A 72,089-nucleotide genomic window follows, 5' to 3' on the forward strand; every position below is an offset into this window, starting at 1 on the left:
AAGACCTCGTCGTTGGTCGATTCCGTCGATACGACTGCCCTTGATATCGCCGTCGGAAGGGATCCTTCCACCACTTGACACAGCAGTCCGTGACAGTCGCTCGTGCCAATGTCCGTATCCGGATCCTCTTTGTTGGGGTGACGTGATAGATAGTCTGCCGGATTGTTTGTGCCTGGCCTGTATATCAGTCTCACCCCATACTCCATCAGCGCCAGCATCCACCGTTCGATCCTGGGTGGTGGTTTCGATGACACACCAGCTAGTATCGGTAACAACGGCTTGTGGTCCGTCACGACCACAACAGGTTTGCCCAAAATGTATAGGCGGAAATGGCGGCAGCCCCACAGGATGGCTAGTGCTTCTCTTTCGATTTGTGAGTATTTCATTTCAGTGGTGGAGAGGGCCTTGCTCGCATATGCAATAGGACGCATATTGCCACGCTCGTCCGGTTGCAGTAGTACCGCCCCAACTCCTACCGGGCTCGCATCTACCACCACCTCGGATTCCACCCTAGGGTTGAAATACGCCATGGTGTCGCCATCGGACAGGGCGGTCTTCAGGGTCTGAAATGCCTCTTGCTCCTCGGTGCCCCATTTCCATGCTGTGTCGTTCCTCGTCAGCGCCCTGAGCGGCTCTGCCATTGACGCTAGCCCTTTGATGAACCGCCCACAGTATGTTACCATCCCCAAGAAACTTCTCACCTCGGTGGGGGATTGTGGGGCGGCAGCGTTCCTGATGTCCTTGATTTTGGCTGGGTCGGGGGATACACCCGCTGCATGGAAGATGAAGCCAAAGAAACCTACGCGGTCCTTGAAGAACTCGCATTTTTGCCGATGTAATGTGAGGCCTAAACTTTTCAGCCTTTGGAGAGTGCTTTCCAGCCTCTTCACGTGTTCCGATTCCGAGGCCGCGAACACCAGGATGTCGTCGCTCATGTTCAACACGCCTTTGAGACCTGCTAGGGCCCCTCGGATGGTATTTTGAAATACTTCGGCGGCTGACGAGACCCCGAAGCTTAGGCGTTTGAATTGGTAAAGGCCATCGTGCGTCGTGAATGTTGTTATATATCTCGAGTCAGGGTGGAGCTCGAGCTGATGGTACCCTGCTCTCAGGTCCAGTTTGGAGAAGACCTTGGCGCCCTGTAGTTCTCCAATGATGTCATCGAGGGTCGGTGTTATATGTCTTTCCCTCTTAATCGCTGCATTGGGCAGTCGCATGTCCACACATATTCTGACCGCCCCGGGTTGTTTCGGTTTGGGCGTCACCACAATCGGGCAGACCCATGGCGTCGGCCCCTCTACTCTCTCGATGATGCCCATGCTGACGAGAGATCGGAGTTCTTCCTCCACCTTTTCCCTGAGGTGGAAAGGTATCCGCCAGTGTTTCAGGGCTGTGGGCCTGATTGATTCGTCGATGTGGAGACGCACCGGGGGCGCTTTCAATTTCCCAATTCCCTCGAAGATGCCTGAGAATTTGTTCAACAGTGTCTCAATGTCTATCTGATACACCTCGTATGCGAAGTGGACGAGGTTTAGTGCCTCAGATGCGGCGCAACTGAGTATGGAGTGTGGGCTGACATCTGTGACGAAGAATCTGGCCTTGATCGAGACATCCCCCTTTGACACTGGTGACACAAATACCCCTTTGAGAGGCAACGGGGTATCCCCCCCGAACGTGAACATTTTTGCCATAGACTTGTCCAGTGTTGGAGGGCCTGGGAGTCTCAAGTAGTGTTCCTCCGCGAGGACACACACTGATGCCCCTGTATCGATGAGAATTTGAGTTGGCACCCCCAGTATGTTCACTTCGCACTTGGGCTGTCTTTTCCGTTTGCTCGCCGATGCAATGTTCGAGATGAAGAAGACCTCGTCTTCCTCTTCTTCGTCTTCTTCCTCTTCCTCGGCGAGCTGTAGCTTTTGGATTTCTAGCTCCAGCGCCGCGATACTCCGCTGTCTCCTGAAGCCGCTACCTCGTACTCTCGCGGGTCCTCTTTGCGCCGGCACAGGAGCGGGGGCACGGCACATGCGTGCATAGTGTCCTGGTTCGTTGCACCTTCCGAAGGACCTACCCTTGGCTGGGCACTCCTCCGTATGTGGCAGGTCATATCCACAGTACCTGCAGGCAGATCCAGAAGTGGTAGGGGTGTTGTTTCCGGATGACTTTGGGGTCCATTTGTCTCTCGACTTGGGCATTTGGTCATGACATATGCTACATCCCGTGTGCTGGGATGAACTACTGCGTCCATGGTCGCCCCTCTGGACTCTGCCAGCTCATAGGTTCGGCCACTGTCTTGGATTTGTTGCAGTGACCATCCTGGCTCCCTCAATATTTGCCGTCTCAGCTTGCCTGAGCTGCAGCCCTGGATGACCTGGTGTCGTATCATCGATTCTTCGTTGTCCCAGCGACATGCGCTAGCCATTAGTGTCAGCCTTGCACAGAATTGGTCAAGGGATTCCTCCTCCCGCTGTTTCTCCTTGGAAAACAGGAATCTTTCATAGTCTACATTTGACTGGGGAACAAAGTGATTCTCCAGTGCAGTCTTTACCGTTGCGTATGTGACTATACGCAGGTTGAGTGATTCATATATGCGCATCACCTCCAGCCCCGCCGAATATAGGAGCGTCGCTCTTTTCGAGTCATCATCGGTGGTCCCTGTGGCTGTAAAATACATTTCCAGTTTCTTCACCCATAGTAGCCACCGGGGTCCTAGCTTGGACGGGGGGCCGGAAGTATCAAATTCCTGCATGGGCAGTAGCGACCCCTGTTGAGTCCTTATCACTTGTGTCGCAGTTTCTGGTTCCCCATCACTTTCCGCCATCCTCACAGGTCGCACAGGCACCTCTCAGTAATTTGGAGGCCGCAAACACCGCAAACCTGACTGGGGTGGGATTCCACGTACCTCAGACTGCTGTTTTCCAGGTCCTCGGTCTCTGCGCAACCGTGTTGTGCTGTCTGCGTCGTTGTGATCGTCCCCAGATTATTGGGGGCGGTCGGAGTTCCAAAAATTCGTCGTGTTTTCTTGAAGTGGCAGCGCACGAGCACCTTCTCAGGCCGCTACTGCCACTCCATGTGGAGTCTTGCCGCTGGGTCCGCTCCGTGTCACTGCGTAGCAACGCAGATTTGTTGTTCCTCTGCACCCACGTGCTGGGCGCACGTTGCGGCAGTGATCCCATCCTCGTCGCCAGTTGTTATGTATGCCCCGGGGACCCACACACACAGGCATCCATGCAGGCACACAAAGAGTACGCGGGACGCGATGTTGGTTCATCCGCGTCCCGGTGGGAGCTGCCGCAAGGGCGCTCTTTATTGCCGCCGCGCATGCACGGGCCACAACGAGGCTCGCGCATGCGCGCTACACATAACTCGGGACGTCACAGAGAGGTGGAAGAATGTGGTGGGGAAGGGAGGAGGTGTGGGTGTGGGTAAAAGTGTGTTTAGGGTCGTTGGTGGAGAATGAGGGGGAATGTGTTGTTTTTGGAAGAGAAAGGAGTGCCAGGGGATGAAAGAGGGGGTTGGCGGGTTTAAACCCCCCAATTTACTTGAAATCCCACCAGCGCAGGAGAGGGTGGGGATCAGGGTTCAATGGGTGATATTTCTGAATTTTGGAGCCCACACAAAACCAGCCAAAATAAATCAGTCTATTTTTTGTTCAGTCACATAGAACCCTGAATTGGTGTGTGAGATTGGTTTCTCCAACAGGAATAACTCATGGCCATGACTCTTGTGAGGTTCCATATTTAAAGGAGAGTTGTGAAAGAGCAATCTCAAAAACTTTGATTTTATGCACACCTGTCACAGATGGCCTCAAGAACAAACAGCACACAAAGAAGGTTCGAGGGTTTTTATTGAATGTTATGCACAGTGGCTCACTGAGGGCCACCCCTCTCTCTTGCTGTTATGTGCAGACTTTTCCCTCCCTAGCTTAGGCTCCCCTAAATCCCAGGACTGTCGCTAGAGATGGATAACCTCTACTAACTGGGTTCTTTGTTTTTGGTTGGATGGCCTAAAGTCAAACGTCTTCTCTCGCTGACTCCCTCTGGGAATTCCTAGGTGACTCTTATCCAGAGGTCCAAAAGAAAATCAGAATGGTGATTACAACTTGGTGAAGGGGCATTCAGATACCCAGCCTCCATTACCCTCTCCTCTCAGGCCCTTATTCTCCATGCCATAGAAAGCTCTCTGTCTCCTTTCCCTTCCTTCTTCACTCCTTCCTGCTTCTCCTCCCAATGTCTCTCTCCTCTCTCCCTCATGCTCATTTCTCTCTCTTTCTCTCGCCACTCCATTCTGTCATCCTTTGATCTAACTCTCCATTGCTCACTCTCTCCCACTACTATTGTCTCCTCCCTACTGCTCTCTACAACACTCTTCCCTATCGCTACTGCATTTTCTTCTCTCTGTCCTAACATCACACTAATCAGGGAATCGCTGTCTCGTGATGTTGGGAGCCGATCAACCTCCGACCTGTTAATCCAACAGGTGGGTGTTGGGTTGGTTCCCCCCGTCACCATTTCCTCGCTTCAGCATTATTTGACAGACTGGCTACCCCTCTGCGACCATCACCAAGAAGTTCAGGTATGCAGCACCCACGTGATGCTTCCTTGAACAGTCCAGAGATGGATGTGGTCCAAGATCTCAGGGATGAACTACAGGCTCTTCATTTGGAAATGTCCACTCTCCGCCAAGAAAACATCACCTTACGGCAAATGGTGGTCCAGGGAGCTGGAGCCGCTCCTCGGGTCGAGAGTGCCAAGGCACACACTTCCCTCCTAAAGTACGACAGTGATCCCAGACGCGTGGACGAATTTTGCAGTCATCGTAAGGTTCATTTTCTCTTTAAACCTACTCATTTCAGTCAGGACAAAGCCAAGATTGGATACATATTGGGCAATTTGAGTGGGAATGCACTTGCCTGGGACGCTCCTCTGGTTTCATCAAACAGCCCTATTCTGAACGACTTTGCGGCATTCTAAAAGCTGTTTTTGAATGTCTTCAAACCCCGAATCTGGCCTCAGCCACTGTGATTCCTCATGGGAAGGGTTATTCACTAACTCCAGCTGAAAAAGAGGTTTTACAAGATTACATTGAGGACTGCCTCAAGAAAGGATATATCATACCCTCCAAATCGCCAGCAGGCTTTGCACTGTTTTTTTGTGCACAAAAAGGAACGGACTGTGCATCCTTATGTCGTTTATCATCAATTGAATTACATTACTCAAAAGGATAGATATCTTTTACCCTTAATTCGCAATATCGTGGAATCATTTCATGCTACTCAGATTTTTACTGAACTGGATCTCGGGGGAGCCTATCACCTGGTACGAATCAAGGAAGGGGATGAGTGGATGAAGGCCTTTAAGACTCCATCAGGGCATTACGAGTATCGGGTTATGCCATTCTGCATGTGTAATGTCCCGGCCATCTTCCAAAGCTTCATAGATGACATCTTTTCTGATCTGATTTGGGTGACTGTTTGGGTATATCTATATGATATCCTTATATTTTCCACAAACCTGGAGGAACACAAACAGCATGTTAAAGCAGTGCTATAAAGATTGTCTCTCAACCAACTGTTAGCCAAGGCAGAAAAGTGTTTTTTTCATCAGGAAAGAAGGGAGTTCTTGGGGTATGTGGTTAGCAGTACAGGTATTCTCATGGATCAAGCCAAGTTGCAAGCAATTCTGATTTGGAAACAACTTCATGATCTGAAATCACTTAATGGATTTTTGGGTTTTTCCAATTTATACCGTCGCGTTATACCACATTTCTCACATTTGGCAGTGGTTTTGTCCCGCTTAACCAGTAACAAGATACCTTTTCATTGGGATTCCCAGGCGGATGCAGCCTTCAGGAACTTAAAAGAAGTCTTTACCACAGCACCTATCCTTCGGCATCCTAATGACGAGATACTGTTCATTGTTGAGGCGGACATGTTCGATTTTGCCATTGGAGCAGTGTTGTTACAACAGGATCTGGATTCTGGGATTGAACCAGTGGAATAACTTTGCTGAAAATGTTGGGGGGGACATGACATCTGAAGAAAAGGTGCCCCAGCCAAATGAATGGTGAAAAAATGGTGTGCCATGAAAGTTGGGGGGGACAAACACCCCTGTCCCCCCCTAAAATGACACCCATGGATTGAACATCCAATTGCGTATTTATTTATTCAGATTTGTAGAGCGCACATCTCATTCTCACAACTATCTTTGAGTGAACAGAATTACGCAGTAATCGAGAAAGAAGTCCTAGCCATAATAGCTGCATTTCAAGAGTGGCGACAAAACCTGCTGGTAGGGAGCTTTCCTGTAGAAGTATGCACCGATTATGGGAATTTGCAATACCTATGTTCTTTGCAGTGTCGCACCTCTCAACAGGCTTGGTGGGCCTTCTTCTTTTATCATTACATTTTTGTAATCACCTATATAGCCAGTGCTCAAAATCTAAAGGCCGGCGCATTTTCTCGCTCTTTGGAGAATGATGTTGAAAGAGGCGATATGGATGCCCCGCTGATCGCTTCAAAACATTTCTTACTCACGCTCTCTCCCCGTCTACAGTCTATCTTGCAAGACACCCTGTCTGATCTGGCCACACCAGGACTGTTGAGTCAGCCCCACATGAGTGAATGCAACGGATTGGTGTTTTTTCGGGATCCATTATACATTCCTTCTACCAACCTTCGGATCACGATTCTGCATGGTTTTCATGATTCCAGAATCAGTGGACATTGTGGAGTAAAGGCGACCCAGGAATTGGTTGCCAGACAGTTTTGGTGGCCAGGATGGGCCAGTGAAGTGAAACAATACGTGGAATCCTGTCCCGTTTGCGCTCAAACCAAGATTATGAGGAAAATACCCCTGGGCCTTCTACAACCCACTGAGGTGCCACCCTATGCATGGCATAGCATCACCACTGATTTTGTTGTCGCGAATTCCACCATCTGCAGGACATACTTGTATGATGGGTATTGTGAACTGTTCCACTAAAATGGCTCACTTTTCCAATTCCCAAGATTCCTACTACCCTCCAGATGCCTTGCAGATTTTCTCATGAGGTATATCGTCTCCATGGATTACCAGAGACAATATTGTCTGATTGCGGCTCCCAGTTCATCTCTTCTTTTTGGAACCAATTGTGTACCAATTTTGGCCTTCAGCGAGCACTGAGCTCAGGCTATCACCCCCAGACCAACGGCCAGATGGCATGAACCAACCAAACACTGGGGCAGTATTTACTGTGCTATGCTAATGCCACGCAAGACAATTGGGTGGCCCATCTGGATGCTGCAGAGGTGGCATATAACAACTCAGTACATTCAGCCACTGGTGTCAGACCTTTTATTTTTTTTGTTCCTTTGGACAACATCCTAAGCTGCTGCCTTTTCGTCGTGTATTACCCAGTGTCGTTCCATCTGCAGACCAATTGGTAAATTCCATCCAGAATCAACATACTCTGGCAGCTGGTAGACTTGCGGAAGCGCGTGAACGCATGAAAGCACAGGCTGACAAGAGGCGTTCTCCTGAGCTCATGTTTCGGGTTGGGGGACATGGTTTGGTTGTCCTCAAAGAATCTCCCTGTCTGTAATCTGCCTAACAAACTCGCACCCTGCTATTTTGGGCCCTTCAAGGCCATCAAGCATTTGTCTCCAGTGGCGTTCCACTTGCAACTACACTTAGCCTGGTGGATTCACCCTGTGTTCCATGTTTCCCTTTTGAAACTCTATGTGTTGGACACTTACGTTCGCTCCTGCTCCCACCCTGCCTCCGTTAGTGTACAGGGAACCCCTGAGTTTGAAGTACAGGAGATTTGCAATTCACGTATTTGACGTGGGGTGCTCCAGTTTCTGTCCGAAGGGCTACCCGGCTTGTGCTCACACTTGGGAACCCTGTAGTTTTGTGTATGCCCCTTGTTTGGTTCGTGAATTCTTTCTCAAACATGCCTGGAAACCTGGGGCACCTGGCCTTTCTGGGAGGGGGTATAGTGTCACTCCACCTAACTGGGTGAGGAGGCGGGGTCATCAGGACCTGCCGGTCCCAACATGGAGGTTTTACCCCCAATGGCGCTTGTGGTGACCGTGTTTACTCATGATCACCTGCTTCCTGGGGGCATCCATGTTTGCGGGCCTGCGCATGCGCAGACTACCGTGTCCTGCCTTCCGCGCATGTGCAGTCCACTATCCCTAGAAAAGCTTAGGCTTGTGTTGCAAGCCTCACTTGAGTCCCAGGTTCTTCATTAGGGCCCCGCCCATATCAGCAAACCACGTCTCAATGTGGTCTGTTCGCTGATCGCAGGTTCATTCTAACGCTCTGATCTTTGGCTCTGTGTTCCTGGTTTTGGTCTGCCTTTCTGCCTGCCTGATTTTTCTGTTCTTTCCTGGGGTTGGTTTGTCCTTGGGCCCTGGGTCCCTGTTTTAGGTTGTCTTGGGGGAGGGCGGGGGGCATCCCTTGGCCTCCCATCCCGGTTCTGTGCCCCTTGTTCTCTTGCCTTTGGGTCCCTGTTCCTTAGTTCTCTTTCGTGGTCCCATGTCATTGCCTTGCCTCGAAGTCTCTGTTTGGGTACCTTGCCTCCAGAGACGAACATCTGCCTACAGAGTCCAACACCCTGCCATCAGAGTTCTGCACACTACACAGCTAATATACTGGACATCAATTGGCCTTCCAAGCCAGTGCTTGCACTGTCCTAAAATCACGCTAATCAGGGAAGCTCCGTCTTGTGTCGTTGGCAGCCGGTCCACCCCTGACCTGTTAATCCACCAGGTGTTTGTTGGGTTCCCTGCACCACCATTGCCTCGCTTTGGCATTATTTGACAGACTGGCTACCCCCCTGCGTCCATCACCAAGAAGTTCAGTTACACAGCGCCTACATTAGGCTTCCTTTAACACCCTCTCCTCCCTACTGCTCTGTACTACAATCTCCACCTTCTACTCACTCGTGCACTCTCCTACACTCTCCTCCTTCCATGCTCTCTGCCACTTTTCTCAAGCACTCTCAATAACACTCCCCTACCCTCTCCCTTAAACTCACTCACTCCCCTCACACACACCCTCACACCCAAGTACCACTATCTCATAACAATCAATACCTCATGTTGCACATGCTCTTGATAATTCTCCTCCATGCTCTGCTATACCATCCTCCCACCTCTTGGTCCTCCTTCTCCTCCCTTGACCTCATTCAAACAACCCATACTGCTTTGGTGTCACTGTCCCTTTTTGTCCTCATCTGCCCCTGCTATTGGCTTCCCCAGTTAGTTGGTTCTCCAGACCAACTGCTGACTTCCTTTCCCCCATGGGGCTGGGTAACAATTGCCAAAACACATTTAGGGGCCTTAAAGGATAGTTCCGGGACTTTTTTTTTATTGTCCCTACGGTTCGGCCATGTGTTTTTAAGCATAAATCGGTAGATCGTACAAAACTTTCCTATGGACCTTACCCGACTTTTCGTCCATTAACGCACTTGAAATCAACCGCCATTTTGTGATAATCCTATCATTTCCCCCCATCGACCTGGCTCACCTGCGTTTGCGGCACTAAATCATATCCCCCGCCCCTGAAACAGACTTTATCAAAGCATTCATATTCCCCGCCTCTATCCGTGACGTGACTGTGCTGCGTAGGCAAACGCGCCCAGGCGTCTTCTACGCGACTCCACACAGAACCCGGAAACCAACACAGATCAGCTCACAACACAGCGCGCCACAATTCGGAATATGAAATCAAACCGCAAGATTGTAAATTTGGTAAAGTACATTTATTTGACATCAAATGTTTAGAGAATATTCAGCGATTTGCATTTTTCTTTGCTCTCGATCCAAAATAGTTCGTCTTGAGGCAAGCGATGTTCGTGTGCAGTACACAGGGTGTTGGTTTACGATAAAATAAGCTCTTTGGTCGCACTGATAATCGCATGGCAGTTCCAACAACGAGGCACTAGGCCACCACAACGGTATGTATGTTGCATCTAGCCATTAGTACCGTGTAAGGGCATACTTGTACTTGGCGATCGTCCCATAAAATGGTCAGGGTGGTAACGTTGCTCACACGGAGAAGCAACTGGCGGTTGTAAAAGCCATCCGCCGGTGTCTGGTTCTCGTGACACATACAATAATGAAGGATGTACCTGTTTTAAAAACATAAAAAATGAAATTAGTCTCACCATCAGATCTTTATTAAAATTATTCATTTTATATATTAGGTCGGGAAATTATTTCATAGCTAGGACAGTGCAACTGGGTATTATACATCATTTCCAGTAACCCACCCCCTCTCCTCCGCCTTTTTCAGAGCCGCCTGAGCGCCAGTGGACCACTTCGTCACTGATATGATATAATATGGCATTTGCAACGCGCCTATACACAAGTGTTTCAAGGCGTGGCGAGGCAGGGAGGGGGGGGAACAAGGAGAAGACAGACAACGATCCTACTAGGCCAGGTGTCATTCAGATCGCGCAAGTGCAGGGGTAGGGGGAAGGTAAAAGTGCAAGGGGAAGGGGAGGGGGGAAGTGGAGTACAAGGTAAGTAGCATAAAATAATAAATACATAGGGCCAGCTGGTGGCGAGTGCAAGGTAAGTGCAGAACAAGTGCTGGGAAGGGGGGGCTGTAGGATACTGAGACAGTCCCCCAGTGCAGGGGTTGACAGGGAGGCAGTGTAGGTGGAGAGTGGAAGGGCCCAGGACCGAGGTCGCAGACAGTGGACCAGTTGTAGCAGGGGAGAGGGAGCGAGAAAGCAGAAGCAAGGAGGAAGGTTTTGAGGTGCTTCCGTAAAAGGAGATGGTTCTCCTCAAGATAGTGCGCGGTACAAAACAATATGCCACATAGAACGAACAAGTACAACTTAACCCGTCTTTAAAGCTACTGTATAGTAATTAAATTGCAGTATAAACTCATCTAAAGAGTTACTTACATTATATTTGCATTTTCCATTGTGTCTGTGCGTAGGGCAGCCCCAAAATACCACTCCTTCTATGCCGACGTTATTTCTTCTAATGAACGAACATTAAATGGCTTTCGTTTCTGAAATTATATTCATTATCGTTTACGTTATTGCACCACACCCCCAAAAAGAAGTCTTTCGGGATGGTCCCGGCCTGTCAAGGTCAAATAACAATAGAACCTTATACTGAGTCGTGGGCCATTCCGGCACCCGAGCCAAAAATCAAAGCAGCTGACCTTCACTTTGAACGAGCACACATTCCTAGTTAGCTACATTCAGTGTAAGGCCATCTCACAGGACTTGAAATTTACACTCCATCTTTGCATTTTGTCTGCGTGCATTTGCAGCCCCAGAGAACCATAAATACGGAGACATTCTATATTTTTTTTAATGCGCAAATGAACAAGGTTGGATAGACACATTGCATGTACACTGAGCAATCACTTTTATTTACACAATACATAGCTGCACATATTCAATGGGCCTGCGACATGAGGAGACTCCAGAGCAAAGTCACAGGTGACACCCGGGTGGTTCGCACAACTGCACGGTGAAGGGAGGGGCAAGGGTGGAGAGACACATTGCATGTACACTGAGCAATCACTTTTATTTACACATTACATAGATACACATATTCAATGGGCCTGCAACATGAGGAGACTCGAGAGAACAGACAATCAAATTACAATCATTTAAACCGTGATGTGTATTTCTCAATGAGCTCTGCTTTAGGTGGACATGGAACAGAGGCAATGTTGGGTGGCAATGCAGTTGTCCCCTGCACAGGTTCGTTCACAACTCCATGTATGTGCCTATCTAGGACATCAACAATAAGTCTCTCAATAAACTCATATTGCATATCCTCAAACACTGGTTTGATCACCCATTGTTTACTTCTTTTAGTGAAGGCCTTATTGTAGCGAAGCGTCCCTAAAGTTCCGGTCGTCCTACTTTGTTGACGGCCAACATTATGGTTATGTGCCAAGACCGCTAGAAGAGTCCGATTTATCATGCCCTCCATGCCAAAATGCAATCGTTTTGGCCTGTACTTTAGGCACATATTGTGGAACACCTCCAAATCTCCTGTGTGGCAGAAGTCCGTGAGTCCCCTCAAATCTCTTGTTATAGTTTTATCAAATACAATCTTTTCAATGGCTTTGTGAGTGGGTGATGAAGGAATCAACCACTTCTTCTTCCGTGCCTCCTCTGTGGACAAATGGCCATGTTCACAATTGTGGAAATGTTGGTTTGTGGTCCAGCGGTGAACGTTGCTACAGTGTAGCATTACTGACCGCCATTTTTCCAGTAGAATTTCCAACGACCCTCCACATGTTTTTGAGCTCCACCAAAGATGGTTGCTGATTGACTTGGACCACTGTGAAATACCTTGCATATCTTTTTTTTTACCTGCAGCCGACATTTTTTTATTGATTGTTTTTGCAAGATGCCATACGTCAAATTGGTGATTTATATTTTTGTACTCTTCTCTCATTGTCTTGGCAATTGAAACGTGTCTGTACGTGGCTATCAGGTCGATCACCATTCCCCGCGATTGTAGTTCTTGTAATGATGCTACAAAGCCAACTTTCTCCATGGCCACTGAGGATGTACTTTGTGACACCTGCACGACCACCGAACTCACAATTTTCTTACTTTCAATGTCCTGAAAGTGGTAGGTGCAGTACTTGGCTGAAAATCCTGGGCTCTCGCACTGTCCATCACCGGGTAGCCTGAACCGTTTGCCCGCGAATGTACTATCAATAGACATTTTTTCCATTCTCCAAGCTTCGCTAATGGCTGGAAATAGATAATCGATTTGGTATTTGTAGAACTGAGTTTTCGCAATGAAATGGATTCCCACAAACTGAAAGAAATACTCTAACTTTTTAAAACTTGAACCACTAAAAAGTGCGGCCGCTGCACAAAGTAGATTGCCTGCTGGCAGTTGCCCCAGCATGGGTTGTGCAGACCATGAGAAAGGATGATATTTTGTACAGGTGGCATGTATTTTAAGGTTAGTGCCTCGAATTGCACGAGTCACATTAATCAATGGCTCCCCACATACTTCCCCACCAACCGAATGCCCACATTTCATCCTAATAATAATATCAATCAAACAACTATCGAATACAATGAATTTGGCCTCTTTCCTTATACTGTCACTCTGCATCCCAGCTGGTTCGGCCTGTAACGTTGAGGACATGTCACTCACATGAAAGGTAGAATCTCTGATATCGTCTTCCGCTATGTTCAGTGATATTGATGGTGTTTCATTGTCGTCCACTTCATTCTCTTCCATTGCAACATCTGTTCCTTCTCCGGCGATGGGTGAATAAAACAATTTCTTCAACTTTCTCGCGGTCTTAGTTTTTGCGGGTGTGGATTCTGTGAATTGATCTCCGACTGCATCTGAACTACCAGGAGGACATTCACTATCAATGGCTGGTGGTGGTATAGCTCCGTTGTCAATCACTTCATATTCTTCCCATTGGCACGATGCATCTCCAGTCTCAAGTCCCTGCCAAAAGGTTTGACAAGCAACATCTCTCGTTCGCCTCACTGTCTGTGTAGATCTAGTTCGTACACCCACTCGCAACTAGAGGACAGATTGGAAAAGGGATGTTCAGTTTAAACACAACTTACAGTATTGAACTATTAACAGTGAAAAACAACATAATATAGTGACCAGGACACTAACCTTCTTTTGCTTTCTTTTCTTTGAAACTTTCTTGCCTCGAACTTCAACATCAGGACGCTGTTGCTCCGACTCGTGTGTGCATGTCTCCACTTCCTCTTGCGCTGCAACGACTATATTTTCATGATAAGCACATCCATCACGCACTGACGCTCCATCGACTCCCTGAAACATAGAACTTTCATTAGTATGTATAATAATATTGAAAACACAAAATGTACTTCGGGACCAATACCCACGTACATCTCAATAGCAAAACACGAATGAACGCATTGTGTAGAACATTCAAACGACAATTATTCACGCATTGTTGATCTAGTTAGATGGAACTGTCAAGATCCATACCTCGGGCTCCGCGTAGACTTCCATTGATGATATTATTGAAGATGACGCTTCAGCAACTCCCTGAAACACAGTAATTGCATTAGTATGGTTTTCTATTTTGTTAAAAAGAACATAAACTTTGTGCAGGCGTCAATGGCTCATCTAAATAGACCTGCACAAATGATCAGTTGTCTAAAATAAGTAATGGATATCTAAATATGATTCGATTTGATCGATCGTTGGAAGTGTCACCACCCAGAGATCTGCATCAACTACTAGGGGTGATGTTCTTGTAGAAGAAGCTCCGTCATCTCCCTGAAACATAGTACTTGCGTTAATAAAGAAGGAAGTATAGCGGATGTAATCACGTCATATGATTTCGCTTGATCGAACTGTCAGTATCCATACCTCGAAATGCATAAGAACATCAAGGGACGCTGTAACTGCGGTGCACACTTCTGCAAGCTGTTGCGCCGACCCGTAACTGCATGCTCCCCCTTCTTCTTGGACTAATGCTCCATCGACTCCCTGAAACATAGGACTTTCATTAGTAATGAACACAATATTGAAAAAAGAAGACACATAGGAGGGCGACGACAGAAGGACATATCAATGGCTAAAATCGAAAGAAACATTGTGTGTAACAATCACGCTACAAGAATGCAAGATCTGATGATCTCCATCGATGGAACTGTCCGGAAACGTACCTCGAGCATCTGAGTGACATCAACGGTTGTCGTCAATGCGTTGGACTCCTCAGCATCTCCCTGAAAGACAGTACTTGCATTATTTTGGATAACAATAATTATAACTGAAAACAAAGACTAGAGGACGAGTACTAGGGTGTACCATTAGGTAAAATAATTACACGATAAATTAAAACTATTGATTTACATGCCTAAAACAAGTCAGTGGCAGAATAGCTAAGTAAGATTACCCGATAGGCGCTTGAAGTGGCTGATGACTGCAATAACGACACGGTTGGAGAATCTTCCGCCTTCATATTGAGTGGATACATAAATGGGGAAATTATTGTTAGCTAATGCTACACACTACCGCAAGGCCGAGAGCTAAATCCGTAAACTTGACTCACCAGTGGAGGGATGTGGACGAATAGAGTGGGAATAGCGGTTGAGAGCAATTTTCGCTTCGCTCGCGGTGTGTTCTTCTTTATTAGCAATGATGTGGAGTACATGTCTGAGCTAAAGTTCCTGCTGCAGATGCAGTATCGATCACCCCTCTTGTCCGCAAAGACTTCTAGGACTCTACTTTCAAGCTCAGACGGTGGATATCCGCAATATCGGACCCATTCTCTTATCTGATCTATTGTCTTAGGGAAAACATGCATTATAGTACCTTCAGATTTTTTATGGGTCTTCGAAGGGCAACCGCCAATGGAACAGGCAGGCATTGTGGAAAGTTCTGAAAAGTAAAGATCAACAATTCTCTATGAATACCAATGTGTTAAAAAATTAAATGACACATAAAAGGTTCAATGCAAGGCTCGTTTTGGTTCTTGGAACTATACACGTTATTCACATGCAGATAAGTATTTGAATAACTTTAAAAAAATAGAAAAATAATTTGACTAAACTCAGAACATGTGACTAGTTCCTTGCATGTACTGTCTTGAACGAAAAGAAATTGGACGCAAAATGATTATGGTACATGGCCTTACCTTGACGAGCAAACAGTTAGATGCAGGGATCAGAGTAGTTTCTTGTCGTAGAACAGGGAGCAGTTCACAGGTTGCAAACTGACGAGTTTGCTCGAAGTGGTCACGGAAGTTCACAGAGACGAAGAGCAGATAACCAGCACCTTCACAGGTTGACTAGCAAAGCGCAAAGAAGTTCTCATTAGAAATATGAAGTGGGTTATAAAGAATTCGAAACAGGGGTGTGTTTGTGAATGAATGACGTGAATATGTCGTGGCATTATGCGGTTTGGAGGGGGGCGTCCAGCGTGAGGGGGGATGCTTGGCAGGAGACACGGGGTCTGGAGGTAGACATGGGAACAACAACCCATGCTCTATAGACCACTTTGAAGTGTACATGGTCTTTGGCACCTCTTGGCCTTTATCGCTCCCTGACAGCTCCACTTGCCAGCGCAAGTACCCCGGTGCGAACTGCCTTTGATAGGGCGGGGGGTGGATTGGGGCGGTGGTCGTGCAGACAAGACACAGGAAGACTCGTGAATGGAGACACACTTATGTGGATTGCAGGGGGGCGTCCAGCGTGCGGGGGGATGCTTGGCAGGAGACACGGGGTCTGGAGGTAGACATGGGAACAACAACCCATGCTCTATAGACCACTTTGAAGTGTACATGGTCTTTGGCACCTCTTGGCCTTTATCGCTCCCTGACAGCTCCACTTGCCAGCGCAAGTACCCCGGTGCGAACTGGCTTTGATAGGGCGGGGGGTGGATTGGGGCGGTGGTCGTGCAGACAAGACTCGTTTGCCGCAGGGCCTCACCAAGGAGAGGCCATCTAACTGCATGTAAGAGGCAGGCTGCAGGATCTAGTACATGGAAGGCAGGGGGGTGAGTTTATAAATACCTCACCCTCCCAGGAGAATATATGGGTGCAGTTCACCCTGGAGACCCTGGATGCCTAGGCAGTTAGTCAGCAGCAGGCTGGCCTGTGGTGGCAAGGCGGCACGGGCCAGAGGGGGTCATCTCTGTACCCGGTCCCCAAAAGGATGATTTATTATGATCAACCATATTGATTATTTACCTATAACCATGTTTTGTATCAATAAAATCCAACAGCCTTTTATTGCCAACGCTTGAACAAAGTGGTGTGGTAAGTATTTTTGGGGGAGGAGGCAAGGCCGGGAGGCTTGATGCCAACCTGCAAAATAACATATGTATGTCTGCTGCATATGGGTTCAACGGTTATGTGGATTGAAGGTGGGCGGCCAGCGTGAGGGAGGATGCTGGCCGGAGACATGTGGTGTGACAAGACAAGGCACAGGAAGACTATTCAATGGAGACACACTAGATTAATTTAAAAAATCAAAACAACCATTGTTAAAATATATGTTGGGTTTTATTTTAGATCTTAATTTCAATTGAACATAAACAATAAACATTACACATTGTAAAGTTCCGGTTGCAGCACATCCAGGGAAAATCCGCAGTATTGTCCACTGCCGCTGGGGAAATGTTGTCTAATGGCAAGTACCGCACAGGCAGGTATTACTCTCCGAACGCGGTGTCCGAGCCTCCCGTGAAGCCACCAAGTGAAGCAACGATAGGCCACCAGCCTGTACCACCTGTGAAAAAGAAAGATGCAAACTGTATTAAAAGGACAAAACTTTCTTATCAATGTCGATTCAGGTAAAAAATGTCATTCTGCTTTGAAAAAAATTCTATCTAGAAAATGCACAATATGGAACCAATTTACATGCGTTCGAATGATATGTAGATGTAATTTTATATGTGGGAGACGACCATGAAATAGTAGTGGCATCACTGACATCACAACCAGAGTATACTTACTCGTTACTCGGATTACGCGGACGAACAGTGCCGCGAAGTTCGTGCATAAGCAACATCATCATCCTCAACACGGTCCGTGAGAGGCAGGCTTCCCTGAACTCTGGCAGCTCGGTGATGCATTGCGGACTTGGCTCGCCTTCCGAAATGTAGGCTAAGCACCCGGAATTTTCACGGCAGCAGCAGTTCTCCTCCTCAGTTGGCATTAGCTCGCACCGATTGCTCGTGCACCAGGTGGAGACGCCGTCCATGCGGCATGGTCCAGGCTCTTCATCCGTTGACTGGTCCTCCCAACTGCCGTCCGAATCCCCATCGTTTTCGTGTGCTTGCCTTTCCAGTAGTTCCTCCTCGGTGTACTCGGGCTCGTACATATACGGCATTATTGTAGCCATTGTGTGGTAAAGAAAGTAAAATAATTTACAGAGATGGTACAGGTGTTCACAAGGCCTAGAAGCGGCGAAGGTAGCTGACCAGAGCACAGAAACGAGTCACAGAATACTCAAAGTAACACAGAGAGAGTAATGGAATCGAAAATCTGCTGCTGTGTGTTGTGAAACGGTGTGTTTATACTTATTGAGGAAAGAGGCGTCCTGCCATTTCCATGGCGACACTTCATTAGCTGAGGCGCAGCGATTGTTGACACGAAAAGTGCTTTGGCGTTGGGAAATGGGCGCTACGGGTCTGCTGATGTCAGGCTCAGGGGCGGGGGATTTGATTTAGTGCCGCAAACGCAGGTGAGCCAGGTCGATGGGGGGAAATGATAGGATTATCACAAAATGGCGGCTGATTTCGAGTGCGTTAATGGACGAAAAGTCGGGTAAGGTCCATAGGAAAGTTTTCTACGATCTACCGATTTATGCTTAAAAACACATGGCCGAACCGTAGGGACAATAAAAAAAAAGTCCCGGAACTATCCTTTAAGCCGCCGCCCCTTTTCATCCACAGGTCCACCGGCATTTGCAAAGGGCAGCCGCTGCAAAAAGTTATTTCTGGGGTTTGTTTCCTGTTCAGGCTGAGTATCTACATTTTCGGTGATATGGATTAGTTGTCCTTCAGCTGCTTCCTTCACCGCCTCCCCTCTCTTTTCGGTGTGCCAACATTTCGTGCTCTGCCACCAGGCTTGCCGGTCCCAATAGGCCTGTGGAAAGAGATCTAGCGAGCACTGAGTGCAACTGGAAGGGAGCCACAGTTAGTAGTACTTAGTATTTCCATCCACGAACGGGAAGCAGGGACAAAGACCGAGGCCCTCTCAACTTCCACACCCCAGCTCTGGGGGAGGACCTATGGGGGAGGACTGGCTCTGGGAAACTATGTGTTAGGACTCCTGCCCTAGATTGAGAGGTATCGCCATCCCCTCGTAGAAGGGACAGGTCCCTGACCGTCTTTATTACTTACATGTGTTAAGCAGTCACTACTGTGTGCCGCATTCAGCAACAGATTTAGGGAACACATATCTTTCAAAGGGTGACTTTCTGTGAGTTTATATCAGACTGAATACCCAGAGTTGATTAAAAGTCTTCATTGCTTTTCAATACTGACCCATGTTGATTAATTATATTTAGAATCTGAGTTGCCTGGGAGCTGTAATACATGATAAACCAGATTGGGGTGATTGGGGCAACATCTTAGCTCAGGGTGTGTTGGCCTGCTGTCTATATTGCTGATCAATGCCTGCACATGTATATATGCAGTATCAAAACTCTCAAGATTCTCTTCAATACAGGGAACAGGCAACTGACATTCCTCTCCATCTGCCAATAAAAATACACGTTTCCTATTTCTTAATTTCCAGTATGACTCTCAGTCAGAGATGGCAAATTTAATGAGTGCAGTTAACATGTTGATCAAACATACATTTTTATGACTGGTACACTCTTGACTCATTTCTGGATCAGGGTGCTCTTACGTTGGAATCTTTAGACGGTTAAGGCCTCTTGCGATCATCTTGACATCTAAGTATGTTTGCAAAGTTACTGCCTCCCAACATTTACTGATTTTAGGTTTCTTTAAACATTTCAGTTCATCCATTTTCCAGTGGATGGTCTGGTCACGTTAATAAGGTGGGTGCATCAGACATTACTCCATGCTGTAATGCGTCATCCAGAAAAAGGGTACATGCTGCTGCCCTTCTCTCCAGATCCCTTCTCTCCAGCATCCAGCATAACGCTTGTCCTGATTACCGCCTCCATCTAAGTTGTACATACCTGGCAGAGTGAGGCAGCTGAGTGAGAGTTGCTGCAGTCTGTGGCAGTCTGTGGCGGTTAGTAGCAGTGGGCTCAGGCGGAGGGATCATCGACACCATTAAAGGTAAACAGCGACCCGTGTGAAAAACATTTGAAACTTATGAAAATGATGGAAAGTTGAAATCTAAAGAGCGGGACTCATTGTTATCAATTGCAGTCTGTACGATATTGGGTTAAACGTCACTTCCACCTCTGGAGGATTTTGCTTTGGTATCCTGGGTGGGATTGCGGCCAGGCGCGGTGAGTTTGCTGCGACCGCCCTGCAATTTGGTGGGGTTGGAACTTAGGCAATAAGAACTCTTTCACTTTGCTAACTTACCGAGCGAGCGCCACTCAGCTCTCGGCAGGGCTCGACAGGCTCCTGCTCCGGTCTTTTCCCGTCGGGTGTCACGGGGACTGCAGGCTTAATGCCTTTGCCCCGTGTCTAGCCGCACAGTGATTTACGGTCTGCCTACTGTTCTGTAAACGTTCTAAATGTTTAAAGCTAAAAGAAGTCTAAAGAAGGTCATTGTGGTGTCGTCACTGCACCCATGTCACGTGGGAAGTACCAGGGGACAGAGGGAAGGGGAGGAGCCAGGGAAGGGAAGGAGCCAGCTCCTGGTGGCCACTGATGGAATAAAGAAGTGTTGCACCCCAGCTCCGTGTCGGCCTATTCTTTGTGTGAATGCTGTTAGGCCGAGCATGACTGTTGCGTGAGGTGGTCCCCTTCTTGGATACCACACTGGTGACGAGGCCGATTTCGAGCCCCACGTGGCCCACCACTTCGATTGACCGCCTCTGGAGAGGCCGCGCAGCCGACGCCGTGCACTGCGTAAGCACAGTAGCGGGTGGGAGCGAAAGACTCCCAGCCGGCACCACACGTTGTGCCTTGACTGTCCGTGCACTCACGGCCATCTGCGGGTGGAGCCGTGACTCCCAGCGTGCGCAAACTCCGGCCAGTCGATAGAGAAGACTCTCCCGCCGACGGCAACGGCACGGGTCCAGGCAGGGCCTCGTACACCCACATCGGCGGGTGGAGCTATTGCTCCCCGCACACAACTCCGGGCGGTAGAGAGGGAAGGTTCTTCCGCCGACGGCAACTGCACGGGTCCAGGCAGGACCTCGTGCAAATATAACATCAGCGGGTGGAGCAACGTCTCCCCGCCTACGTCACTCTGGGCGGTTGAGGCACTTGCTTCCCACCAACGGCAAATAAGGCAGGAAGAAAGAAGGAGAAGCTCCTGGAGCGGTGGAGGAGCGGCCCTCCCGCTCCGAACACAACCACAGGTAAGAGCACAGCGCGCTCGACTCACCCACAACTCATTGGCCATAGCCCAGAACAGGCCCACCACTGCACCCCGCAGCGCCCGTGTGGGCCAGCCATCATAAGAGCACGCACGTGCTCAGACCACGGAAGGCCTCAGCACAGCGCCCCATCAGGCACCTGGGCCACACCACACACAGAGCAAAGTCTAAAAGGAACTGCCAAGCCGAATTAAACTGTTAAAATACAAGAAAAAGTCAAAGATTCATGAGCATTTCTGGAGAGGAGTCACTGACAGTCCCAGTGACCCCCAACAGATCGACACAGAAAAGAATGACGGACAGCCTGCTATCACAGCTGCCACCCAGCTTCGACCTCACGGACACTAGTACTCTTGGATCGAGATGGAAAAGGTGGCTAAGGGACTTCGAGGTGTGTCTAAAAGCAGCAGGACCATTGGAAGATGAAAAAAACATAGCCTGTTACACCATGCAGTGGGGTCAAATGTGCGGGACATTCTAGATAAATACCAGAAAGCACCATAGACACCTATACCAACCTGAAGTTAGTTCTCACATACTATTTCACGCCCCACACAAATGTGGACTACGAAAGACACATTTTCCACACCACAAAACAAATCAAAGGCGAAACCATCGACGCCTTCGTCATGAGACTCAGGCTGAGACTGAAGCACTGCGATTTTAACAACTACTCTAATGAGGAAGCCCTCAGATCACAAATCATAGTAGGGTGCGAAAGCGCTGACTTCCGAAAGAGGCTCCTGCAACAGCCCCGGACCCTAGAAGAAATATTGCATCTGGCGCGCTCAGACGCGGCACTTGCTACACAAGTAGAGGGCTTAGAGGACATAAAAATCACACATGGCATGCATGAGAATCTCAACAAACTAGAAAGCGCCTCAAGAAACAACAGCAAACCTTTCTGCTACAGGTGTGGCCATGAATACCCGCACAAAGGTCATTGCCCCGCCATGGGCCAAACATGCTCCGCGTGCGGAGGAGAAGACCACTACAAAACTGTGTGTCTCATCTTCCGCAGCAAGATAAAAGGTATGGGGAGAAACGGAAAATTCACATCGGAACAGGAGAAAGGTCAGCCAACCACACACCGAGCGACACATCACAGACACCATGAAGAACAACCCAAAAGAAGACAAGAAAGAAGGGAATGGGGAGACAGCAAAACCACGCCATCCAAACCGAGAAGGAGACCCAGGAGAAACGTCAGGTGCCTCGCAGAACAATCGCTATCCGACAGCGCATCAAGTGTGTCTTCAGAAGAGAATGCCCGCAGCCAGGAGAGACGCCAAGAAGAACCAAGGAAAAAGGGCTATTTATATGCACTGGGAAACAACACAGCAAAAGAACACAGTCCCACACTCATGATACAAATCAACCAAACAGCAGCAGAATTCCTCATATACAGGGGGGCGACTGTAAATGTAATCAGCGAAGAGGTATACAAACGCATACCAAACGCCCCCGTCTACAACCCGCAAGGGCCCTCATCTTCCCCTACGGCTCAAAGGTACCCCTAGCCTGCAAAGGATACTTCGTGGCGTCATGCCGATACAAGGACCATGCAAAAAACATTCTCATGTATGTCCTAGAAGCTGCCACGGACAGCGGATGCATCTTAAGCTACCAAGCAGCCATAGAAATGGGACTTATACACATACTATATCAGCTCATGGTACCCAAAAGAGACTCACCTGACATAAGAATATGCGTAGACATTAGGAGACCAAATGAAGCCATCATGAGGGAATGTCACCAAGCCCCTTGAATAACAGATATGGTACATCTTCTAAATGGAGCAACTGTTTTCTCCAAACTGGACTTAAACAAAGGATACCACCAGCTCGAGCTTAGTAAGAACTCTCGCTACATAACAACCTTCGTCACACACCTTGGGCTATTTCGATACAAGCGACTAAGTTTTGGTGTATCTTCGGCAGCTGAAATCTTTCAGGCAGAAATCCATAACGTTATCAAGCACATGCCCAACTGCCTGAACTACAGCGACGACATCTTGGTTTTTGGGCAAACACAGGAACAACACGGCGATACATTGATGAGAGTGTGCATGGCACTAGAAGAAGCCCAACTGACCCTGAACAAGGAGAAGTGTGAATTTCGGAAGAAAACACTTCGATTCTTTGGACACATATTCTCAGAGCAGGGCATGACACCAGACCCAGAGAAGGTCAGCACGCTCAGAGACGCTGAGCCACTCACCACGACAACCGATCTCAGATCATTTCTAGGGCTTGCGAGCTACTGCACGAGATACATCAAAGACTTTGCATCCGTCAGCGAGTCCCTCAGGGCCCTCACAAAACTCAACATTGAGTTTGTATGGTCACAACGGTGCCAGGAAGCCTTCCAATCCATCAAGGACCGCATCTCGGACGCCAAAAGCATGGCATACTTCGATCCACAAAATACCACAGAGCTCATTGTGGATGCGAGCCTGGTAGGACTTGGAGCTATCCTCACGCAACTAGATGGAAAAGAAGGACAAGAAAAGCACATCATGTCATATGCCAGCCGAAGTCTCTCCAAGACGGAACAAGCATATTCTCAGGCCAAGAAGGAAGGGCTAGCGGTGGTCTGGGCCTGCAAACATTTCCATCTATTCCTATACGGGAAACCTTTTGTCGTAGTCACGGATCACCAGGCACTAATATTCATATATGGCAACCCACAAGCCAAGATGCCCCCCAGAATAGCAAGATGGACACTTCGCCTCCAGGACTACCAATTCACTATCACACACAGGCCGGGAAAGAACAGAACCCTGCCAACTATCTTTCACGCCACCCTCGAGAAAAATGCGAACAAGAGAAGTCCATTGCGGACCAATAGATAAGATATGTCATCCAGAACAACACTCCTCAGTGTCTAGACGTGGTGCAGATAGCTCGGGAGTCCAACATTGATCCAGGAGAAGGACACGAAACAAGACATTGCGTGTTTCTTAGCAGTAAAAGAGGAACTCGTAAAGTCAGAAGGGGGCTTGTTACTAAAAGGTACCAAGCTCGTAATACCACACACTTTGCGACAGAAAGTTCTGGAACTGGCCCATGAAGGACACTGGGGCATAGTGTCCATGAAAAGAATGTTACGACAAAAACGGTGGTTCCCGCAGCTCGACACACTAGTGGAGGAACTACTCAAGAACTGCCCGACATTTGCTGTCATAAGGCCACACACCGCGCCAGAACCGCTGTGCATGACAGCCTTACCCGAAGGCACATGGGAGGAAATAGCCGTCAACCATTTTGGACCCATAGAAGGAGGGGAACACATCTTAGTGGTAGTCGACGAATACTCAAGGTACCCGGACTTACACATAGTGCCCTCCACGTTGGCGCATCACACCATTCTGGTACTTGATAGGATGTTTGCCACATACGGCGTCCCAAAGGTGGTGAAATCAGATAACGGACCCCCTTTCACTGGACAAGACTTCAAGACATTTGCGGAGTATATGGGTTTCCGTCACCGGAAAATAACACCGCTGTGACCACTGGCCAATGGCACAGTAGAATGATTTATGAGCAATGTCAAGCGCACAACACAAATTGCACGACTCACAGGAGAACCGGTAGAAAAACTGCTAAACCAGCTCATGCGAGACTACCACAACACAACAGATAGCACCACTGGGAAAACGCCATCTGACATAATGTTTGGACGCAACATCAGGACACGCTTGCCACAAGTAACAGCTGAGGAAGACCAATATGAAGATGACCGGGAAATGAGAAGGAAGGACACTATAATGAAAGAAGGCATGAAAAGGTCCACTGACGTATCGCAAAGGGCCAAAGAAAATGATCTTTCACCAGGAGATATTGTGGTAGTCAGAAAACCACAAAACCGCAAGAACATGTCCCCATTCAATGAGGAACCCCTCACCATCATTGAAAAAAAAGGATCACTCATCACGCAGAAGGAGAACGCAGATCCACCATGAGAAACTCATCCCACTTCAGATCATACCCCCTGCTAGCAGGAGTCCAGAAGATACCCACTTCATCCGGGACGCGCCATATGAAGGAGACAGGGAAGATTCAGAGAACGAGATGCCACAGGAGGCCACCCCAAGTCATTCTGCAACAATGGACACCCGACCCCAAAGAGCCCGCAAGAAACCCCACTGCCTCATTGAAGAAATAAATTAGAGAAGAACTTTGTGTTTAGTAACGAGGGGGTGTGGTGTCGTCACTGCACCCATGTCACGTGGGGAGTACTAGGGGACAGAGGGAAGGGGAGGAGCCAGGGAAGGGCAAGGCGCCAGTTCCTGGTGGCCACTGATGGAATAAAGAAGTGTTGCACCCCAGCTCTGTGTCAGCCTATTCTTTGTGTGAATGCTGTTAGGCCGAGCATGACTGTAGTGTGAGGCAGTCCCCTTCTTGGATACCACATTCATCTTACAGCAACAATAAAAAAACAACATTTATTACAAAAAAAGGTGTTCGAACGTTATGATGAAAGCTTACAACTTACGGAGTGCCTCTTTGGGAATCGAATTTCGAAGGCCAGAAATGGAAAAGCCCAATGTCGGAATAAAAACCTGATACTGGTAAATAGATCAATCTTTACAACGCCCCCAGTGGGGGAGGAGGGGTTCTTTGATAGACAGAGCATCTTCCCTAAGGATGATCAACAAGCCTGTGGCTCAGGCTTGGTGTCAATCACCATTCCTACTTATGGAGAATCGGGCGACTCTGTGCCAAACGGTCCTTCTCAGAAGCACTGTTCACTCCTGAACCAAGATTATACCTTAACGTCTAGTTCAATCAAGAACACAATTCTGAACTGAACTATTTCCCACTGGAACACAAACCAGTGAAGAATAATCCAAAAGAGTCAGCTACCCAGGTAACTCAGGCACCTCCTATGCTTTGTCCACAGGGTCAATTGATGAAGGGCCCAACTATTGACCTGAGGGATGAAGACTTGATAAACATGGATCTTCCTTTAAACTTAGACTCCTCCTTTGAACTCAATGTGATCTCTGCCCTAATGGAGGTCTCCAGAATAGCAAAAGACTTCAGTGAAAAATCTGACTCGAGAGAGCCAAAAGCTTTCGATGGGGGAAAGAAGCAGGACAGTCCGTGTCAGGAGTCGCAATACACCTCCTCGATGGCTGCACTCAACTTTGTTTTGAGCTCACTGGTTAAGGTCTTTGAGAACATTAAACTTGAAGTGCAACAACACTCGGGTTTCCTTTTGGAAATTACCTAAGACTTGGAAATCAATGATAGTTCTCTGGTGGCTCTAAAAACAGCAGTGAATGAGTCTCTAAGGGATACGATGACGGAATTTCAACAGCAGTTTGCAAACCAGCCACAAAAAATAAATGTGTTGGCAGCCATTTGGGAGAGTGCAAAAGAGGTTTTATCTCCTCTGAATTTAAGGTGGCTGCAAGACAGGGGTGAAAACCCGCAAAATAGTTGCCCAATATGCTTCCAACTGCCTCTGAACAATTCGGTCTATCATGAATTGGATGATACCCCCTTGTCCACTTCAACATTAAGTGAATTTATGCGGTTAGCTCAATCGGTCGATTCTGAGGAGGCTGCCCGCATCTGAACTCAGGCCCAAGTGAAGGCGATGAGCCTGTGCTCAAATGGTCGGATATATCAACCTCATCAAAAAATGAAAAAGAAATATAATGGGAATTCAAAAAAGAAACGGAAAAAATGACAACAGCTCCTTAACGCGATCTCAGAGTCGGAAGAGATTCTGGAGCTCCAGGTTAAGGAAGCTCAAGGAATAAGAAAGAAGAAGAAAAATGGTGCAACGACTTTCTTTATTCGCTTGTTAAAGGAGCCCCAGCCAGAAGTCCAGGGGGAAAGGATAAACAAAAACAAAGGTTCAACGATGGAAGAAAGGAAGGATCATAATAAGCAACCAAGGGAGGCCCAGGGGTCTCCCACTTCGCCAGATCCTCCTTCAAATGAAAAAGAACACCAGAAGATGACTGTGGGGATTCAAACAGATCTAGTCAAGCCTGCCTTGAAGATTGCACCAATCTTTCTAAAATCGGTCCAAGTTAAGCCTCCTTTGAAGATTGCGCCAATGTTTTAAAAATCGATCACAAAAGGGGCGAGTACCAAAGGAAAATCCTCTGAGATAAGGGGAGGCCAGAAAGATCAATTACCAGTAGAAGAAGGAATGCCCAGAATTGATCAGAAGGGGGCTTCTCAAGCTATTAAAATGGGGTCCTCCTTCCAGATGCCCTGGCCTCCTGTGACACCCACAACAAATGAAATGGTCAAAGGAGTGCGACCTGTGTGGAATGTAAGTAATCATTCAAAGGGGGTCCATAAAGATGTCAATTCCAAGATTGTGCCCCAGGATATGAGGCTATTCCGGTCTCGCATAACTCCTAACCTCTCATGAAATCCTCCATTGAATCGTTCGGCCATTCTTTCTGAGATCAGAGCTATATCTTCCTTAAAATACATTACAACGGCTGATATTGATCGAGTAGGTTTTCCTTATCTCATGAATACCAATATTGCTGAACTAGTACTAAAGTCAAAACTGGGTTTGGACTCTATTTTGGGAGCAAGTGCAGAGTGGCACAAAAGGGGTTTTTTGATCACAAGAGAGTTACCAGTTTTTATAGAATCATCTCCTGCTCCACAGTGTGACAATGCCCTCCTTCTCCAGGCCAAAGTGACAATGAAGACCCTAACTTCACCAACCAGAGTTTTGGAAATGGTGCCAGAATTAGTAGCTCAGGTTCTTCATAAACTCGGAATCATGGAGCAGCATCTCTAGCCAACCCCTGGATTAGAACTCTCTCATTGAACTCGAGGGGTTTTAATTTGTTTACCTATGACTATATGAAATGTTACATATTTTAATTTTTTGCTGTGATTTTCTTTCAAGAAACCTAGTTAAGAAACTCTTTTGATGTAAATGGGTTTTCCCCAGATCACCAGTTGGTTAATGGAAGGAGTTTGGGACGTCCGGCGTGGGGGGTCTATGTATTATGTGCAGAAATGAGATGTGTCTAGGCTTGGCACTGATCTCGGCATATGTCCCTGGCATTATGATAGAGTGGTATTAAAGGGCAAGGATTAGGAAGGTGGGTGGTTATTGGTAAACATTTATTGGAATCACATGAGCATGCCTCTAGCTGTTTTTATTCATAATCTGTGGGATTTACTTATACTATCCACCAGCCAACACCCCAAAGATGAAATAATGGTGATGGGGGATCTGAATTCTCAATGCATTGGAGACGATCCTCTCCAAATTGACCAAGGAAAGCGTAAGATTGTTGATGGTAGGGTATGGTGCCAATTTATGGAGGACTGGGACCTGATGATCTTAAATTGAAACATGAGTAGTGATATTCACCCAGCTCCAACGTGGAGGAGGGGAAATCTTCATTCAATCATAGACTATGTTTCTGTCTCGAGGGGCCTCTTTGAATGCTGTAGAGACTTTAAAATCAAAGAAGAACGTCTGAGTGACCATGCCATCCTGGAGGCCTTCTTTGAGATTGGATGGTGAATTGCTGGCCCAAGCTTTAAGCAGGAACTTACTGCAAATAGGGCAGGCAATAGATTAAAAAGATTAATTAGAGGCAGCCAAAAGGTAAACTCTAGTTTGGAGAGATGCTTGAACAAATGGACGGATCATGAACTATCTGTGCCGTGCAATCCGGATCAGTTTGTTGATTTGTTATGGAAAATAGACCCTCCCGCTACAGTGTCTCCGAGCCATAAGCCCCAACATTGACACTCTTTTGATCTTCAAATTTTGGAGAAAAAGAGAGAGAAAGGAAGATGGCTGAATGCCCTAAAGAAATATATATATCCGGCCATGCGAATGGAGGAGGATGGTTGATTAAGAACCGTTTTAGGAACTGGATGAGATCCCACAGATTCCTGAGGCTACATAAAGATGGCAAAGCCATGTTAAAAACTTTGTGCCTTAATAATTTGCGTAATTTCTGGACTTTGATTAATAGAAAAGAGATTCAAGTTCAGGATGTGATTATTCAGGAACAATCTTGGGTTAAGCACTTTACGAAATTATATGGGCCACCCGATAAGCGGGAGATTAAGATCTCCTTAAGTTCTCCTTGGACCCTCAGTTGCACCTTGGATGAGATAGTGAGCATCATCTCGAATAATTGTCAGCATCTTGCACCTCGGGGCTCAATGGCATTACCAATTCCATCTTGAAATCTAATACGAGTCTGTGGGCAAGGGCGCTAAAAGCCCTGTTTGATAATGAAGTTGAATCAAGAAAGATTCCTGACTCATGGATAACCTCTATTGTAATTCCAACTTATAAACAGGGGGATCGTTTGGCGGCATCCAACTACCGCCCAATCTCCTTATTGGATGCAGATGGGAACATTTTCACCGGCCTAGTTCTGAGAGGCCTGGAGGATTGGGCCAAAGCCAAGGGGATTATCTCCAAATTTCAAACTGGTTTTAGGAGAGGTCTATCCCCCTCTCTCAATAATCTGGTGCTGAGCTGCTTAAGTTCAGGCTCTGTAGTGAAGGATGGTAGACCTCTGTACGGTGCCTGGGTGGACCTATCCCAGGCATTCGACACAATCAATCGAGGCCGTCTTTGGGGCAAATTGAAGAGTTGGGGACTGCAAGACCACCCTTTGGCAATCTTGATAGAACTCCACCAGAATTCCACTCTCCGGGTTACACTATCCAAGTCCGTCAACCTATCTCAATCGTTCAGAATAGAAAGAGGTGTCCGTCAGGGCTGTCTGGTGGCCCATCTTCTATTTCATTTATTTCTCTCAGACTTATTTGGGTGGCTCCTTAACTTAATAGTGGAAAGCCCTAAAATGGGTGAGACAAGGATCTCTTGGTTAGCATATGCTGACGATATCGTTATTCTGGATTATACTCAGATGGGCCTTCAATGGCTTCTTAAGGCCTTGGCGAATATGCCAAATTGAATAGTCTAACAATAGATCCAGATACATCCAGAGTAATAATATTTAAGTGTCCTCTAGTGAAAACAAAATCTTTTGTATGGCGGATTGACAGCCAGGTAATTCCCATTGTAAAGGACATGACGTACTTGGGCTCAAAGATCAGTGTTTGCCCATCTAAGGGGGAGCTTGTTAACACCTAGGACAATAAGATCTTAAACATTGGCTCCCAAATGTTCAAGATCCATATGAAATTTTGTAAGTTCTCTATTTTCCCACTAATAAAATACTACATGGATAAAGTTGTACCGACCCTACTGTTCGGTCTTGAATGTAACATTTCTAGTTTTGATATCGATTGGGAAAATATCGAGTCCAAAATATGGAAGAGAACTTTGACTCTTCTCAATTTGGTCCCAATGGTATCTATTCGGTACGAATTGGGGTTAACGTCTCTCCTAGCTTGGATCGAATGAAGATGGATCTCGCTTTATAGTCTAATCCCAGATCCCCCTTGTAATTCACTCTACAAAGATGTGGCGGTGCAACTAAAGAAAGGTGACAATACATTTCTTAACCGCCTTAGAGGCAGGTGCATTGAGATTTTAAATAAAGCAGGCACTGACTCAACAACTCTAATCCAAAATCCTCTTAAAGTAAAAGATCGTATTAAAACCTGGGACAGGATTAGAATGATTGACAAGATGAGAGCAGCGAAATTACCCTGATTGTTCTCTATGCTTGATACACCGAGATCATTCCTGCCTACTTACCTAAGAAAATCATCCGATCCAAAAGTCAGGGTGGCTTATCTAAGATTTAGATTAAACATAGTTCTGACGCTTGAAATTCTGCATGTTAGAGATAGGAAAGCGTATCCAAGTGATATCTGTCAGAATTGTGAGATGAATGCAAAACAAACACTGAAACATTTACTGTTAGCTTGTCCAGGGACGAAGGAACTGAGGTCTCTTACATTGCAAAGATTTGTCCAGAATGTGGAGTTTTTGGATTCTGGAATGTTTTGGGAGAGACTGGCATCAGGCAATGAAGTTTTTTTGACTGTGGAAGTGGTTGAGCTACTCAAAGTTTTAAATGTAATTGATAATGATAATTATATACGGTGAGAAGGATGGACGTGTGATTTGACCTGATTTCAATCTCTTTGTTTTTTATTATTTTAATTTTATTTTATCTCACCGTATATATGATTTCTCATAATTTGTTTTTGGGTTCTTAATTGACCAACTCTTTTATTCTATTAAATCCTTTGTGGTTTTACTGTGTAAAAAGTCAAGATTTCTTTTTATATTTTGGCTATATCACAATAAATAAAATAAAACTAAAAACATACCTGGTATGATCTGCGCTTGGAAATGAACCAGTTACCACAAGTATCTTTAATGAAAATTGCTTGCTAAAATGAAGAATTCCACTTAGCTCTACTTAGGCACAGGTAGTCCAACCAGCTTCACTGTGGCAGTGAGTGGAAGCACACAAATCTGAAAGCACTGGTTTGATTTAGTCAGAGGAGCTGCTTGCTCACCGCACTTATCCCAACATTCGGCCGAAAATCTCATTGAAAAATATGCGGGGTGGGTGGGTAACGATGTATAAGTGTTAAGGGGGTGGGAAATGGGGACTAGATAACAGGGAAGGGTGCCTTGGAGGGAAACCCTCCCAAATATTGTTTTTTTAATTCAATTACTTTTTTCGGCCGAAACGTTTTTGTCAAAAAAACTCTGCAAATATAAACCTGCCGATCTAGGAACATAGAACCCATTGGACATGTATCTGCAGGGAGAGCATGCTGCTACCTTGTTTTTTCACTCCCTGCATAAGCGTTCCAATTTGTGCACTGCCTTCTTCTATAGCTTACCCAATGATTGCTGCTTGAGATAGTTCAGAGACAAACCAATAATTATTGTTCATCGCCCACAGCATTCAGCGTGGAATAAACACCTGGGCACATCATTCTTCTTGTGCAATAAGCCATATCTTCAGGACAAGCTGAAAGGGCAGCGGGGGACTACATGAGCCACTATCTGGAATTTCGTTAAGTTATGTGACCACTTAGATGATAAACATAGAAGAGGTGCTTCATTACATACCTACTGATTACAATTTGACTAACTAGGACTGCCTCCCAACTTCAGACAAACACAACGGAAAATGCCCTGTAGTCATCTAAACCTAAACTTAATTGTTAACTACAACCTGGAACTGGTTATCATTTAAATCAATTAAAAAAAGGTGAGGACACCCCCTGTGCACCCGATATATATGCCATTGCCTTCTGAGACTGCGGCAAGGATTGTGGAATGAAGAGAAGGGAGTGTCAGTAAATCGGAACTGCCAAAGTGCACGGTCAATGATAATCCTTATCTGAGGAACACCTATGTCTGCATTAGAAAAGAAAGATAAAATGCTACATTGCATTAGATACACCAAAAACACATTTTGGTCTGACGCAACCTTTGTTAATACAATGTTACATTATGCATTCTAAAGATTAACGCAAATACCTTGTGGGTATATTTAGGCTTTTACCAATCAAACACCACAGCGTGTGTGTACATATGTGTGTTTGTCGTACTAATTACAACATGTATCGATGTTGACTTCTTACTTAGAGACGCCCCTCTGAATGAGAGACCTTAATCATGTGGCTTAAAACCACACCCTGCTTCAACGGGCAATCATCATAAAATGGGAGAAAAACGCGAGTATACCCAAACACTCTTAACAATGTCTCCTTCTTAGTCAAAGAATGACCGTATGATATCTACTTGGGGCTTTGGATCCTCAGTGGGTGCAATGCAACAATCATAAACGTGCATATCTATTGATTTCAAACCATTTGCATTAGCACGTAAAGCGCCTCGTCTAAATTGTTTCTGCCCAGGCTAAGTGTTGTGATTGACACACAAATCTAACTTCCTGTCATCTTCTCATCCGTTCTCAAATATGTCGCCAATACCAAAAACCTGCACCGGTGTAGGATCACTGTTGTGATTTCTTTGCTAATGTGGTTCCAGAAGATAATGTGTGTCTTTGTTCTTAGGTGTGCGGCAGTGATGTCGGAGGATAGGTTTTGATGGACATATAGTGGACCCGATACACATCCAGTCACAGGGACAGGTAATGGCATATACTACATATGGAGTAACGCAATTAATCATGGCCATAGCTTATTCGAGGTTCCATATTTAAAGACGAGTCGAGAAAGAGCAATCTCACAATCTTTGCATTCCATGCACATCTTAAAACCACTTTCTAACCTGAGTTGCCTCTGAGCTGAAATTTGTGACAAAGCTGATTGGTGTGACTGGGGCAACATCTTCCGTTAGGTTCTGTGATCTTTTAGGTACACCTTGAGATGTGAGTTGGAGCAGCCTTTATGATGAATCTGGACAATTTGCCACTTCTCCCCAGAGAGGAGCCCCCCTCTTTGAGGCTTGGGAGGTGAGCCTGCTAAGCAAGACCCTCCCTAGGGGTCTGGGCAAGTAGGACCTCAGTGGGAGTTACTCCCGTTGTGGGGACAAGGACTCCCATTCCACTACGAAACTTACAGTCCAAACCAACCTTACTGCTTATATGGATGTTGGAAAGACTTTGGCATCTCCTGTTTTGGCTATATTCAACAAAGATCCTCCTTTGTCTCTATTGCCTGCAGGTAATTGTGAATGTTGCATGAATGCCATGATCAAGGAAGACTAACAAAATTCCTTTTGTCCCAATAACGTGCATAAGAAGAGAGCGTGAATGGAATGAAGGAGAGACTTCTACAGTGGGTGCAGAGGAACGGCTGCACAGAGACGAGCCTCTGTAGCATCGACATCCTGGAGGGACGAAGCCAAGTCAAGCCAGGGAGCCTACAGTGGCGTGAACGAAGCAAGACCCCCTAGCTGGAGGCTCAACAGTGGGTGCTTTGACCAAGCAAGAACTCTAGTCATATGGAGAGATACGATGGGTAGACAATTGTCTTCTCTGGTGGCTCGACCACTGAAGCTCATTGGTGGACCTGCCATTCAGCAACCGACACCTAGACCATAGCCAAGAAAGGAGCTGGGGCCCCAAGCTCCACCCGGCAAGTGCTTTTTCTGACATGAGAAGTATCAACAGGGAAACAGACGCTCCTGACTTGTGGAGGCCAGTAAAGCATAGGACGGTTGGTTTCCAGGAGCACCGAAACTGACGCAGGTACGAGAAACAGAGAGAATGGAACGGGCACACAGTCCCACAAAAACAGAGTGAAAGAGTTACGAACACTGTAAATCAAGATTGGGATAGTCGCCAAAGCATGAAAACTTAAGAGAAGCTAATGGGCACATGCCCTATAAAGAACAGAGTGAAAGAGATACTCCTCCTTTATATCAAGCCTGGAAAAAGCCGACAAAGCTACTAGGGATGGACGGACATACATCCTAAGGGAAAAGAGAGTGAAAGAAAGGTGAAAGTTGCGCGGCACGGCTCTCAAAGTGCATGAGGTCAGGGAAACCTGCAATACACAAGCGTGCGGATGCCCTAAGTTAAATATTGTGATTAAGTAACAAGTCACCTACCAAAGAACCACAGGACTTTAGGGAGTGCCAGTGTCACAAAGGTGGGAGACAGAAAAGTGTTTTTTGGAGGAATCCAAGATCATTTTCTTTATGAAGGGGAAAGTGAAACCCATGCAGAAGACCACTATACTTTTACCCGAAGGACTCAACACGAAGATTGCGAAGACTCTATAATTATTTTCTAAAAGAACCTTTGAGACTTTGAGGAGGTCAATTACAAGTTGGGCAAGGAAGAAACCCATATCAAAGCTCTTCTGTAAGCCTCCCGTTTACTTTTAATTAGTGTTTTCTAAAGTGGTAGGGCCAGTTAGTTTCTTAGGATTCGGACAGAAGACTTTTCATGTTGGGCTTTACGTGCAAGCGTAGCTTTTGTTTGGCTAGCTATGGGACTTCCCTCTTAGTGACAGGGCTAGTTAGGCGTGTTTTTAAAAAAATTTAAATAAGTATCTTTGACTATGACACAATGTAGTCTGAGTCCTTCTTCTGGTTCACCAAACCTTATACAATTCTTTGGCGGCGCCTTGGCATATGATTTATCAATGACACCTACGGGGTGCCTCTTAATTGAAAGTGCCTAGCTACAATCCAAACATCTGCTTAAAAATCACCATGACTTGTGTGATTTTGTTTTGCTTTCAACAGCTCTCCACATGACATAGTCCAGTTCAGGGAGAGCGCAAGTTTGCTTTTTCCATTTAACACTGTATTGACAATGTTCTCTTTACGATATGAAGAAAGAACTGACACGTCTTCCAGGGGGAACTCTCAATTTTATGTCCAACAATCCATTTCTTTTTGGGACCTCTGATTTGTGAATTTGATGTTGAAGTCATTGTTTAATATTACAATGCATTTTGGGGGTTCTGTTGGCGGGCCACTGTAAATTATGACAAGATTGCTGATGTACCTAGAACAGTGACTACATGGTACATGTATTTCTCAGTAATGCATGACCAAGCAACCACCTCCCCATTACTAGGTTGGCATCCATTGGAGAAATGGCAAACCCATTGTTGTATTACATGTTTGTCCCAAAAAAACTTACCATCAGAAACAAATATGCTATCCTCTAGATAGAACGTCGCCATCTGCAAAAGCAAATCTCTATGTTGTTCATAGCTGATGGAGTTTGAGTCTGAAAAGAACACGCAGATCATGCAAAAGAACTGGGAAGAGAGTCCCAAAATCAAGCGTGGCCAATACAAAAGTGTCACCCACTAGATATACTTTCCAATTTCAAGAGCAGATCCTCTGTATCCCCAGTACATGTATTTAAACTAAATACAAACAGTTGCAGATTCTGCTTGGAGTTAAGATGATGACGCATTTAACACTTGCCGAATAGCAAAGGGTTTCTTGCATTAAACTGGCACCTTAACAGTGCTTCGACTAAGAAAAAGTTCACTGAATTTCAAGGGTTTTGCTATGCTGTATCTGTAGACATTGCCCTGGGAGGATAGCTCAGCGGCAACGAGCTAGCCTTGAAAGCAAAATGACACGAAGCAACACAAGTTCGATCCCCGGGTCTGCACTTAAAAACCTCTGGGTATTTAAGCATGTAATAAATACGCAACTAAGACAAACAACTATGCAAAAAAAAAAAAAACAATTCCTGTAACAGCGCCTTGATGCCCGCTTTAAAAATGCAAATAAATAAATCAGTGGCCGTGCCGCTTCTCACTTAAAAGCATTCAACGCCCGTTGCTGTAAAATCTTTATTTTTACTGGGTTTCACAATGTGCTGCAGGAAGCCATTGGCACTGGTTATGAGCCTACACCATCAGTCATTTCCTCCCATACCCATATCGAAAAGGCTTGCTCCTATGCGCCTCCAAGTCTGAACGAAACCTTGCCAGTGCAAAGCAATTGGCAATTGCATGCAGAGCAATGCAATAACAGTTCTGTCAAGTCTCAGGCATCTATGGCTCTTTCTTGGGCAATGTCCACAGGCGCAGTGTCTTAAATGCTTCACTCTTCTGTTGTGAATCAAGCTGGCCACAATTGCCATTTATCACATACCTGCCTTTTTGACAAACGTGGAAATAAACAATACAGTGGTTTCTTAGACATTACGATGGTGCGGAAAATAGCCATTTCCTCCTTAGATATAGGATGGATCCACTTTAAAAGTTATCGTACATCATCCCTTCCTACCCCAAAATTCCCAAAAGCTCCATTACAGGTGGTTTCATACACATATCATGTCCAAACATTGCGATTCTCAGACAAAACCAAATGGTACAAAATGATATCTGCGGAGGAACAACTGATAAAAACCAGAAATGTTCAAGTAAAATCGCTGACTCCTTCTCAAGTCTTCCCTTCTGCCCAATTAAGCCCAAACTAGCCCTTTGGATGTGTTTTTTCAAATATCGCATATATGTCTATATTGTGGTGCTAAATCGCAATGTTTACATCCCGGAGGACATTGCAATGTTTTCTCAAGCAAATGCAAAATGTACGCCCCTTTCAAATGACCCAAAACCAATACACACACTGGATGCGGTTGCGCCACTGTTTCACATCCGTCATTAGAACTTGTCAACATCCAGTTTGAAAAGTTATTCATTACAGTTATGATATGATTTGGTATTTATAACGCGCCTTTACACAAGTGTTTCTAGGCACCACAAGACAAGGAGGGGAGACAGAGGGATGACAAGACAAACGATCTTTCTAAGCCGTGTGACATTCAGATCGTGCAAGTGCAACAGGAAGTACAGGGGTGAGGGCATGGGGGAAGTGCAGGCAAGGAGTACGAGGGGAAGTGCAGTCAGGGCAGCAGGGCTCTGAGTAAGTGTGAGGACGGCAGAGGACTACACAGGTGCAGCCCCAGACCGGAAGTGCTGCATAGGCCAGAAGGCAGTGCAGTGTAACTGGTCATGGGGTTGGGGAACGTGGTACGCTGTGTCACTCTGAGGGCAACCACGCCACCAGCCAGGATGAGCAGAGAGATGGATTAGCAGGGTAGAGAGAAGGAAGAAGAGAAGAGGAAGGTCTTGAGTAGCTTCCGGAACTTCAGGTGATCCGGCTGAAGTCTGAGAAAGGCAGGGAGGCCATTCTGAGGGATGCACCTGCAGAGGAGAGAGATCTACCCCCCACTCTCTGTTTGGAGAAACGTCTGACCCGCAGAGAGTTTGAGGTAATGAGCGGTGGGCCCTAGAAGGAAGGTATTTTGGAATAGAGTGTTGGATATAGAGAGGACCACAGCCCCAGAAAGCCTTGTGGATGATGCAAAGTGTCTTGAACTTGAGCCTCATGGCCACCGGGATCCAGAAGGGAGATTTCCGAGCTGGAGATATGTAGTCTAAGGTCTTCAGGGGAAGTAAAAGTCTAGCAATCCTGTTCTGGATTAGTTGAAGAGGGTGAAGAGTAGCGTTAGGGAGATTGAGAAAGAGGCTGTTGCAATAGTCCAGACTGCAGAGAACCAGAACTCTGGAGACAGTGAGCTTCTGGGGGAAGGTGAGAAAGTGTAGGATACCTCTGAGGAGGTGCAGCTGTAAGTGGGCCTTCTTGGCAAGGTCTATGATGGCCTGAGTATGCCCGCTCCATAAAAAACCGTCCCTGGACCGAACGATTCTAGGGAACTATAGGCCCATCACCACCGTCCCATTTCTACTAAAAATCGTGGACAAAGAAGCCTACCTGCAGGTCCAAAAATTCCTCCAGGATAACTGTCTCCTTGGCCTGCGGCAGTCTGGTTTCCGCCCACGTCATGGCACCGAAATGGCTCTCCTAGACTTAAAAAATCAAATGGACGATCTCAGAGACACAGTGTCATGCCTGCCACCACAGGATCCGTTAATTACCCCAAACGCTCCTATTTCCCGGCATCCTCAGCCTTCAGAACGGCCAGGCCGTTCTATACTCAATGCAAATTGGCCGGGAGACGCTACTGAGAGAGTTTGCATCACATGACCAACGTACGCGTCATTGCGTTGGTCAGGTGCACGTCAGCTGACATTATTTAACGAGGCTGATGCCTTACAGCTGCGCTTCTGATCGTTTTTTGGTATCTGCGTTCCGGAGCTTGCTTCTGCTGTTCTTCGCAGACGCTCTTCTTTTCATCGCAAGAAGCGGTTGCCTTGCCCCGCGTTCCTACGCAGTTTCAGGCAACCTCCCAGCTCGTCTCAGAGCTACTCCTTTCTTCCACGTTCTTCCGCAGCTTTCTACTAACGTTATCTAGTTCCAATAGGAGCCCTGTCGCGTTCCTACGCAACGCTCTTCAACCTGTTGCTTCGTTCCAAGATGGAGCCCTGCCACGTTCCTACGTGACCTAGCAATTTCCACGGACTGCAATCAACACCCGGCAGAGTTCCACTCCATATCCATACAATTTGGCAATACTATTAACCTCATTACTCTTTGTCATTCTCTGTAGACATTTATTTCCATTCTGGATATACTTCCTCTGCTAAATCCCATCCTACTTGCACGAGAGTTTAGTCTGACAGTCTCTGTACTCACTCCTGATCAGGACTTAACTGGACCTTCAACTATTGTAAAGGGTTTGTCTTCCTGGATCAAGATTTTCTTTTCCTACTGCTACAAAGTGCACAGAACTTTGGACGCTTACCTGTGTGCACCAACCCGACTCTAGTGCGGCCCTCGTTCCGCCCGGGTTAGATTCCTCACTACCCTTTCCTTGTCGTTGTTTTCTCCTTGGATTCATCGGACATTGTTAGGACTTACCTGTGGCTGTACATCCAGGTTAGTGTATTTAACATAGGTTCTTACTGTCCTTTTGTACCAATAGCCATCTAATTAGTCCACTCTCTATCGACAGCCTGGTGAATCTTGGTCCACTCCTGCCCTTCTCACTAATAGCTCTCTTTGACTGTGGGTTTTACTAGTCGGAGAGTGACATTAGTTAGAAGGTTTCTCTTGAGACACTACGTTCTACCTCTGACAACAGTAGATGGGAGAAGACATCGAGTGTATCCTTTGCAACTATCAGTCTGTATCCTTTAAGTGAACCTTAGACATTCCTTCTGTATCTGTTGTGTTTCATTATCACAAACCTGGTTATAACACACAGGCAAACCTGTGCTCCTGCTCCTTGATTTATTCACAGCTTTCGACCTGGTGGATCATAACACGCTATGCCACCATCTCACAACTGCGGCCAACTTCTCCCCTAAAGCACGTGCCTGGATCAGATCCTTTCTCCAAGAGAGGGCCATGAAAGTTTTTTCCGACTCAGCCTCTGCCACCCCGAACCTCATCAAATGTGGAGTGCCACAAGACTCCTGCATTGCGCCCACGCTCTACAACCTGTTTACGAGGGCTCTGTTCAGCATCCTTGATTCCTTGTGCATCTCGTACACGAATTATGCGGATGACGCACAGATGCTTATCCCACTCACTGGCAACTACAAGGCAGATATGAACACTCTCACCACCATCTACTCCACGATCCAATGCTGGATGGCAGACAATTGGCTATGCCCCAACAGTGATAAAACTGAACTTCTGCTTATCAGTTCGCCCATTACCCTAGCCAACCTTGATCAGCAGTACACGTCCTTCACCATTGATAATATTCCCATCAAAGTATCCTATAACGTCAAAACACTTGGAGTCTACCTAGACTCGGATCTGACGATGGACAGACAGGTTAATGCCATTGCTTCCTCGTTGGCCTATTTTTCCAAAGTTCTTAACACAGCCAGACCCTTCCTATCCTGCCAGAATTGCCTCACCATTGCCAGGGCAATAATTGGATCAAGGCTTGACTAGTGTAACGCCCTCCTCATAGGGACTTCCTGCAAAAATCTGGCTAAACTAACTGGTTCAGAACAACACCCTCAGGGCAGCCACAGGAACGTCAAGGAAAGACCACATTTCCAAAGTGAGAAGGCAGGCCCATTGGCTTCCTGTCAAAGAGAGGATCATTTTTAAAACCCTCGCCCTCACACATAAATGCCTCCATGATCTTGCACCTTCGTACCTTGTCCAAAGAATTGCTAAACACTCTGCTACCAGACCTCCGAGAAAGGGTTACTCCAACATGATTCTCACCCCTAAGACACGAAGAGTCCGTGCTGGGGGTTCGAGCTTTCCGACAATGGCCGCTGCACACTGGAATGCCCTTCCTTCTCACCTAAGACTGATTGAGTCCCACCAAGCATTCCGCAAAGCAATCAAAACTAAGCTTTTTGTCTGAATATCTGCTATCAATGATTATTGATGTAATAATGGCAGCACTATAAAACTTCTGTATGCACCTGTTTTATATGCAATCATTCTATGACCAATGTACCTGTAACCAAGATACCTCCTTGATCCCCTGTAAACCTCTTAATCAACAGCGCCTCAATGCCTCTGGGCTGTAAGTGCGCTATACAAATACAAATAAATAAATGTGTGGAGAGAAGGAGAGAGTGGAGTCGAAGATGACGCCAAGGTCTTTTGCCTCACATGAGTGTGAGGGGAGGGGGCCCAAGAAAGGCGGCCAGAGGTAGGGAGGAAAAGCAGGAGCAGGGGTCCCAATGAGAAGAACTCTGTGTTATTGACATTAAGCCAGAGGTCTTTAGAGGCGCACCATCCCTGAATAGTGGATAGACAGTCAGAAATGAGCGAGGAGGGAGAGGAGGTTGAGGGTAGCCTGAAAGAGAACTGTGTGTCATCTGCCTAACACTGAATGTTAGAGGAGAAAGTAGAGATTGGGCGGGCCAGATAGACATTAAAGAAACAGGGTGAGAGGATAGTGCCCTGAGAAACACCATATGTGGAAAGAGAGGTGGTGGAGAGAAAAGACCCAAATTGGAACTGGGAGGGTCGGTCCAGGAGGAAGGAGATCAGCCACACCAGAGCCTGACCAGTGATGCCAAGGTTCACACTGAGACGGTTGATCAGGGTGGCGTGATTGACCGTGTCAAAGGCAGAGGAGAGGTCAAGGAGGATGAGGACAGAGTGGGAGCAGGAGTCAAGGTTGGAGAGATCTTCACTGGAGTTCAGGAGAGCAGTTTCCTTGCCTCTGGCCGCTCTGAAGCCAGACTGATGGTCAAGGAGATAACCAGCTGATTCAGTGTGGAGGTTTAGCTGAGAGATGGCCAGTTTCTCAAGGTGTTTGCCCAGGAAAGGAGTGATAGAGTGATAGAGATTTGGCAATAGTTGGCTGGGTAGGAATGATCAGCAGAAGGGTTTTACAGGATGGGGTGCACAAGGGTGTGCTTGAGAAGAACTAGTGGCAAAGGAATGATTGTAGAAATTGGCCAAGGCTGGAGTGATGGAAGCAATGTTGTCCTCAATGGCCCTGAAGGAGCAGGACAGCACCTGCTTGGATGAAACTTTCATAGACCGGCCTTGTCTAGAAACATCATCAGGCGTTATACGAGAGAGGGAGGAGAAAAGGAAAGGGAAGTGTGGCCGGAGGGGGCCTGAGAGAGGTAGAGGGAGAGAGATGAGGAGAGGAGGATAGGGTGGAGAGAATGTCCTGAGTTTTAGTTGTTGAAATGAGAAGCCAGGGCCGTACAGAGGACATGGGAAGGAACAGGAGAGGTAGAGACTGCAGTCGGATCGGCCAGCTCCTTGCAGATTTTAAAAGGTTTGGCCATGCTGTTAAAGGTTGCAAAGACGTGGGCTTGAATGTGAACCCTCTTCTTGGAGAAGACAGAGAGTCTGTATTGCCTATGGAGCAGGCGGCAGGCCAGGATGTCAGAGGATGTGCCTGAAGTCCTTCACTTCAGCTCAGCCACTCTGCACTTGCGTTTCAGAGTGGCCAGGGCAGAGTAATACCAAGAATTGCACTTGGAGGCAGGCTTCAGATGGATCCTCATGACAGGGGCAAGGATATCAAGAGCATTCGAGATAGAGAGATTAAGTCTGGAGAGGGCTGTGTCAGAGTGGGAGTCAGCTGCAGGGGTAGGAAGAGAAGAGAAAGTAGATGCAAAAGTGGCAAATGACTGCCGCTTCATAGGTTGAATGACCGCGTAGGAAGGTGGCAGTGCTTGGGTAGGATTTTCCAGGGGGACAGACAGTTTCAGGTGAGAGGAAAGCAGAAATTGGTCAGTCCAAGAGAGTGGAGTAGTGAGAGGGTTAGAGAGGGGATGTCAGAGTAGATGAGAACATCCAAGGTGTGTCCGGCTGAGTGTGTCGGGCCAGAGGGAAGAATAGAGAGGGAGAGAGAGTCACAAAGGTTGCAGAAAAGTCCAAAGTAGTCAGAGGCGTCTAACTGGATGTTGAAATCCCAGAGGATGAGAAGCTTAGAGATAGAGGCAAGGAGAGTGGAGGAGAGATCAGCCCATTCAGAGAGGAAGAGGGCGATCTGGGCAGGTGGCCTGTAGATGGTGGTCAGAGTCAGAGAGAGGCCAGGAGAGATAGAGATCCTGCAAACCAGACATTGAAAGGTGGAGTAACCCTGGGTGGAAATGATAGAGGCAAGGACCCACTCAGGAAAGATCAGGGCCACTCCACCTCCGGGCCGATTGGTCCTGGGTCTCGGAGAGGATCTTGTAGCCCTCAAAAATATATTGAGACATGGATCTACTCACATACAGCATAACAAACAAAACACTGAAACATCTCACACGGTTCATCTAATCTTCAATTTAAAAAACACAACATAAAATGGCATAATCCAGCTGAATTAGCAACAGTTACAAATATTGCATTAAGTGAGGGTACAGCAAAGACAAGACATTACTAACTAAAACATTAATTCATCTAGTGTTAGTTGATGAAATGTAAGTAATATAAATTCTTCCCGTAAACAAAAGCAAGCCTAGCCTATTTATCTAGTTCATAACAACTCAACAAGCTGAGAGTACTATATAAGAAAAAGTGCAAAATATTAACACTTTAAATACGAAAACACCTATAACAGTTAACCGAGAAAATGTAAACAGGAGGATTTCTCCTTCCAGATCCAGGTTTGTGTGCACTTCCGTGTGGATGCAGCATTCAGTAACCACAAGCCCTTTAGGCAGATAATAGCCTGCTTCATTTAAGACCTCACCCTTAGTGCACTGTGACTCTGGTAAGTCTGAGCTACCTTAGCCAAAATAAATAATTAACATAACAATTTAATGTAAGTGACATTGGCCATGGTCCAGAGGTGCGAGCACCAACACACATACTCAAACAACACCACATACACCTAGCAAGTGCAGAAACTCAGCTATACATCACATATTTCCCGTGTCTGTACAGGTGAATTCTAAAAAACATTCTACAGTAAATTTGAAAGCTCCTTTAAAATTCAGCTGTACAGACACGCCCCTTGTGTACTGTGCAGCTGCATTTCTGCTTCCATTCTGCTAAACAGGGAGTTCTTGGCGTGCAGGGGTCAAGTCCTAATAATTAAAGTGTGGGGACTCATCAACAAACACAATGGGATGTGACATCGCCAGAAATGTGCATATCAAGTTGAAATATGCACATTTCATTTAATTGGCTTTGCATAACCATCCAGATTGCACAGGACGAATGGCATTTGCCTTTCATAAAATCAACACACACACAAAACCAAGACAGGATATATTCTTCGAATAGTGTTTTTGAAAACGTTAAAAGGTGTGTATGTTTTAAACTCCAAGAACCAATATAAATGTTTTCCCTGGGACTTGCAGTACCGAAATAGGATATTTCACCTTTAGTTGTTTTGTTATTTTTTATCAAGTTATATAGTGCAGTGGTGAAGTGTACGCCTACAAACCCGATGACTGGGGTTTGGTCCCAGAGGTCGGCTTAAATTCAAAGAGGATATCCAATGTTTCTCTTTTAGCTGGGGGGACTGAGTCCACCCTCAGAATAAAGTGGGTGGACTTCGTCCCCCGTGTACCCTCGACTTGAGCCCTGTTGCCGTGTTGTGATCAATTTCATAAGACTGGTGTGTAAAACGCCAGTCTTATGGAAGTTATAAAAGCAATCGTTGGCAAGGGACTGTGTGGTCTAGTGATTCGGTGCTAGTCCTCACAGCCATGCGACATGGGTTTGAGTCGAAGCCTGTTTACTCCTATGGTGCGTGCAGCAAATCCCAGGTTACAGTTGAAGGCTTGTTTAGAATTCAACTGTACAGACGCGGGAAGCATGTTCTGTATAGCTGAATTTCTACTTCCCTTTCATTGTAAAGAGTCAGTCTTATGGAAGTTATAATGCCACAGTTTGTATATTTAGAATTCACTGCCCTAACGGCAGTAAATAAACACGAGCTTCCTCTAGCACGTTGGAGCGTGCTTGTGTTTGATTATTGCCACAAGGTCATTGAATGAAACAAACACGCGCACATATTACAAAGTGGATGCCTGCAACCTTTTAAAAAGCAGGACCTCGGAGCACTTTTAGTTGCTCATTTTACATATCAAAATACTTTTAATGAGTTGTATTTGCTAAGGTGTAGCCAGAGTTTACGCACAAATTTGAGAGACCAGAGGTTATTGACTTATATTTTTTTCTTGGACCTTCATGCAACAAACCTCTTTGAAGCACTGCCCACAATTTCGTATTAAATGTGCACAAAGGTCCCTTGTTTTCCACTATTCATCCAGCTACTGACCCTAGATACATGTCTTTATCCAATTACATTTAGACATACTACAAAAAATGTTGTATCAAAATCTTTTCCAATTTTATTTTCTCTTATAAAAATATACAAAATCTTCTTTTCCTTCATACAAGAGACATATTACATATAAAAATATTCACTTTTTTCATTTTTTTACAATTATTGTACCAATTGTTACATAAAAACAGTGTTTAGCCTACCAGGCTAACAATCATTTTCTATAATACATTTACCACTAACAGTTCATTTTTTAATCTAATGTGTTGTTGCTTTTAATCAAACTATGGGATACTTCATCACAGTATTAGTTATTTTAAAATTGCCGGAAGTACCTCCATTATTTTATACAGATGGCTCCTCATTCATCCATTCTTTCATTCCTCAAACAAACATACCCGACATGTTTCATTCCTCATTAACAACTTACACACTGAATCACAGGAAATTCTTCAGGGGAAGATAAACACACTAGATATATAAAAAACAACTTTTATTTTGAAAAGTTCCTTAGTTCTGGGATTTCACCAAACTTCTAGGTCTCCTTTCTCATCCCGTTTGATAATTGCTCTAGGTCAATTTCTGCATGATGTTCTGTGAAAGATACAAGGCATACAGAGGACTGTATTATTCACCACTCTATTAATGTAGTATAATTCATACATTTTTAAACATTATTGTTACATTAGACGATGGGTACAGTCGTCCCTATTGTCTTACTCTCTTTCTCCTCCATAACATCCCTCACATACTTGTTCGTAACTAGTTGTCACATTGGCACATGTTTGGCATTGTTTTGCTCTCCCTCCTGGAGAGTCCTCTCTCTATACCCAAATGGTGGACTTCTGTGTTACAAGATGTAAATCATTCTGGTTAAATACATTATTCCATTACCTATAGCGGGAGTGGTCTTCCTGCTGTAAGTAGCCCTAGGCTCCATTCGTGCTGTATCTATACCTCTCCTCTATTAGGTTCCCATTGAGTTGGTTATTGGAAATCCAATCCCTCTGTGGGACAACATGAGATTAGAATTGTGTTATCATAAATACTAGTCCCAACTTTGTATTTTATTTGGGTTAGATCTATATCCCACAGTAGGTATTGCATGTTACCTTGTTTGGCATACATCTGTGTTTTCCAGATGTCACGAGTTTTGTTCAAACGAGGATAACCTGTTCCTCTTCTAGGGACTGTCGGGCGCAACCTCTCATGATGACTTTGACCATAGGATTTGTTGCTTATTGAAGCGGATATCACTCTGTTACGGACATCAATGTCCTGTACAATTAACATAGTAAAGGATTGTGATTAGCTAGATCTTGTAGTTTATTCTATCTGCCGTATATTCCAACATTTCCTTTCAGATTTTGGCAATTTCTGAGGTGCTGTGGGTATGGGCTGTCTTACCTTTGTTGATAACGTCAGTCATTTAACTCTGCTTGCCGCGTAGTCTTCCGCGGTTCCGGGTAGTTCACTCCAACGTTCTTTCCAGGTATCGCGTCCTCGTTGCAGTCTTGTCTGTTTCATTGGGTGAAACCTCCTTCCATCTTCGCATCAGCTGGCCAGCAACGTCCAAATGTCCCGTCTTGCATCTGTTGTTGGCTGAATCCCACAGTAATCTATATCCAAAATGACGTCATTCCGTCTATTTGGCGTTTTCCTAGGTCCTTTCCTCGAATAGCAAAATTACTTCCTCACTCGTTACTTGATGAAAAATAGATGTACTTTTGGGTGCATCTGCTCCTTTTTTTTTTTTGGGTGTGGGTCTGTTGTTCCAATCAAACTCGCTGCAGCAATTTTCCAAACAAGTTCTTACTTGTCCAGTACAGAATGCTTGTGCCGCAGCTTTCATCTATATGCATCCAACGTGTACAGTTCAACACAGGATACGATATATATGTCTCAACAAAAGGTGACATACATTTCCTACTTCTTTGTGGTGCATTTTACAAACTGAATCTTGCATTTAATATATTCTTTCATTTAGGCCTATTTCTGCACTTTTAGTCAAGAAAATCAATTCTTTTTCTTTTATGAGTAGCCTTTGTCGATCTACATTGATGTCATTACTCCGTTTGAGTTTAAAAATGACGGACCAAATCAACTCTTCCGACCTGTGAATTCTTTCCACAAAGTGTCCTACTAGAGGTGCTGAATGGACACGATTTTTAAGACAGCTCTTATGTTCTGTTATTCTTCATTTTACTTTCCTTTCAGTTTTTCCAACATACAGTTTATTACAAGGGCAGCAAATGCCATAAACCACAAAGGTTGAATTACAGTTTGCAGGCTACATTGTTTCCATTTGGTATCCAATCCTATGTCTATTTCCGATGTTTTCCTGGTTTGTTGACAACAGGTGCAGTTTCCACATGGGAAATGTCCAATGGGAACATTTAGTCCCCACGTCTCAGTCGGTGTTTACTGCTTTTGTTTCTGTGTTGTAATGTCATTCCTCATCACTTGGTCTCTAATGGTTTTACTTCTGCGGAACGCTATCAATGGTTTTTCTATTGGGGTATTGCCTTTTTCCAAAATCTTCCAGTTCCGGTAAATAATCTTTCGAATTCTATTCGATAGATTACTGTAAGTATTTGCAAATACAATACCACCTTTTTTGTTTTTTGTTGACTTCTTTTGGTATTCCAGGAGGGCCTCCCGGTTGCTATTATCCACTCTCTTGATTGCTTTCTTTGTCAATTTTGCTGGATATCCCCGATTGTGTAGATTGTTTCTCAATTTTCTGGCTCCTTCTTTATAGTCTTCTCTGTTAGTGCTGTTACGTTTGAGCCTTAAGAATTGCCCAACAGGTAAATTGTCTCTGATATGGGCCGGGTGGAAGCTTTGATAATGTAGGATGGAATTCCGGTCTGTTGGCTTTCTACAAGGTTTTACATAGAGTGTTTCATTCCTTGTATCATCCTTTATTGTAATGTCCAAATAGTCAATTTCTTCTTTGTTATGGTTATGGGTAAACTTTAGATGTTGGTTTTGTAGGTTTAACCAAGCAAAGAATTCTATCCGTCGTTTACGCCAATAAGAATATGTGTGCACTCCTCCTTTAACATGAAAGTCAGGCATTGCAATAGAGGAACAATCTTCTCTCAAGCCACATACCAACATGCCATGTGGATCATTGTAAAATGATTCAAAGGCATAAACAAGCAATCAGAAGCACATTTGCTATTTATATGCATCATTACCATAAATCCGGAGAGGTCACATCACATCACTTTCCCATTCACTTATGTGTAGTCCCTAGCAATCCACATATTTGTCAATTACAAACACTACATCATCACAATAGGGAACACATGTCACCAAAATTCCACCTCCTTCCACAGAATGTTTTATGAACTGTATACATTTTGATGAATCTGGTCTATTTTTCCCTTCTCCCCAGTGGGGAGCCACCTCCTTTGAGGCTACTGAGGTGAGCTCACTCAGCGAGACCCTCCCTAGGGATCTGGGCAAGTGTGACCTCACAGGGAGGGACTTCCGTCTTGGGGACAAGGACTCCCATTCCTGCAAGGAACATTTATTTCTCTGTTCTAACTTCTATTTTGGTTTCTCATGGTAGTGACATTTCTTCAAACTCTTTGCCTTCAGGTAATGCTGAATCCAATCTGAACTTCACAGTCAGAGGGAACTTTTGTTTGTGATGACCTACATAAAACCACGAGAAACTTGGAATCGGAGGGAGAGAATCCTACGCACAGGCAAGCCTCTAATGGGAAGACATCCTGGAGGGGTGGAGCCACACGAGACCGCAGGGCCAGTGGTAGTGTGGAGAGTGAGCAAATTTCTAGCAAAACACCAAAAGACTGGCCTCCTGACCAGCAAAGAAGCCAAGCTCGAAATAAAGACAGAGATGGTAGAGCGACCATCTCACCTGGTGGCGCAACCACATGGAAGCTGTGGTGAGCCTGGGCCCCGTTAACTGACACAGTGACTAGACTGCAGTGGAGAGACTGGATTCCAAAGCTCCACACGAGAACTTCATTAGCTGCCGAGCCGGGCACTGGAAGGGAAGCAATTGCTCCTAAAAACAGAATGCCTTGATATAGCCTATTTAGTTAAAGCGAGGGAGGCTGTAGCTCAAGGGGTCCTTGAAAAAGCCATCACTCCATTACCCCAAGAGGTGTACATCTTAGCCGAAACAGAAAGAGGATCACTGGGATTCGGGGAAGCAGACCTCATGACAGAGGAAACAGGTAGATGAGAGTCACAGGATAAAGATCTACCCCAAATCTCTGTTTGTGAAAGCAGCTCACCCGCAGAGAGTTGGAGGAGGACGAGCAGAGGACTCTAGAGGGAGAGTATTTAGGAAGAGAGCGTTGTAGATAGTGTGGGCCATGGAGCAGTATGTTGGACATGTGTGAAAATAGGACACATTTCATGAGTATGCAGAAGTAGAGGGGCAATGCGGCCAGTCGGGATACTATATGAGCCAAGAGGAAGGATGGTATATGCACCACTATACGGTGCCTCACAGCAAAATTATGCTTATTATGATAACACAGAATATCCACAAGACCAAACACCAGCACAGCAGATGCAACCAAAAATGCCACAGACACAACCAGAGGTAGTGCCATCACAGACGACACAGATGCTGCAGCAACTATAGAACATAGTACAACACAACAAGCAGTTGCACAACAGGATGCAAACATTATATCGCAGGCACATACACAGACCCCTAGTATAGGATAAGTGATGGTGGACGAAGGCACTCCTTTCAGAGGGACAGGGCTGAATATGTACCCACAATAGGACATCCCACAGATTGACTTCATATGCCCTATCCTATCAGTAACTACTGACCCAGAGCAGTAACCTAGGGTGAGAGTAACTATAGGGGACAGGACTCTTTATTTCTTAGCTGACACTGAAGCGACAAAGTCTTATGTCAGAGAGGGTAGATATTCAATGTCAGGAATATTTATGGACACACAAGGATTCTCTGGGATGACAAGTACGGTTCCATTCACTAAAACCTTGCCTGTGACAGTAGGACACCAAATAGTAGTTATCCTGTTTTTATATTACTGAAAGACACATGTTAACATATTGGGAAGAGATCTTATGAGCAAGCTAAACATGAAATTATCATTCACAGAGCATGTGATAATATGTTCAACACCAGACATACATTTTCAGAGAGCAAGAGAATACATAAAAGTATTATTTTATGGGCAGAAATGCAAACAAGCGCCAGCAGATCATGAAATGTTCCTTTATTGAGTACAACTGATGTTAGCATGGCTTCCCCTCATTACAGGACATCTATTGAGATTACCTGCAAAATTATTTTTTAGAGAAGAGGTACCTAGAGATGTAGCAGAAGGGAAAATGATCACAATTGAATTGGAAGTGACTATAGTGAGAGGCGACAGGGTGATTTTACAGGGAACTGATGAAGAGGGGGTGAATTTGCGCACAGTGGTAGCCCTTGATGCTACACACAGGCTGACTGACACGACATATGACAAACTGTTTGAAGACAGTGAATATGATGATGAGGTGATTTTTGAAATGTCCATACCTTATCAGTTGAAAATAGAGTACAGGGAAGTGCCAAAAGGATAATGCTAACTAGGCAAGCACCATTGTTTATGGAGGAAGATTTGGCAAAAGTGCCTAGTACAATCTGGACAACAACCCTTTCTGATGAGGGGTTATTAAAAGGGATTAGAAATGTGAAAATAAAACTGTAGAAGGGGGACCTTTCACCAAGAGTGAGGCAGTACCCAATGTACAAGGAAGCAGACGAGGGCATATATAAAACAATAGAAGCCCTAGTGAAGCAAGGATTTATCATGCCACCTGAGTCCCCTTGCAATACTGCTGTCTACCCAGTGAAAAAATCAAAGGGAGGGTCGTGGAGATTCATACAAGATGTATGTCCTTTGAATAATATTGATCAGGCTGAATTTCTGCTAGTGTCCCATCCTTGCCATGATATTGTCTAACATACCTCACAGAGCCACCCATTTCACAGTGATTCATCTGAAGAATGCATTTTTCGGTATACCCCTCCATGAAGATTTGCAATATTTATCAGTGTTTACCTATAGAGGGGTTTGATCAGAACACACTCATCTCCCACAAGGGTACTGCAAATCCCCCAGTGTGTTCAACAGGGTGCTGCAGATGGACCTGGGAAACATAAAGACTCCCAGTGCCATCAAACAGTATGTTGATGACTTGCTTGCAGGGGAGTTGCTCGGTCTGGAAAAGACCCGGGGCTAAGCTGATGTCGGAACTGTTGGGACTGGGGGCTAGCTAGTCTTTTGGCTGTAGCTCCTGAGATTCTATCCGGGGCTACAACCAAAAGATCAGGGGCTATAGCCCCCTTACCCCCCTCTAGCAACACCCCTGCTTGCTTGTGTGCAGCGATTCACTCGAACAGTGCAGAAATGACTCAGGGTAAAAAAGGGGTACAAAATGAACAAAGGAAAGTTGCAATACTGTTGGAGGAAGTACTTTATATAAGCCAGAAAATATCATGAGAAGGGAAGAGGGTGACACCTGAAAGAGCAGAAGTCATCACTAACAAACCATGCCTGAACACAGTGAAGGCGGTACAACAGTTTCTGGGACTGTGTAATTATTGTCAAGTGTAGGTTTTTGACTACAGCTCATACATCCAATCATTGTTAGAAGGGCTAAAGGAAGCACACAAATACAAAGAGCCTATACAGTGGACAAGAGAAATTAGGGATTCATTTGATGAATAAAAAAAGGCTATAAGCACAGCACGAGTACTAGGAATACCAGATAACAAAGCAGAGATTTTTCAATTCTCCCACTGTAATGAAGTAGTGATGAAGGTTCTCCTCACACAAAATACTTCATTGGGACACAAGCCTCTAGCATATTACAACGGCCTCTTAGACCCAGTAATGAAAAGACATTACCCATGTGAACAGGATTTAGCTGCAGCAACTTTTGCAATTGAGAAATTATCTGCAGTGACGATGGGTTGCCCCGTAACAGTATATGTTGATCATGCTCTTTTTGCAATACGTGAGAAATCCAAGAGCACATTGACTACACAGAAAGCCTCAGGATATGAGATCACCTTAACAAATTCATTGATTAAGATTGTCAGATGGCATGTAGTTAATCCTGCAAAATTCAGAGCAGACCCAGTACAGGAAGATGATTATGTCCATGACTGCACAACATATTCAGATTATTATGACAAGATACCCCGCACCAAGGAAATGGCTTTAGAGACAGGGACAAATGCTTTTGTTGATGGCACCTCGCTAATAGACCAGAACTCGGCAGCCATATTAGCAAATTTCACTTGAAAATCTGGGAAAGGGGAATACAGAGGTCTTTCAACAACTTACAACAGGTCTTCTTTTCCAAAAGAGGACACTTTTGCAGAGAGGGTTTCCTAGGAGAAGAAGCAACGCTGGAAGATTCAGCAGTAACTCAGCATATCCCTTTTTGCCCATTAAAATCTGGGAGAGGCTTTCAACTTTTTCCACAATTGGCAAACTATTACTTCATATCTTCGGGGCATGCAGACTGATCAAGATGTTCTGGTAGATTTAGCCTCCAATCCTTCTCAGTGCACACATCCAACGAGGATTCCGTTTTCCCACCTAGGAAAAGATTATAGAGCAAGTGAAAGGGTTGTGAGCAATAGAACATACACATCCTGCTCCTTCAGGTTTATGAGCAATCTGCTCATTGGAAGGAAAAAGGACAAATGGTTCTGACCTGTGATCAATTTGAAGACACTAAAACCTTTTTTGATTAATCAGCACATCAATATGGAGAAAATGTATCTTCTGCAAATGTCCTATAACCAGGGTATTGGATGACATAGTTAGACCTGAATAATCCATATGCATCTGGTTCTATCTTTCCCCCTCACAGATGGTTTCTTCAATTTTCTTGAGGCTAGCTCATTTTTCAGTTTGCTGATCCACCTTTTGGCCTGTCATCGGCCTCATGCTGACTTACAAAGCATTTAAAGCCGGTGTTAGCAGCTCTCAGAAGGGAGGAAATGAGGCTATCTACACATGTAAACGATATTCTGCTCATGGCTCACTTCCTGCTATTGCTTACAGACCACCTCTGAACTACCCTCCATCTACTACAGAAATTAGTGTTCATCATCAATAGGGATACATTGGAAATGTGCCCTGCTCAACAAAATACTTTCTAGGATTCCACATCAATGCTTGGGACTCCTCTCTCCAACTAGTCTGATCAAAGATCTAGTTAATCAAGAAAGAGCTTGGGAGGGGACTGTTTCTAGCAGTGATGTCCCTTCAGCATCTGGCAATGACCTGGGGACCTCTGTCATCAAGCATTCAGACATATTCCCAGAACCCCTTACTTTCATGGTACTGCAGAGACTGAAGATCCATCCCTTATGCAGATTTGGTCTCCCTAACACAGGACAGCAATCTTTAGCTTTGGCTTTGAAATTACTAATAGAATCCAATGTCAGCGGGTAGGTTGGGGAGCAAAGTGTGGCGACCTCAACTAAGGGGACCTTGATCTGTCTGGGAGTCAAGAATGCACAACAGTTGTTTAGAGATGGTTGCACATTCTTTTATTGTTAGGCCCCTTTCAAAGAACAGACTCCAGTGTGCAATTCTATTGTGAATGGACAACATAAAAGCAGTTCGATACATCAACAAACTAGGGGGCACATGGTGAAAAGCTCTTGCAGACATGGCCAATCCATTTTTGAAATGTCTCACGTGTTGCATTACGGTCCATGCACAATTTCTACCAGGTGTTCTCAACACACTGGCAGACTGCGCTTCCAGAACAAACAGAGACTCAAGCGACTGGCAGCTTCTTTTGCCCAATATTTCAATCCCTTTACTCCAACTGGGGACCAATGACACTGGACGTGTACACTTCCAAACTGAACACTCAGCTTCAGTGTTTCTTAAATTGGAGGCTGGACTTGCACACATTGTTTCAGGCCTAACATAAAGATTTGCTTACACTCTCCCTCCTTTTTCCTCATTCCAAGGTTCTGGTTCAAGCCAGGAGACAGTGGGGAAAATTGGTCTTATAACTCCACGTTGGCCCTCTCAAGCATGGTATATGTTGCACTAGACACGAGTATAGGCATCCTGTTCCTTCGTCTGCAGAACCCTCACATTCTTTCCAACCCAGAGGACCGTCATCGTCCCCTAATATTATGCAGATAGTGGTGTGGAAGATTACCGGGAGTTCCATCCTCCACTGGGAGCTTCGGAAGGGATTGCAGGCTTCCCATGGCAATCATCGGCAACAGGCACTAGGAAGTTGTATATTTCCATATGGAGATGCAGAGGGTACACTGCTGCCATTCTAGACCCACTGATGTTTTTACATCCCCTGAGGTGGAAGTAATTAACTTCCTTGTCGACTTAGCCCTTTCTCACTCCTATAATGTATTAAATGTGTTCTGACTGCTACATCCACTGAACAAGGTGAGATTAATGGCCTACCCATAGTGCAAAGTCTGCTAGTTTCCAGATTTCTCAGGGGTATTCATTTTAAATGCCCTCCATCAGCTGAATATTCTATCTTATTTTAGCCTGGTGCTCCCACTTTTCAAGGGCCGGCCTGATAATGGTGAACTATCTTTTCAGGTCCATTCATCTACTCTATTGTGTTTAATTTCCTTCTGTCAAATCTTCAGTGTTTGGTCTTTAAGACTCAAATGGCATTCTTTTCTTCCATCATACCAGCTCTGTAGAATAACCTGCCGTTTCGAATTTCCAGCTTGCAGTGTGGTAAGTTGTCTTAATTCATGAAAACAAAGGAATAAGGATCTCAGGGGTTCAGCAACACTCCTATGGGGTTCTCTTCACAAACCACACAGGCCAGTTTCTTCCCCAATCTTGGCCACATGGGTAAGCTGGGCTTTGACTCGAGCGAGTATTGATACAACAGGGCGTGGTGCAGAGCCTACCTGTGGAGTTATGGGTGGCCTTAATGTCCTTTTGTGCAGGGTCAAGATTCCTAGATATACTCAGATGGTTCTTCTGAACCAGTCTTCATTAACATTCTTGCAAAACGATTTCTCATGCATAACAGTGGGTTTTGTCCCAGATCTAAACATGCATAATATGAATTCTCTATCCCTTTACAGAACATTGGATTTTTTTTAGTAAATACAACACAAAGTAGAGATTGTGTTAAAGGCACAGAGGAGAGTTGTATACCATCTCTACCCTGATTAGTGTATAATTTTGCTTCAGTCTCGGGAAGAGACACCGAACAGAAAGGACCTGGAGATGGAACACTGAGATGGAACATACTCCAGAGAAGCAGGAAAAGAGGAATAGCTCCCATGACTACTCTCAAATTATATTGGGTCTGGGAAAAACATGGCACAAACACCATATAACAAGGTATCTCGGGACTTGGCGTCGGGTGATTGTGCAATGTGACGTTTTTTAACATTTTACTTGTTGCTGTCAAATGAAAAGAGTTCACTGCATAATACTCACCTCTGTGAATTCAATTAAATCTGTATTTTCAATTGTATTTACTAGCAAACTTGTAATGTCATATGACTGATCATATGCATATGTACGTACAACAGGGGGGAGGCCGTCCGTTTAGAGGTAGAGGCTCAAGAAATAACAGCCAGAGAGGTAACAACCAGAGACAGGCTTTTTTAGGCAGAGGAGGAGATCAGAGACAATGGGAACCAGAACGAATGCAAACAAGGAGCTACAGGGGCTGGTAGTTAACCTATCAAATACCCAGATTACTAAAGAAGAAGAAGTACTGAATAAAGGGTTGAATTTTGTACTCACTAAGTTTCACAATCCCTTCGAGTTCAGGATTTAATTTAATCAGTTAATGCGGAAAGTTCACCTGAAAGAGTTTTTTATGGATAATGCCTTTGATAAGGGAGACAATTGCAGCGGCTTGAGAAATCCATCTATTTTTTGTGCACCTACAAATGCACATTCAGTAGAATCAAAGGTCTTTGAAAAAAAGGTGTTGGAGGAGGTGACCAAATTGGAAACCAAGGGTATCCCTCATCATTCTAACTTGAGTATAGCAGAACAAAAGATTTTGAAAAGTTTGGGTGCTAATGATAAGATAATTATCCACCAAGCCGATAAAGGAGGCGCTATTGTAATCTTGAACAGGAGTTATTACATCAGAGAATGTGAAAGATTATTATCAGATGAGCATCATTACCAAAAAATAGACAAAGACCCTAGTAATGACCTTTTGAATATTATCCGAGACAAAGTACAAAAGGCTGTGGACGAGCATATCATTAGCAAGCAAGAGGGTGAATATCTGATTAGAGAGGACTGCCCGGTGCCCATTTTCTATACATTGCCTAAAGTACATAAAAAATTAGAGAACCCGCCAGGTAGACCTATAGTTTCGGGGGTGAGTTCTCTTTTGGAACCACTTTCCAAATTTGTAGACTTTTATTTGAGACCTTTCATTCCTAATATGAAGAGTTACATTAAGGATACCACGGACGCTATTAATAGAATAGAGGGTAAGACTTTTGAACCCGAGGCCAACCTACTTATTTGCTTAGATATTCAAGCGTTGTACACTAACATACCTCAGTTGGCTACTTTGGAGGTAGTAGAGGAGACTTTATTGAAAAGAGATGATGAAAATCCAGAATCCAACTCTTTTATTAAATGGTGCACAGAGATGGCCCTCACACAAAATTTCTTCCAATTTATGGGACAATTTTACAAGCAGATTGAAGGGACAGCTATGGGTTCAGCCATGGCCCCAAATGTCGCTAATCTGTATTTTAATATGTTTGAGGAAACGGTGGTCTATAATGAACGCAATCCCTTTCAGAGTAATATCATATGTTGGTTGCGTTATATAGACGACATTTTCATTATCTGGAAAGGGAATGAAGAGGAAACGGACCATTTTTTACAGTGGCTTAATCAACAAAATAGATACCTCAAGTTTACTAGCAATGTAAGTAATAAGGAAGTTAATTACTTAGATATTTGCATATACCATCAGAACGGGTCTTTATTGGTCCGACCGTATACTAAAGCCACTGACAAAAATGCGTTGTTGCACTTCAGAAGTCATCATGCCCAACATGTTAAGAACAATCTCCCTTTTGGGCAGTTTTTGAGATTGAAAAAGAATAGCAGCACCAATGAAGCATATTAGGATGGAGCAAATAATTTGATCACTAAATTGATACATCGAGGCTATCCCACCCCTTTGGTTAAGAAAGCAGCCAAGAGAGCGTTCAACAATAATCGAGAATCTCTCCTTGATTATCAGATTCAGAAAGAAAGTAAGACAAAGGATACGCCCCTTGTATTTGTCAATACATTCAGCAACTTGTCTTATAAAATTAAGGGCATTGTAACAAGGAATTGGAATAAGATCATGACCAAGGAAGTTGGTAGGCCCATTGTAGCGTTAAAAAAAAGCACCACTGTAAGAAATTTGATAATGAAAAATGATGTGAGCATTAAAAAGAAACCATTGCAACAAACACATTTATGGGGTCTTCCCCCAGTAGTTGGGCATTTCCCTTGTGGAAACTGTTGTATGTGCACCCAAACAAAGAAAACAGTTAATGTAGATTTGGGCCTAGATAGGATGTGGAAAATCAATGAACTTACGAATTGTAACACAAATAATGTGATCTATTTGACCGTATGTCCATGTAAACGAATTTACATTGGTAAAACGAACAGGAAATGCAGAATTAGAATGATTGAGCATAAAAGCTGCATTAGAAACAAGGTGGAACAGGCCCCCATGGTCAAGCACTTTATAGAAACGAAACATTCACATAATGACTTTGAATGGTGTATTTTGAAACACATCAAAGGACAGTCACAGGTGATGATCAACAAAAAATTATTACATCTAGAACAGAAACTCATTTTTCTGTCCAAAAGTCATATCAAGGGTTTGAACGAAGGAGTTGAGTAGCATAATGCCTAGGAGGTTTGTGGAGATGAATGACACATTTTCATTAGTCTTTTCCCCTCCGATGTTTTGTAATAACCAGACTTTGAAGAGGAAGATCAGGATGTGTGGTCCCTATGACTCCGTATTGTGAGGTGTAGTTGTGGTTTCTGGTGTTACCCTTTGTTTTCTGAATAATGTAATACCAAAGGTTGTGTAACAGCATGTAATGCCCATGTGAGTAATGTGACAATAGCTGAGATTATGCAAATTTATTTTTGTTTATGCATTTGTTACTATCAAAGCTTTGTCCTATGTTTGAATTGTGTAACAACAGAGTTGTCATAACCCTATGTGATGCCAATGGGAGTAATGTCGCAGAGGTTTATGAGGAGACAATAGCCACCAATAATCAAGTGGTGTCCACTGTATTTTTTCAAAGAAGGCATGTGAGGGAGTCTTACACATGGATTTTTGGCATTAATGCATGAATGGATGCATACGAACTAAAAGGAAAAACATGCACTGAAGTTTGATGTTTTTACCTTTTTTTCCCCTGAGAGCAATGGACAAATTGTGATGAGTGTCACTGTTTTTGGCGGTATGCCACGTGGTGCCTACAAGTCCCAGAAATATATGGTTTTTTTGCCGGGAGGTGCACATTCGTGGCGCTGTGACGTCATCGCGTGCCGTAAGTGCGCAATGACGTCTCAACGTCACGTTTTGACCCACAAATCTCGCGTGAGTTCACGAGTGCTGGCGGGTACTTAAGGGGAGGCTTTTCACCCGCAAATTTCTTTGCGAATCCCCAGATGCTGATGATGACAGAGGAATAGTGAGGCATAAAAAGTGACATTTGAAAGTAAGTAAAGAAAAGGTCCTCTATCTTTCCGATGATTGGGTGAGATAATACCACAACATATGGGGAGATGAGAGGTCTCTAAATAGGGGTTATGTGTCTTTTTTCAGATATTTGACCCATAAAGGGTGGTGGAAGGTTTCTTCTTACCACTGAGATGGGAGAGTCCTTTGTGGAATAGTTGACACAGGACTGAGAGTTCTTACCTCACTGCATTAAAGACCATTATTGAGATAGGTAAGATTGACTACAATATTTTTGATTGTCAGTGAATTGAAATGGGACAGTGTAAAGTCCCCCCATACTAATTTTGCCCATATTACACATTACCATAGAAAGGAGAGAATAAGGAAACGCAAGAATTCCTGAAGAAATTGGGAATCTGCAGCGAATTTCAGAACAGGCCCAAGATTCATTAATGGGAAGAGAGATGTGTAGTCAGATTCATACCCCTGTTCACCCTCTAAAGGATGAGGGTTTAATTTTATGTAAAGTAAGATTAAGTCTTGATTATTAGATACTAATAGGGTGTCCATTGCTTTTTATTAACAGGGTTCTCCCCTAAAGAAGAATTATTAATTCCGGCTCAAGACAATTTCCCCTGAAGAATGCCCTACATTATTGTATCTCAAGGACAGAAACTTGTACAAGTCGGGTTGTTTACATTACACCAATAGGAAATAGGCCATCAGTAGTGTGGCATAGGAATCAGAGTGTGTGATCCTAAAGAAATGACTATAACATTATTCACTTATGGTGTATTTACTTGTGTGGTTTTAACATATTGTATATGTTTTATGTATTATGATCATTTTTATGATTGTTTTTATGAAATGCATAAGATTTAAATAAAGTTTTGTGATAATTGACTCCACTTTTGATGGGGTAAGAGTGTTCAGTGACACCTGTTGAAATACCGGACTTTCTTTTTGTATAAAAAAAAGTGTATGCTCACAGAGCAAGAAGTCTATCCCTACCTGTGACTCTGAACCGTTTTGATAATAGCGTATGTGAATATAGCCATATAAATGTATATATCAGATCTGTGTTGTCCTGAAAGCTACACGCTCAGCATTTGAGCTTGTATGTTCCCTTGAATCCGGGAAAATGTGGGGGTCTGCCGTCATGCGAGGGGGGCACTTGCCAAGAACATCCAAGCCTCAAAGTATCAGGTGGCACACAAGGCATCCACGAAGCGCAATGCCTTAATACCATTGTGTTATTAAAGTGCAGAGAGGGCAACAACAACGTGTTTCAGCCTCCAAAGGCTTCCACTTGGTCAGTTGCATGAAGCATGTAACTGACCAAGACGAAGCCCATGTAGGTTACATTGCAAACCATAAAAAGCACAGAAAATGCAAGTTAGGGTAAGCATTGGTTCACCGGAGTTGCAAAGGTTTAGCTTTGCCAAATATGCCAGTATGAAAATGCTCTACGGCACATTAAGCTTCCAATCGAAATATGGTTCTTGGCTGTGTCCTACTAAATACATTTGCAAAGTCCAGATATTTGTTATATGTGACACTAAGTGCTGTAGAGAACACAAACATTGTTTATTTTCCATCTAGAGGCAGACATTACAATTTAATTATGTCTATATGCCGCCCTGCCTTTTGTTACAAACAGTATTCACCTCTAACGTGCCCTACTCTTGGGCTAGGCCACCTTCTGAGTTGGTTTGGCAGTCCCAGCATTATCATTCAGGAATGTACCTGCTGTACCATAAATGGACACGGTAGGTATTTCAAGCCTACATATGTACCAGTATTGCCTGAGCACGCTCTCGAGCCACTCACACACCCAGCACTACACTCCATCTCTATCTTATAATACTCCAAAGCAGCCTCGGAATCCTGAGTGCGTATATTAACTCAGCACATACTCTTGTGTCGCATCCCTCTAACAGATAGTCCATATATGATGAATGGACAAGCACGCTTCAAGACTAATACAAGCATTTAGCCGCGCCTAGCTCCTTCCCGGAGTCTACAAATGCCTTTTATGCTCCCCCTCCCTCTTACTTCACCCTTACTCTTGCTGTACCTCCCAGCAGGCTTAGACTTTGCATGGCCTCGGGCAGGGGCACCATACACCCCGGGCAAGAATTTAGCAAGCTGCATCTACTCTGGTGGTGATTTGGCGCTGCACAAAAGCATAATAACATACGTCATACACGTAGCCACAAGCAGAGGCGTAGCCAGGATTGTCTAACAAGTGGGGCCTGAAGCTGATGTAGTTGGGCCCACTGCAGTGACATTAACATCTGTAAATGCCCACACAGCGTTGCTGAGTGGGCATTTACAGATTTTGGATGAGCCTTGCCCACTCAGGCCCTACCCTGTCTAGCCTCTGTCCACAAGATCCCTTTGAGCGTCCCTCAGCAGCTTTTTCCCATGGCCCAATCAAAACAATGTTTTGAAGTTTGTGGAGGGATTGGGGGGGGGGGTGGGAAATGCCAGAATATTATGAGGAGAACAGAGGTCATATCAAACGTCTGTGCTCTTGTCTCTCAAGGCTCTGAAGCTGTCTTCTCAACGCATGTTTCTGCCCATATGCTGTGGATACACAGTAAACAAACCGACTGAAATGACACCGAATTGGAGGAAGAGCGTGTAAGATCCTTTGCCAAGTTCCCGCCAGAACTGTGTTACGTCTGCCAAATGTCTGGGAAAATGAAACTCTTCAAATCACAAGAATGCCCCTAGAGAACCGTAAGCGAGCCGGGTCTGCTGCACATTAATAATTCAAAAATAGCATTAAACAGGAAGCGCGTTACGCAGTCAACCAGGCCGCGTGATCCCCATGATAGTGCTCGCGAGCAGCGGGACTTCCAGGCTGTGGAGAAATGTGCGGGTTGTGACCACACGCTGTGCGAGGGAAGACAGAGCAAGGGTCAGGTGAAGGCCACTGACACACAAACTGCCTCCAGAGAGCAGCAGTGCCAGGGAAAGAAGGAATGCCACTTCGGGAACCATGGACTGGCTCGAAAACTCTAGGTTGTCCAGCCGTGGTACAGCAAAAGGCCTCCGAGCTCACTGGCGTGCCCTCCAAGTCTGTGACATGGATGCCTCTTGGCCTCTGTGGCTGTTTTAGAAATAAAACAACATGGAGAGATTTTAATAGGTCTGCTATGACGAGTGACTGGGGTCTTAAATGGGAAGTTGTGTAATCACCTTGACATCACAGCACTCACTTGCCAAAAGGAGTGGTGTACAGAGGATGCCTTTTACTGAGACAGACATGTCACCTGACACAGACATTGCCTGACACAGACATTGCCTTGCATTCTGGCATTTGTAGATGTCCCAGGATAATGGAACTGAAAAGAAACCAACAATTACATTTTTCTGGATTCATATATTTCTATAGGGGTTTATCTATGTGTCAAGTTAGTTTATTATGACGTGTATGCTTTTCAAGTAGTTGCTTTAAAACCGAGTATTCTGGAAATTCACAAATTGAACACATTTCTACTAACTAGACCTGAGAGAATATATAGTCAAGTCTTTAAGTTGCAGGCTGATCTCAAATCCCAGTTTCCCCACTTGAAGGGTTTGATCCTAGGCAAATCAGTTTATTCTTCTGCGCCTTAACCATCGGAGTTTTAATGTTGACCACATAAACCTTGTTTTTCCACAAGATAGAGGAAGACATAAGAATTAAACAGAACAAATGTGCATCTAAGGCTGTTTATGACTATGAACAAATCACCAACATTGAGGTTTGCCCAGATGGAAATGACTTAATTATGTTGACGATCAGTTACTGTTGCTGTCGTTTGTTTTTTCAGATTCCAAGATACTTAAAAATGTTTGATTGGATGTGCCTTTTTACACTGTGGGCTAGAGTTTTTAATACTGATGGACAGTGGTGTGAGGGGCACACCTCAAACATCAATCTCAGGGTTGTTGATTTTCAAATAGAGGCAGGTCCAAATATAATCAAGTCTGGTATGCCACCACACTCCCTTGTGAGGCAGCCACGTTTGATGATTTTGATGCCAATGTGGTATCCTCTGGTGTCCCCTGCAGGTGGTCCCTAGGCATCAGCCTAAATTGCCATGATACACAGCAGCAAGAACAACACCCACTACACCCAGCTCCATGCTCGCCACCTCACCTCCCCCGTTCCAGCTCCCTCTCGGCCACTCAAAGGAGCCCTACTCAATGTGCGATCACTAGGCGCCCACACCATTGAAATACACAACCTCATATTAGACCACCACCTCAACTTCCTAGTCATCACTGAATCCTGGCTGCACCCAGCGTCAGGTCCAGCACTCACATTGGCTATTCCCCCGGACTTCACCATATTTCGAGCCGACCGCATTAACTCAGTCAGAAGAGGAGGGATTGCCTTCATAGCCAAAAATCACCTTTAATTCAGATCCTGCCCCTGTGACAACCTGGAAGGTTACGAATGACTTGTTATCAAACTCAATACCAATTCCAACATCACTTTCAACCTCCTTATCTCATATAGAGTGCCTAATCACCTTGACCTGCCTGGAATCAGACATCCCACTCCTCATCACCCCCTACATCAAACCCAACACTAAATTCATCCTACTCGGGGATCTGAATCTAGGATTCAACGATGCCTCTGATCACAAAACAAGAAACCTACACTCATCCCTCCCCGACATGAACTTCACACAACTAGTGAATGCACCCACTCATGTGAAAGGCAGAACACAAGATTGGTTACTTACCCTGAACGTCAACCTATCCATCAACTCCATCTCACCCATCAACTGGTACGACCACCACCTCATTTGCTTCTAAATCCTCACACAAGGAATAGCACCTAGGGACACGACACCCCCCAACCCTATTGAAATTAGGAACATGAAAAACCTCTCAACTGATACCATCACACCCATCCTACTAGAGGCGCTTTCCACTCAATGCTACCTACCCTAATTGCCTCACAGATTTTTACCACACTTGCCTCATGACCACCATCAATGCCCTGGCACCAATCAAAACTAAAGTACCTCGACCTGCTAAACACTCCAACCTCTGGTTTAACGATGAGCTAATAGTCCTAAGGTGCAACAAAAGGGCGCTGGAGCACATCCACTCAAAAACCAGATCCACAGACTCTGCATTGGCATTCACCATAGCAAACCAAATCTACAAAAGAACCTTAATAGAACAAAAAGCCAATGCCTTCAACACACGTATCAATAATGCAGCATCAAACACCAAAGAGTTGTTTGCCATTCTGAAAGAATTAGAAAGTCCCCTCCCCACAACAACCCACATAAATTCCAGCAAAATATGGTGCACTACTATAAAAAATGCACTAGCATCCAAAATGGATACACTTCAAAACAAAATCACAGCCAAAAAAACGTTACTGGGCAACAAAGACCCCCTCACCTCATCGCAGTGACTAGAACCCTGAGACCCATCCACAGCTTTCAAATTCGCTCAGGTCAGCCAAAAGCAAGTCCTTGACACTATAGCCAAACTCAAAGCATCCACATGTAAAGGGGACTGCTTCCCAGCCCAACTCGTCAAACTATGCACTCCCATTCTAGCACCCATCATCACTAAATGTATCAATGCCTCATTTGTGTCCATGGACGTCCCTGTCATCATCAAAGAAGCCTGGGTAACCCCTTTGCTTAAAAAACCATCCCTGGACCTGGCAATCCCCACAAACTATCGCCCTATAACGACAGTCCCAGTCTTGCTCAAAATAATTGACAAAATAGCCTACACCCAAATTCAAAATTATTTGGAGGTCAATCATCTCTTAGGTGCCAGACAATCAGGCTTTCGGCCCAATCATAGCAGTGAAACAGCGCTTCTAGACCTAAAAATCCAAATGGATTTGATCAGGAACACAGGTAATCTCAGTATTCTATTATTATTAGACCTATCTGCCGCATTCGATCTGGTAGACCACAACAAACTATGTAACTCCCTGCTTACCAACTTCAACTTCGCCCAAGAAGTCACACACTGGGTCATATCATTTCTATCTGACCGTACCTCCAGAGTCAGCATTGGAAAAGAAGCAGCAGACCCTATCCCAGTCTGAGTAGGCATGCCACAAGGCTCGTGCCTATCACCAACTCTCTACAATGCCTACACTAAGCTGCTCTTCACAGCACTAGACTCGATGGGGGTGATCTATACGAATTTTGCCGATGACACACAGATTCTTATCCCAATCTCAGGCAACCATGAGCAGACACTATCACAGTCAATAAAATCTATGCCATAATCCAACTCTGGATGGCCAATAACAGCCTCTGCCTATATGACGAAAAGACGGGGATCCTCATCGTGGGGTCTACAGCCAAAATCAAAGCCCTCCACAAAGACTACAAATCCATAACTATCGATGGAACACCGATCACTATCCTACACCATGCCAAAACGCTAGGAGTACACCTTGACACCAATCTCACAAAACTAAACATGTTAATGCTCTCTCCTCAGCCACCTCCTACACTTCTAAGCTCATCACACTGAGTCGCAAATTCCTGACCCCACAAAACTGCATTACTATAGCAAGGGCGCTTATCCTATCCAAACTAGACTACTGTAATATATTAATGCGCGGTACCTCCAAAGCCAACATTGTCAAACTCCAACTCCTGCAAAACAAGGCATTGCGAGCAGCGTTAGGAATACAGAAAGCTGACCATATCTCTAAGATCAAAAGGGATTCTCGTTGGCTCCCCATTAATTCCAGAATCTTCTTCAAAACACTCTGCATCACACACAAGTGCCTTAACAACTCAGCGCCCCCTTACCTGAACAAGGCCATCACCCACAAAATAAGCACCAGAGTCCTCAGATCTAACAACAACTCACTGCTCTATGTTCTCAATTTCTAAAGAGTCAGTGCAGGGGGAAACAGTTTTGCGGTACTAGCCCCAAAACTATGGAACACACTTCCCCTCAACATCAGAAGCGAACCCGCCCACCAGAAATTCAAGAAAATGCTAAAAACCTGGCTTGTCAACCTGCATGAATGAACGCACGCATTGGTCAACTGTATCTTCACGCACGGTAACTAGAAATGTCAGCATCAAGCAAATCCTGTAGTGACCCTCGACTGTAACCATATAAGAAAGCATACTGCACGAATGACTGTACGAATGGACAACTGTAACCAATGTTCTGTAATTAGAAATGTTAGCAATACCTATATTATGTATTACCCTACACTGTAACCAGATAAGTGAGCATACTGTTACCTACGCCGTGATACCTCCGGGTCTGGGCATGTAATAAATAAATAAAATAAAATAAAATAAAACAATAAGGGATGTGTTGGTGGGGTTGTCTGTGTATCCTTAGGGATTTTTGAGAAATGATTTAATGTAGGCAACGTTTCAACTCCTAGGTACGGTTCCTGTTTCCAGCTAATGGGACACAAGGTTGTGGAAGTATTCCACAGGTGTCTCTTTGCTGATGCTAGTCTTGCAGATGTCTTGTGGGAAAGGTCTAGTGGCAAGCCTTCCTTGTTGCTTTCTTTCACTAGTTTAGTGACGTTTTCGGCTGAGATTGGTGTGAACTAGTTCAGTATCGGGTATTGGGGTTGGCTCATTGGTGATATTGGTGCATATGTCCTTAAGTATATAGTGTTGATGACTTGTTGGCTGTTTATGACTTTGTTTTAAAAGTGGTATGCAAGGTCCTCACAGCGATTCTGTGTTGGGCAGGGGACGTTATTGCAAGGTGCGGGTTTCTTATCTAATTGATGATGTAGAACGTCTGTTTCAGTGTGTTGCTTACTTTTGAGATGTGTTTGGCATAATTCAGTTTGTTTGCTTTTACTTGACAATACATAAGAACTCTTTATGGAAATATGTTAGACTAAACACGTATTTTTAGAATCACTTCCTTCTCAAAGGAGAGAAGTGCAATGCAAACAAAACTAAACTAAAAACAAGCATTGGCAATTTCAACAATGTTGGCTATTGTGTAGGCATGAGAAAAGCATTTGCCAGGTATTATATAGTGGTATTAACTGACAATTGATGGTAGCAGCTGCAAATTGGTGGCAGTACCTGGGCATATAATAGCAGTATCTGTCAAATGCCTAATACCTATACACAAGCCAAACCTGTTGGCTTTGCCAATGCTTGTTTTTAACAGGACTTCAGTGAAGGACATGCATATGGCTTATAAATTAAGTGGCTTAATGAAGACCTAGTTAAGAACATTTCTATTACACCAGTAGTGCATTTACAGCTCCAATTTAGACATTAACTCTCACAAGACTGCTTTCAAATAATACTGGCAGGCAGTTCAAGCACACCGTTTGATGGTAATGCTTGATTAAAGGGAGCTCAAGTAATTCTCATGAGGAGGTGTTTTGGGTGGGGAGGGGCAGGAAGTGGGTGGCAATGGCCATGGGATTAGCATGGCAATGGGCAGTCAATGGGTGGCCAAATAACCAAACAATACCTACAACCTTTGTGTCACTCATATGCCATTTCTTCCTAGCTGCACTCTAATACAATAGTTTTGGCTTGTAGGTGTCACTTTAGCCAAAACTAATTATTAGAAGACATTCCATGGATTAAAATTTCATCTGTGCTTTGCGCAATAATATGTTATCAAATACAAGGAAAAGAAGAAAACTTGCATGTGAGAATCAGTGAACTACACTGACATCATGCAAATACCATTTTGAGAAATTGAGATGCTTGGACAAAATGAATCCATGTCTCCCATGTCTCAGAAGTACCCAACAGATTGCAGAAAAACCATCTGTACGCTAAAGTGGAAAAATGTCACTTTCATGGGACTCAAATGGAGTTTTGGGGGCATTGATAAATTCTATGGGTGTTCAAATGGATCCGAAGAAGGTATGGGTCATATTGACTTGGATACCGCCACATGTTATCAAAGCCCTGCAATGATTAATGTTTTTTTTTTATTACTACAGGAGCTTTAGCTCCAATTTTGCTCAGAAAACCCTGGGATTAACCAAACTCATGAGTATAAAACAGCCCTGTAAGTGGAATCCCAAAGCTGAACAGACCTTTCAGTCCCCCAACTCACCCTTTACCCTGGCTCCCATTCTCAACATCCGAATAACACTCGCACTTACATACTGGAAGCGGATGCGTCAGATCAGGCTGTGGGGACAGTGCTACTGCAGAAAGACCAGCAAACATCGACAGAATTAGTGGTGGCTTATTAGTCACAGAAACTGAAACCTACTGAACAAAATTATTCCATGTTTGGAAATGAATTATTGGCCATCAAGGTATCGTACAAGGAGTGGGCGGATGGTTCAAGGTGGAGGTCTGCACCGACCATCGCAACTTGCAATATCTCCGGACCCAACAGTGTAGAAACAGTAGACAGCCAAGATGGGCATTCTTCTTTCTGCAGTATGATTTCTATGTTACTTACATCCCAGGGTCACAGAATAAGCCAGCCGATGCCTTGTCTTGTTCCTTTCAGTACATTGGGAGCACAGACCAACCTGGATTTGTTCTTTCTCCCATTTCTCATTTCCTGGCCGCCATTCAACCCTTTCTGGTACAAGTTCGGAGTGAAACAGCCATCAATCCCCCAATACCAGCCTTGCTCAGGAATCAGGTGAACTGCATGAGAGAAGGACTGCTTTTCCATGTGAATCGGCTATATGTTCCCACTTCATGCCTTCAATGTACCGTTCTCTCCTAGATGCATGATTCTAGTTGGCTGGTCATCGGGGCTATCGTGCCACTACTGAACTCATACACTTTAAGTTCTGGTGGCCTGGCTTAAGGCAACAAGTTAAGCACTGCACAGAGTCTTGTCCTACCTGTGCCCAAACCAAGACGGAACACAAGCGACCAGCAGTCTCCTAAATCCCTTGGAAACACCTCCTCGTCCCTGGCAAACCATTGCCACAGACTTTATCATGGACTTACCACCATTTTATGGGTCAACATGTATAATGGTGGTCGTGGACTGTTTCTCTAAAATGGCACACTTTGTAAACTTAGCTGGTCTTCCCACAGCCTCAAAAATGGTGATGATTTTCTTTTCCTATATCATCATTGGCATGGTTTTCCTGCCAAGTTTGTCTCTGACAGAGAAACGCAGTTTACATCCCACTTTTGGAAATCTCTGTGTAAACTCATCAGTGTAACCACCGTCTTCAGCTCGGGATACCATCCTCAAACAAATGGGCAGACAGAATGCACTACCAGTCCTGAGAGCAATACCTACATTGTTTCACTAGGGGTAAGCAGTCTGATTAGAGTGACTATCTACTCCTGGCTGAAGTGGCTTATAACAACTCTGCCCATTCAGCCACTGGAGTCAACACTCTGTTTATTCCAGGGTCGTGGTTTCTAGCACTGAACTAGTACCCCGTCTGCAAGACGTTCACCATCAGGTATTAGCTCCCTTGATGTCCGCCTGGTCGGCAGTTAAGAAGGTGGCCAATAAGTATCGGTCTGTGGAACCCTGTTATCGAGTGGGCGAGAGGGTTTGGCTTTCAAATAAGCTTCTACCTTCGCGTAACATTCTACTGGAACTTGCTCCTCATTTTTCTGGACCTTTCCGGATCTCTCAAAGCATCTCTACAGTAGCTTTTTGGATCTGTTTACCTGCTGCCTGGAGTGTTCACCCTGTTTTCCACGTCTCTTTGTAGAAGACTTTTCATATTGACTTGTTTCAGCACCACATGCCGCGTCCCAGATCACTCATGGTGGATGGTGCCCCTGAGTATGAAGTGGATGATATTTGTGATGCCAAGTTCCGCCATGGCTGCCTCTACTTTCTGGTGTCCTGGAAAGGGGATGCTGCCTCGACAACTCCTGGGAGCCTGCTTCTGTTGAGGAAGGCCTTGTTTGATTTGTCGCTTTTACCTGTGTTGGACTTGAAAGCCTAGGGCTCCATATGGTCCTTTGGGTGGGCGGCATGTCACTGGGCTTACCTGTCCTGGTTGCTCTGCCTTTCCTCTGTGGTGGTCCCGCTGGAGTTTGCTGGACCGTCTTCCCCGAAGTTTTGCACCAGGCAGTCTTCAGTCCCTGGGGGCCAAAATCTTTGCCACACTGCAGCTGCACTGAGGACCAGCGGCTGATTTCTGTGCATGCAGCGTGGGACATTGCCATGCACAACCCATGTGTGGTGCTGTAACTCCACTGTCTGCCACAGGCCATAAAAGCTTGGCGGGGGCCAGCACTGACGCATCACAACATTTTCCTTCCTAGAGGTAATGCTGCTGAGCTCTGTGCTCAGTCTTTGTTCCAGTTCCAGCCTTGTCCTCCCTGCCTGTTCTTTCTGGACCCATTACTTGCCGTTCCCCAGGAACCTGCTCTAGTTTCTGGTCCTCTTCCTCTGCTCCCTTTGTCACATTTAGTGATTTTCTCTGCTTTCTTTCAGCGTCGTCTTCTGACCCCCTTGCCTCCTTTGCTTGCACTTGATTTCCTTCCTTCTGCTGCTCGTTTTCTTCTGTGCCTTGGACTTCCCATGCTCAGTACATTGCACTGCCTGACATCCGGTAAATACCTGGGTGGTCCTTTCTCCATGGTGCTAGGAAGCTGTACCCTGTTCTTGGCCAGTGTACAATATCTGGCTTTGGTCTGGAGGTAGATTTTCTGACTGCACAACATCAGGATGGGACGGAGCGCCAGCTTTGTAATCTACCCTGAATTGAGAATGAAGCAAGACTACAGGTATGCAAGAATCATGGGGGCTCACCTTTACAGCTAGCTTACCTGCTGTGTTATTTTCTTATTATGATGTACTAGACACAATGCTCTGAGGTTTATGATCCAATTTAGAGACTGAAGGTTCTGGTTCATGGAAGGTTGTGGTCTATACACCAGTGGGTTTGTCTATGCTATGACATATATAATTATACTAGCTGTACCACCCGGTGTAATCTGGGTATGCACGTGGGGGTCTGCTATAGCCTTGTGTATGTTTTATTGTGTCAAAACATCCGATTTTTGCAAACATCGCAAAATTTGCAATCTTCCAAAACCGCCTATACTGATAGCACAGGGTCGGACCCAGCTCCACCCCTGTGCAGGGTGAATGGGTGGGGTTGGTCAAATGTCACTATCGCCAGTACACCCTACACTGGTATGCTGACCTTGTGTGCTGACTTCCTATTTTTGGAGACGTCGCAAAATCAGCAATCTCCCGAAATCGCCTATAGTGATATCACAGGGCCGGACCCCGCCCTGTGCAGGGCGAATGGATGGGTTTGGTCAGATTTCACTATCACCTGTACACCCCAGATTGGTAGGCTGACCTCGGCCAAAATTTGAGCCCACTAACTGTAGAGGGACTGAAGCCAATAATCTCAAAATCGTCAATCTCCTGAAACCGCCTATACTGATAGTACAGGTCCGGACCCCGCCCTTTGCAGGAAGAATGGGTGGGATTGATCAAATTTCACTATCGTCAGGACACCCCAGACTGATATGTCAACCTTGGGGCAAAGTATTCGCTAATTAACTGTTCTGGGGCTGGAGCCAACCGTGAACATAGAAAAACACTTTCACAAATATATTTAGATATATATATATATATTACACAGTGAAAAAAACCTTGTTTAAGAGAGTCAAGGTGATCAGATTTAATGCAACAAAATCCCAGAAATTCAGCAATCGCATTTCAAGCAAGTCCACATTAACTATGAAGCCCCTTTTGCACAGCGTATGACCACAATGATGTCATCACAAATGGCATCACAGATGGCATCACCCGTGACATCACTCATTACATCATACATGACATTTATCATGGTATCTTGGAGTGGGCACTGGACTGGCTGACCTCCTTCCTCACTGAACGTCTCTACCAGGTTATCCTGGGTTCTTTCTCCTCACCTCTCCTGTATCTCCACTTGCGGCGTTCCCCAGGGCACTATCCTTTCGACCTTGGCTCTTCAACACCTATCTCACCCCTCTTGTTCAACTTATCTTCACTTTCTCCCTGCACTTCCAGTGTTATGCAGATGACACCCAACTCTTCTTCAGACTTCCCTCTGCATCTCTCCTGACTTCCTCTGTCATTCCTGATTGCCTGTCTGCCATCCAGTCTTGATGTACCTCCAATGATCTCTGTCTCAATGCCAGCAAGACTGAGATTCTTCCTATCAGTACTCCTGTTCCCTCTTTTCTCCATTCACTCTGGCCACCCTCGATGGGCTCTCCCCCCTCTCCTTCCTCTGAAACCAGAAACCTGGAAGTTATCTTTGACTCTTCTCTCTCTCTCTTTCATTCCTCACATCTTGGACCTTGCCAAGAAGGCCCATTTCCAACCCTACCTCCTCAGGGGCATCCTCCCTTTCATCACTTTTCCCCAGAAGCTTGATGTCTCCAGAGCTCTGGTACTGTCCAGGCTGGACTACTGTAACAGCCTCTTC

The sequence above is a fragment of the Ambystoma mexicanum genome, chromosome 6q, assembly GCF_040938575.1.
Source record: "Ambystoma mexicanum isolate Mex_15411 chromosome 6q, UKY_AmexF1_1, whole genome shotgun sequence".
NCBI classification, from domain to species: Eukaryota; Metazoa; Chordata; class Amphibia; order Caudata; family Ambystomatidae; genus Ambystoma; species Ambystoma mexicanum.